The 61884-nt window shown below is 48.0% G+C and overlaps 4 protein-coding genes across 6 annotated transcripts; 3 read left to right on the top strand and 1 right to left on the bottom strand.

Moving 5' to 3' along the window:
* The first annotated feature begins 9215 nt into the window (after positions 1-9215).
* Positions 9216-17670, top strand: LOC102404346 (myeloid-associated differentiation marker). Its single transcript, XM_044932891.2, has 2 exons — positions 9216-9913; positions 15639-17670. The coding sequence occupies exon 2, from the start codon at positions 16039-16041 to the stop codon at positions 16720-16722; it is 684 nt and encodes a 227-aa protein (XP_044788826.1). The 5' UTR covers positions 9216-9913; positions 15639-16038; the 3' UTR covers positions 16723-17670.
* Positions 17671-27380: 9710 nt separating this feature from the next.
* Positions 27381-34095, bottom strand: LOC112580803 (myeloid-associated differentiation marker). Of its 3 annotated transcripts, XM_025271070.3 has the most exons (4): positions 33973-34021; positions 33547-33646; positions 30155-30880; positions 27381-28982 (listed from the first exon to the last, which is right to left on the bottom strand). In XM_025271070.3, the coding sequence occupies exon 4, from the start codon at positions 28832-28834 to the stop codon at positions 27947-27949; it is 888 nt and encodes a 295-aa protein (XP_025126855.2). In that variant the 5' UTR covers positions 28835-28982; positions 30155-30880; positions 33547-33646; positions 33973-34021; the 3' UTR covers positions 27381-27946. The 3 variants fall into 3 exon arrangements, with proteins under 3 accessions (XP_025126855.2, XP_025126854.2, XP_025126853.2); XM_025271069.3 differs by lacking the exon at positions 33547-33646 and having other exon boundaries at positions 33973-34095; XM_025271068.3 differs by lacking the exons at positions 30155-30880; positions 33547-33646 and having other exon boundaries at positions 33973-34077.
* A 3359-nt stretch (positions 34096-37454) lies between these two features.
* On the top strand, positions 37455-38433 carry LOC102409337 (myeloid-associated differentiation marker-like). The gene has a single exon (XM_025271464.3). The coding sequence runs from the start codon at positions 37455-37457 to the stop codon at positions 38346-38348; it is 894 nt and encodes a 297-aa protein (XP_025127249.2). The 3' UTR covers positions 38349-38433.
* An 8457-nt stretch (positions 38434-46890) lies between these two features.
* On the top strand, positions 46891-47793 carry LOC102397433 (myeloid-associated differentiation marker-like). The gene has a single exon (XM_006040857.4). It carries the CDS (start codon positions 46891-46893, stop codon positions 47791-47793), a length of 903 nt encoding a protein of 300 aa, XP_006040919.4.
* Positions 47794-61884: the final 14091 nt, after the last annotated feature.

Genomic DNA, 61884 nt, shown 5'->3' with positions numbered 1-61884 from the left:
TTGGTGAGGGGCAGTGATGTAGCCCTCCTGTCTCAGTGATGGAAACATCATGTCCTGCCTCTGCAGGGAGAAGAGCATGGCCACTGCAGCCTTAGAGGTGATGCTAGCCTGGAGTTTTTTTTCTTTTCTCCTGTTCAAGGGGTCAAAAATTGCTGGGTGACTGTTTTTAAAGGGGAAGTCTCTTTTCAAATTTTCCTGGGCAGGTGGTTTAGGGGGTGAAGTTTGCTGCTTCCGTTGTCATAGGAATCGCAGTGCCTGGCTGTGAGGCGACACTCGTGTGTTTCTGTGTGCCAGGTGCTTTCTGCTTCTGCTTCCTGTTTCTCTGAGCCTCAAGCGTAATACGATCTATATCAGTGTATATTATTTTTTAAAAATTTCTGAAGCTTCCGGTTCCCAACAGCCCCTTTAGTTAATCACAGAGAAGAACCTTGTCCCTTCTCCCATATTGATAATGTCCTTTGTAATCTCATTGTAATCTCAATAGAAAGATGGAAGGAAGAAAAGAACTCTGCAAGACAAATTCACATATACTAATGCCCCAAATTTGCTCACAGCAGAGACAGAGGTCAGAAGGGTCCTAGCCAATTTGCACCCTCACCCAAACCTAGGTTTCTGGGAAGCACTGCCACTGATTCCCCACCCACACCTGGACCACAGCCAGGGGTTGCGGCCCAGCCTGTGACTCAAGAGGTTGGATCCTACTGAGTGCCAATATCCTGTCCCCCTGATTCTTAAAGGGGCCATGGCAGCACCCGGATGCCTCTCTTTAAAGGTGTATGCCTGTGTGCACACTCAATGTGTGTGTCTGTGTGTGTTTGTATGTGTGTCAGAGTATATGTGCCCACTGTTCCCCTGCACTGAGATAGGCAGCCCTTTACAGTAACTGGTGGCTATGAAGGCCCCACAAGTCTCCCATGGACAGAGCAGTCTGGTGGGCTACAGTTCTTGTGGTTGCAAAGAGTTGGACGTGACTTAGTGACTAAACGACGGCAACAACTACGGATAGGTGAAAAAGCAACAGGAGGGAGCCATTTCCTCAGGACTTGGGCCCAGACCACCTCTTCTCTGGGAGCCCTTTCAGCCTCATAAACAGTCAGACGACTTTAAGACTCCACTTGGTCAACAAATACTACTGTGCACCGAGTGAGTGTGTGCCGGGTGCTGATCTAGGCACTGGACAGAGAGCAGAGAACAGAACCAAGAATTCCATCCTCATGGAGCTTGCACTCTAGTACAGGAGACGTGCACATCAATATATAATATCAAGTCAGTGAGTGGTAAATGCCACATAAAAGGAACACAGGTGAGAAGTTATTGGAGTGCCTATGCTGGGGGGTGGGGGGCAAGGCTGCTATTTTAGGTAGGTGGGCAGGGTAGATATTTAAGAAGATACTGAGTGAAACGAATAGGCTGTATAATGACAACTCCCCAATTCCTGCCTCCGGAGCTGATTTCTCTTGGGATCCACAGTCACAGCCAACCACCTCCTGATCTCTGCTTCTGGATGTCTCAGGACACGTCACACTCAACATGTCCAGTCCCATCTCTTCAATCCCCCGCCCCCAACACACGCTAATCCTTCCTCATCTTTCCCATCTCAGTCAATGGCACCACCTTTCCAGATGCTCTTCACAAAATACTTGTGAATCCACACACTCGTCTTCATCTCTAGAGCCACCTGAGGGGATCCATCCATCCCCTCACCTGCACTCCTGCCATAAGCTTCTAGTTGCTTTCTCTATTTCCATCCTTTCCCTCAAAGTCTGATTTGGAGTAAAGTCAAAGTAAGATACTTTGAAGGCTTCTGTTTGCTCCCTTAGGCTGGAACACAGATTCCAAAACATCACCTCCAAAGCCCTGCAAGTTCAGGCTCCTTTCTACCTCTCCAGCCTCCTCACCTCCCTCCCTCCAAACACTGACAGCTGCTTCCAATTCCTCTTTGTTATCTCAGGGCCTTTCACCTTACATGTCTACACACCACCCAAACCTGAACTGAGACGAGAATTCAGCCTGGCACACAGTGGTCAGTCCTGTGTCAGTCAATGCCACTCTAAGCCTCAGTTTGCTCATCCAGAAAATGGAGATAATAGCTTCTGCTTTTAGTCATAAAGGCTGTTAACTGCACCTTGAAGAAAACATCTGTGGCCACTTAAGCAGAGAATAACTGTACTAGAAGGATGCAGGATAGTTTGGAGAATCATTAGGGAGGGACCAGCCTGACTACAGGCTGAGACCAGGAAGGAGGGGTGCTGGGCAGCCAGGTCAGAGCCAAGGGCAGCGGGTCCAGGCACCGTGGTCATTGGAAGCACACACTGGACGCTGCTGCAGGCCCCGCAGAAGGAATTCTGGTTTGTCTTTGTCTCTGTGTATCACCTGTTCTTGTGTGTCCAGGCCCCACTTATGGGGCAAGTCAAATATTTATCTGGCCTTTTAAGATTCTTATTGAGGGTGAGGCCCAGTCTCTCGCCAGGACTCACACAATGAGTTTGTTCTCAAATATGGCAGGAAGTTCACATTCTCAGTGGTTCCCCTCCATGGCGACATCCATCACACAAGGCCAAGTGTTGTTAGGAATATTAAATGAGACAAAATATGACTCAGCGATTCTCAAAAATTTCCCCAAATGGCAGAAGGATAGAATGTCTCTTGGTCAGGAGGCTCATCCTGGAGCCTGAGCTGTAAGCTTACGTTATATTCATTTAACAAACACTTGCCATGTGCCAATGGGGTAGTTATGGACATAAAAGTTATAAGAGGTGTAGCACTCACTGCATATCAGGTACTGCTTTAAATTCATTTGTTCCTTCCAGCAGCCCATGAACTTTGTACTCACTGTCTCCATTTTCACAGGTACAAAGAGCTTAACTGGCCAAGATCATACACTGAGTAAGTGGCCAAGCTGGAATTTGAACCCAGGCACTTGAGTTCAGGATATTAATTTCTGATTGGCATTGACTTTGTACCTTATATCCAAGAAAGAGAGAGTAGTCAACATTTTCTCAGCAGCAACAGACTGACTAGGTGACTTACTACCTCCATATCATTTCATCATAAGGGATATTAATAGTATTATCCCCATTTAAAAGATGATGAAACCGAGGCTCAGACTGTATATTACATCATTTGCTCAAGGTCACAGAGCAACTCCCTGACAGTGTCAGGATTTGAATAAAAGTCTGTCTGCCTGCAAAGCTCAGCAGGTAATAGAACCTCAGGAAATGCTGAGTCACTTCCCTCTACTCTCCGGTCCAAGAGTCATGTCCTGGCTTCTGTCTGTCCTGCTCTGATCGCAGTGCCCCACTCAGAGGTCCTGCAGCCGCACTGCCATCTCAGCCAGACCAGTTCCTGTTGACTAGCCAGCCAGAACATGCCAGAGAGTGTGGAGACCTTATACAGGCATTAATTAGAGCCTCACTGCCTTCTCCTCAGCTCACATGACTCCCTACAGGCACCTTCAGACAGGAGCCAGCCTCACAGACAAGGGCCGCACGGATTGGTAGCCGGCACTGCCACCCCCAACCAGGGTGGACAGCCAGGTGCCTGAGGCCGCAGGAGAAAAGGGTCGCTCTTCTCTCCACTCAAAGCTGGACTGAGTCATCTTCATGATTTTCCACGAAAAGCCAGAGAATGGGAACAGCTGTGCCCCGGGCTGTGTTCTGGATGCAGCTCAGGACACAGTCTGGTGGGGCATCAGCTGGAGTTACTCTGTGCAGAGGAGGCTCTGGCCAGCTGAGGAGGGAGCCTCTGGCCGCTGCCCCAGGAGACAGGGAGCCCATACCAGGAAGGAAGCAAGGGAAGGGCCTGAGGCTTGGGCACCGGGCAAATGGGGGATGTTCTCCATCAACTGTTTGTGCTAAAGGGCTGGGGAGGCCCTGGTCATGCAGCAGGTGGGCTTGGGGGCCACAGCTCCCCCTCCCCAGATTCCTGGACCCAAGGCACCTCCCTTCCTTCTGCCTTTGGAGACAGGCCTGTGCGAGCATCTCTCAGCTCCCGCAGCCGGTCTGCTTTGGAGTCAGAACCACATGTGACTGTCGCCCGGCTATGGCCCCTGATCTACCTTGCTCTCCCTCTGGGCTTCCCTTTCTTCTTCCCCTGCTGAGATCAGCCCCTTTGTTCTCTCAGCAGAAAAGACTGTGTTTCCTAAAGGAAACAGGAGCTCCTCAAACAGGACGAGAGCATCCAGGCTGCTGAACTGGATTCTGAAGAAGAGAAAGTGAAGAATGTGCAGGAACAAGGGAGTCTGGGAGACCTCAGATGGTGGGAACACCTGGAAGCAGTTTATTTTTGAAAAAGCATCATTGGAGAGTTGGACCACTGGGAAGTGACTGAGAAAACTCATGTTGTGAGAGAGAAATATGTTCACTGCCAAGCAGAGGTCGTGGGGAAGGAGGGTCTGTGTAATCAGGAAGGATGTGACCAATAAATCAATAAACTGACCAATAAACCCAGCAGCCAAGAGGAAAGAAACAAGCAGAGAGGGTGGACCGAAGGGAGGGCTATACTAAAGAGAGGACCTTTAAATTTCCATTTGAGCTCCAAAGTGAAGAGACTGGACCTTGTCTTGGAATTGTGACAAATGAGCTTTAACTCCCCAGTGGGTGGGATGGAGCAACCACCCTCATGAACCATAGGCTTGGACAGTGAGTCTTTCTGGTGAGCTGGCCCTCGGCAATTCTTTTACTAAAGCATAGCCAGAGAAGGCAATGGCAACCCACTCCAGTACTCTTGCCTGGAAAATTCCATGGACGGAGGGGTCTGGTACGCTGCAGTCCATGGGGTCGCTAGGAGTCGGACACGAAGTCGGAGCGACTTCACTTTCACTTTTCACTTTCATGCGTTGGAGAAGGAAATGGCAACCCACTCCAGTATTCTTGCCTGGAGAATCCCAGGGACAGAGGAGCGTGGTGGGCTGCCATCTATGGGGTCACACAGAGTCGGACACAACTGAAGCGACTTAGCAGCAGCAGCAGCAGCAGCAGCAGCATCAGCGGCGGCATTTCCCTCCTCCTGGGAAGTGAGGTCCCTGGGCTGTGTGTGTGTATTCAATTTGGATCAGGGAAGTAGTAGAATATGAGATTCCTGCCACAGACTTGGGGAGATCAATGCATATTTATTTTTGTGGATGAAAAATTAGTCAATATTCAACCTAAGAAAGAAATGTAAATTTGATTCTGGTCAGCCTGAGGATTGTGACTAGGGAGACAGCCTCTCAGGGAGCTCTGAGGACTGTTCTGAGGAGATAAAGAGGGGAGGACAGTGTGTATGTGACTTGGGGGAAGGGGGACATGCAACCAGCACACAGCTCGGTACAGGTTACTGCTCTTCAGGAGGAGCAGATGTCTTGATTAGTGGTTTTAGTGCTTTTCTGAGTATGGGAGGATGCAAGAAACTTGGTCCATAAAAAAGTCTCCTGAAAATATCTACGTTTCTGAGGGCCAGTTCCCAGAGCACAAAGTACCTCATCCTGACCTTTTCCATGACTTCCTCTCAGGGCAGATTTTAGGTCAGTGAGCTGCAGTGGCTAGTGACTTGATTCTTGTAGAACCTGGTGGTGGGCAACATTCTTTATCACGCAATCTGCTCCGTTTCTGTCTTAATTTCAATCAAGATTTGGCAGAAATTTTGACCATTTTGTCCCAGGGTGCTGGAATGCTCACTCCCAGGCTGGGCAAGGATTTCACTGATAAACCAGTAAAAGGGCAATTACTCACCTAGTCCTGTTAATAGGAGCCTAATCATCCGGACCACCTGTCTTACTAGTCCCTCAGGCTCTGGGAAGTGGCTCCCTCTTGGTGCTTCTTCCCCAGCCTAGTCACACCATCACAATCATGGTTGTTATAGAACTGTATATGAGGTCAAGTGTTTCAGTTAACTGGTTATTATCATTTTTGTCAGAGGCTCAGGGACACATTTGTTAATGTAAGAAACGATGCTCTTGTAAAATGGGAGAATACAAGTAATATAGCTAACGACATTAATAAAGTCATAGGTAGGCAGTATCAAATAAAGATACAAGGCTGAAGTTAGAGGAATAAAAATTGATCTTTATGGTGGTTCAGGTATTTCTGCCTTTAGGAGGGCTGGTTAACACATACCACAGATGCACACTGAACCCTAGAGGGGAGGCGGGAGGTCAAAACAGGCAGAGAAAGCTTTTAAAATGTTTATTGTCTTGCCTGAAAATATTAATTTTGTTTCATTGCTTCTTAAGATTTATCTGCCATGGGGACTACCTCCTGGAGCCCTCCCCATCCATCCCACCTGCCCCTGGGTGAAGATCACACGCTTCATCCCAGTACAGGAGCAAGGGGCAGCAGTGGGGGGCCTTCCCCTCCCCTCCCCCACAGCTCTGCTTGCCTGGCCCCTCTGGCCCTGGTGGCACCCGGATGCTGGGCTCTGGGGCTTTGTGGCTGCGAACAGGCGAGAAACAACACCTTTAAATACAGTCATGTAGGGTGGGGCCCTTTAAGAGCTAAGGGGACAGAAAGTCTAGTGTTGGGGGCACAACAGTTAGTCATCTGGGGCTGGGCCATGCCCCCAGGTCCTGGGGAAAGGTGGGAGTGGAGACACATTGGGAAGGGCTCCCAAAGATGGGGGTTTGGGTGAGAATAAAAATCTGCTCAGTTTTTCTGAGTTCTAAGAAAATTTGGGGCAATTAGGCTATGGCTGGTTTGTATTTTTTTCTTTTATATTTGTATTGAGATTTTAAAAAGAACATTATAGATATGGGAGAAAGGACAGGCTTCTCTCTATGAACAGCAAGATTTGATGGTATCCAGAAATTCCAGAGAATTAAAAAATATATGTATATTTACATTTATTTAGACCAAAAGATGTGTGGGTCCCAGAGAAGCAGGAAGCAGCATCAGAAAACAACTGACACACAGAAACACACGTGTATGCAGTACACACTCAAGCAATGCAGTTTCCTCAGCTATGGCATCAGCAATACCCACCCACCCAACACCACCCCCCAGTAAAAATTTGAAAAGAAACTTTCCATATAAATATACAGTCACCCAGTAACTTTTGTGCTTGAGACAATAAAATAGAAAAGAAAAAAATCCCAGGGTCACATCAGCTTTAAGGCTGCAGTGGCCATGTTCTTCTCCCTGCAGAGGCAGGACCTGCTGTTTTGATCACTGAGGTGGGAGGGCCATGTCTCTGCCTCTCACCAACACTACAGACAGCTGTCTTCAAGACCCTGGGGTTCTTCACCAGCTCTTTATTTTTTTATTTCCCGGAAAGTAGTTGGGATGGAAAGATTTCGTCCCTGGATTCCTCTAAGAAGCCCTCTAGGTAGCAGATGTTTAGTGAGCCTGCAAAGATTCTGGAGCCAGTTTTAGGTGGAGCTGAGTACCAGGTGGGGTTTAGGGACCCAGGGTCTCTGCTTCAAGACTCCTGCTAGTGAAAATTATAGACCTCCATAGATTTTAAGTTAAAAGGCAAGTGCACTGAGCATTCCTCTCCCATGGGAGATGAGGGCCTGAATCTCTAGCTGCTGCTGCTGCTGAGTCACTTCAGTCATGTCTGACTCTGTGCAACCCCATAGACAGCAGCCCACCAGGCTCCCCTGTCCCTGGGATTCTCCAGGCAAGAACACTGGAGTGGGTTGCCATTTCCTTCTCCAATGTATGAAAGTGAAAAATGAAAGTGAAGTCGCTCAGTCGTGTCCGACCCTCAGCGACCCCATGGACTGCAGCCTTCCAAGCTCCTCCATCCATGGGATTTTCCAGGCAAGAGGACTGGAGTGGGGTGCCAGTGCCTTCTCCAGAATCTCTAGCTACCCACCCTCATCCCCAGCCCTTCCCCCCACATCTCCAAATAAGACACTGCCAGGGGGACAAACACACTTTGGCAATGAGGCCCCTCCGGAGGCCCAGGGTGTGAACAGCTGCACAGAGGGCTGTGTGCTGTGGAGTCAGCACCTTAGGAGGGGGGAGGGGGCGGTGGGCAGAGGAGGAAGGAGTCTCAGGTCCTGATGGATCAGAAGAAGGAAAATGGGGAGAGGTGGTCAGGACACAGGAGACGAGAAAACCAAGGATGACCAGAAAGGGGGCAAAAAGCAGAAAATGTAGAAAAGATGAGAGTGGAAAAAAAGAAAGAAGCAAAACAGGGCTTGGGCCAACAAAGAAAACAAAGACAGAGCAGGAGGGAAGGAAATGGAAAGGGAAGGAGATGAATGGGGAAGGATGTGAGAAGGGAGAGAAGGAACCAGGAAGAGAACATCCCGAGCTCAGTGAAGAAACTGCAGGTGAAAACAGAAATTGGGAGCCCCGGGGCCCGTCCTTAGTCCCTACAGAAGACTCCAAGACCAAGCACAGCAGGTCAGCCAAGTAAATCAGCAGGTTAGTAGATGTCAAGATGCCCACAGTCCAACCTTCATCCCAGATGCACAGAGCAGGTGAGTTTTTTAATCACAGCAGCTCACATGGCTGGACCTCAGGGGCTGCCTGCCCAACTTTTCTTCAAAGGTGTAGAATGGCCAGAGGACCAGAGAGCTGGTGTAGAGGAGGATGGAGAGTGCAGTTTCCGTCTATAGTAAAGGATGGTCCACAAATATGTGTGTTTCATTGTCATCCTTGAGAAACAGGGTGGACATGGTCCCCAGGGAGAAGCAGATGGAGCACAGGACCATTTGTCTTACCATGGCAGAAGTACACTGGAAACAGGTGTCACAGTTGACAAGGATGCTATAAGTGAGAGCAAGAATGACACAGACCAGGAAGATCAACAGGCTCCCAAGCACATCTGGACCAGCAGGCACCAAGCAGGATGTATCACAGTCAGGGCACAGGTCCAGGCCACTTTGGTGGCATAAAGCACAGAACTGATGAAGGAGAAGGCAGTGGCAGTGATGGCCTGGTTCCAGGTGGGACCCTGGAGCAAGAACTGAACATAGTTTATGGTGAAAATAACGAGGCAGCAAAGGGCAAAATAGAAGGCATAGTGGTAGAGAACGTCATAGCAGGACAAGGGGAAGTGGGATTGGAGCCCACACAAGTCCACTATGAAGACAGTGGAGGGTCCCACCGAAGCAGAAGCACCACAGGATCACAGACCAGTTAACTGTGCACTCACTCCAAGTGTCCATGCTGGCCACCAGCAAGGAGGGCACGCAGGCGGAGAGCAGCTGCCCCAGGTGGAGGAAGAAGCCCGCGGTCCTGGAGCCCAGGCCTGAGGAGGTTCTCGTGGTGACGGTGACGGTCAGGCAGGTCACCAGCACTGGAGGTGTAACCTTGCTTATTTTACAATAAAATCTTGAACTACACAGCTCTGGGTTTTGATGGACTGGTTCAGTTTCACTTTGCCTGTTTTGTTCTGTTTCGTTTTTGTTTTTCCAGGAATATATGGCCACTCACCCCTAGAGCAGATGTGCTGATTTGGACAATGTAATGACCACAAACTCAGGTTCTCAGTCCACCAAGGCGCCTTATGTTTAATGCAAAGTCTCCAAAACTAGAAGCACGACACACCCCCAGCACACATCCTGCAACCATTTCCTGTTTCTCTTGTGTAAATCCCAGCTGAACCTTGCAGTCTTGGGCGTCGGTTACCACCTTCTCCCCTAGTTGCCGGCTTCCTTAAGATAAAGTAACTTTTCTTTCATCCAACACTTACCTCTCTGTATTGGCTTTTCAGCAAACGAATCAGAGCCTGGTGACAGTCAGAGCCTTTGTGCAACCAGGCAGGAGTCAGGTCCCCTAGCCTCTGCCCCTCTAGCTACACTTGAGTTGATGAGCGGGCTGCTGCTGGGAAGGTGGAGAGGATCTACAGATAAGTTTTACAGCTGCTAAACTCATTAGTTTCTGGAATTTTCCTATCCCTCCCCACTCATTGTGGACAGCCTGTTTTCAGTTTCTGTTGAGAGAAGGAAACTGGCTTCTGAAGGAGCAGCTGAGCTCTTGACTGAGTGAGTAGAGGGTCGTACACCCCGGAAGCCTCCATTCCCACCCATTTGGACATAATCTTTGCCCTTTAGAACTCAGACATAAAGAATCTGCCAGCAATGCAGGAAATGAGAGTTTGATCCCTGGATTGGGAAGATCCCCTGGAGAAAGGAATGGCAACCCACTCCAGTATTCTTACTGGAGAATCCCATGAACAGGGAAGCCTGGCAGGCTACAGACCATGGCGTCACAAAAGAGTCGGACATGACTAAACAACTAACACCTTCACTTTGGACACCGCAGGAGTGGGAAATGATTCACTTGCCACTCTGTACTAGTCTCTCCCAGAGAATTAGTTTGTTTGTTTGTAATCTGCTCTAGAGGACCAAGTGATGTGAAGTGCAATGGGGGGCGGGGGAGGGGTGTCTTTATCCATCCCTCCTAGAAGTTCACTGGGATGCATCTTGACAGATTGGCGAAACCAGAGCTATAACCCTATAACCAAGAAAAAAGAGGTTTTTAAATTATAATACAGCCTGGCTCACATATGTTTCTGATTCTGAAAAGCAGTAGTCCCAGGTGGGTCTCTAAATTACTCCCCTATTTTGCAGTTAGAACTGATTTGTCAGAGATCTGGTTAAGTGGGAGGATATTCCATATTGAGCCTTTCATAATAAGGATTTTTCCAACAAGGGCACTAAATTAATTGTACAAAAGGGAAAGTAAAGTGTGAAAAACCCGCACTCTTTACAGAGGAGTCTTTGCAGGCAAAGGAGGGAGAAGAGGGGCCAGCTTCTTAGGGAACTGACTCCACCCCGACCTCTGGGGTTCCTATCCCGATGGCCCAGGTAGAGGTTGCCCCGAGGTCTGTGCCCAGCTCCCCGAGTCTCTGGAAGAAGGAGGGGTCCTAGTGTGGGTGCGGGGCACAGCCTTAGCGTCACCACAGCATGAGGAAGAAAGGGGGTCTGAAGTAGTCTCCCCCTTTAAGACCGTCAGGTCACTCAGCTTGGCGTCAGTGTGTCCTTGAGGGTGGGTAGGGTTGGATTTCCACTAAGACAGTTCTCTGCAGGAGGACAGCCCGGTGGCTATTATTGGACTCACACTGTTTTCAACCTCAGACCTACTAAACTGGACAATTGCCAATCCTCTTTACAGAAATTATCCACAAAAAATGGTGGAAACGTTTATTATATTTTTCTACCCACTGCCCAGCATGGGCTGATGCACAGATGTGGGTGATGACTGTGTTCACAGCAGAGGTGCAGCACTTTGTCCCAGGCAAAGCCCAACATTCATCTCTGTGTTTGGCCTCTTGAGGAATGAGCAAACAAGCCTGAGTTGGATAACACGGCTAAGGGGTCTCCAGAAGCTAAAAGAGACAAAGAGGGACCTCCCCTGGGGCATGAGAGACCACAGTCCTGCTGACACCTTGTTTCAAAGCGCTGACCTCTGGAACTGTGAGAGAACACATCTCTGTTGTTTTAAGCCACCAGGCTTGTGATAATTCACTGCAGTAACCCTAGGAAATCAAGATGAATTTCCAAAAATAAAAAGTATATTCTTTGTCATATTTTTTTTTAAAGTTTTCAGAAAAGCTTGCTGACCTCCTGCCCTAGAGCATGGTGGTCACATGGATCCCAGGACCTCTTGTTATCTCCTGTGTCCCCCAGTGTCTGAGACTCACGGGGAAGGGTCCACTGATCTAAAGAAAGGTGGTCAGTCCAAACACCCCCAGGAACGAGGAGGGAAGGAAATAAGTAAAGGGGATGGAGAGGACCAGCTGCACCTGTCGGGTGTGGTGGAAAAGCAAGATGCTGTGTGCATGATATTGTCTCATGTCTATAAAATGGAAAAAAAGATATAGATACTGCCTAAAACCATATTTGCGTGTATGTACACGTGTTTCTACATATGATTTCAGAGCCCGTGAAATGTACTGAAGGCTGTACATGAGGTTGAGGACATGGATGGAAGGGTGGATGCTCGTGTGAGCAGGAGGAAGACTGGCCATGCCTAAGAGGGGAAACCAGGACATGGGAGATGATCATACTCCTACTTTATATCAATTATACATGAGAAGGGACTTCCCAGGTGGTACTAGTGATAAAGAACCCATCTGCCAATGCAGGAAACGTAAGACATGGGTTCAATCCTTGGTCAGGAAGATCCCCTGGAGAGGGCAACACACTCCAGTATTATTATTATTTTTAATTTATTTATTACCCCAGTATTCTTGCCTAGAGAATCCCATGGACAGAGGATCCTGGTGGGCTACAGTCCATAGGGTTGTGAATACTCAGACACAGCTGAAGCAACTTAGCATGCATGCATACATGAGAAGAAGTAAACCACACAAAAATATGAATGGAAAACAATATAGAAGCCATCCACAGTACAATCCACAATCCCTTTTTTCAAACCCTTTTTTTCTAAGGGTCTGAAAGCACCTTATAAACAAACATATTACTATTTTTGCACTGAACCTTTGAATATTCACACTAAGTGAAATAAATAAAGACTCTAAATTTTCTCCTACCATCTTTTTGGGGCTTCTCCTTTGCCCTTGGATGTGGGGTATCTTTTTTGGTTGGATCCAACATTCTCCTGTCGATGGTTGTTCAGCAATGAGTTGCCAATTCTGGAGTTCTCAAGGGAGAAAATGAGTGCACAACCTTCGACTCCACCATCTTGTTATCGACTCCTGGAATGGGCAAATTTAATTCAGATTACCATTATACTTACTACTGTGGGCAAGAATCCCTTAGAAGAAATGAAGTAGCCATCATAGTCCACAAAAGAGTCCAAAATGCCATACTTGGGTGCAATCTCAAAAATGACAGAGTGATCTCTGTTCGTTTACAAGGCAAACCATTCAATATCACTGGGATCCAAGTCTATGCCCCAACCACTAATGCCAAAGAAGCTGAAGTTGAACGGTTCTATGATGACCTACAAGACCTTCTAGAGCTAACACCAAAAAAAAGATGTCATTTTCATCATAGGGGACTGGAATACAAAAGTAAGAAGTCAAGAGATACCTGGAGTAACAGGCAAGTTTGGCCTTGGAGTATAAAATAAAGCAGGGCAAAGGCTAACAGACTTTTGCCAAGAGAACATACTGGTCATAGCAAACACTCTACTCTTCCAACAACACAAGAGATGATTCTACACATAGACAACACCAGGTGGTCAATACAGAAATCAAATGGATTATATTCTTTGCAGCCAAAGATGGAGAAGGCCTATACACAGTCAGCAAAAATAAGACTGGGAGCTAATTGTGGTTCAGATTATGAATTTCCTTATTGCCAAATTCAGACTTAAATTGAAGAAAGTAGGGAAAACCACTAGACCATTCAGGTATGACCTAAATCAAATCCTTTACGATGATACAGTGGAAGTGACAAATAGATTCAAGGGGTCGGGTCTGATAGAGTGCCTGATGAACTATGGACGGAAGTTCATGACATTGTACAGGAGGTAGTGATCAAGACCATCCCCAAGAAAAAGAAATGCAAAAAGACAAAATGATTGTCTGAAGAGGCCTTACAAATAGCTGAGAAAAGAAGAGAAGCTAAAGGCAAAGGAGAAAATGAAAGCTATACCCATCTGAATGCAGAATTCCAAAGAATAGCAAGGAGAGATAAGAAAGCCTTCCTCAGTGATCAGTGCAGAAATAGAGGAAAACAATAGAATGGGAAAGACTAGAGATCTCTTCAAGAATATTAGAGATACCAAGGGAACTTTTCATGCAAAGATGGGCACAATAAGACAGAAACGGTATGGACCTAACAAAAACAAGGTATTAAGAAGAGGTGGCAAGAATACACAGAACTATACAATAAAAGAACTTAATGACCCAGATAACCATGATGGTGTGATCACTCACCTAGAGCCAGACATCCTGGAGTCCATAGTCAAGTGGGCCTTAGGAAGCATCACTACAAACAAAGCAAGTGGAGGTGATAGAATTCCAACTGAGCTATTTCAAGTCCTAAAAGGTGATGCTGTTAAAGTACTGCACTCAATATGCCAGCAAATTTGAAAAACTGTGGCCACAGGACTGGAAAAGGTCAGTTTTCATTCCAATCCCAAAGAAAGGGAATGCCGAAGGATGTTTAAACTACCATACAATTGCACACATCTCACACGCTAGCAAAGTAATGCTCAAAATTCTCCAAGCCAGGCTTCAATAGTATGTAAACTGAGAACTTCCAGATGTTCAAGCTAGATTTAGAACAGGCAGAGTAACCACTCTGGTGGTTTCAAATTGCCGACATCCGTTGGATCATCAAAAAAGCAATAGAGTTCCAGAAAAACATCAGCTTTATTGACAATGCCAAAGCCTTTGACTGTGTGGATCACAAAAAACTGGAAAATTCTGAAAGAGATGGGACTGCCAGACCACCTGACCTGCCTCCTGAGAAATCTGTATGCAGGTCAAGAAGGAACAGTTAGAACCGGACATGGAACAATGAACTGGTTCCAAATTGAGAAAGGAGTACATCAGGGCTGTATATTATTTAACTTATATGCTGAGCACATCATGTGAAATGCTGGGCTGGATGAAGCACAAGCTGGAATCAAGATTGCCAGGAGAAATATCAATAAACTCAGATATGCAGATGACACCATCCTCATGGCAGAAAGTGAAGAGGAACTGAAGTGCCTCTTGATGAATGTAAAAGAGGAGTGAAAAAATTGGCTTAAAACTCAACATTCAGAAAACTATGATCATGGTATCTGGTCTCCTCACTTCATGGAAAATAGATGGGGAAACAAAGGCAACAGTGACAGACTTTATTTTCTTGGGCTCCAAAATCACTGCAGATGTTGACTGCACCCATGAAATTAAAAGCCGCTTGCTCCTTGGAAGAAAAGCTATGACAAACCTAGACAGAGCATTAAAAAGCAGAGTCATTACTTTGCTGACAAAGGTCCATATGGTCAAAGCTATGGTTTTTCCAATAGTCATGTACGGATGTTAGAGTTGGACTATAAACAAAGCTGAGCACCAAAGAATTGATGCTTTTCAACTGTGGTGTTGGAGAAGACTCTTGAGAGTCCTTTGGACTGCAAGGAGATCAAACCAGTCAGTCTTAAAGGAAGTCAGTCCTGAATATTCATTGGAAGGACTGATGTTGAAGCTGAAACTCCAGTACTTTGGCCACCTGATGAGAAGTGACTCATTTGAAAAGACCCTGATGCTGGGAAGGATTGAAGGTGGGAGGAGAAGGGGATGATAGAGGATGAGATGGTTGGATGGCATCACAGACTTGATGGCCATAAGTTTAAGCAAGCTCCAGGAGTTGGTGATGGACAGGGAGGCCTGGCTTGCTGCAGTCCATGGGGTCGCAAAGAGTCAGACACAACTGAGCGACTGAATTGAACTGAACTGATAAATTTTCTCATGTCTGTTCAAGTAGATTCTGTAGCCAAAGGAATTTATAAAAGTTCTTCTTTTCTTTTTGGAGTCTTAAAAGGTTGGGATTACGGATAAGGGCCACATTCCACTGTATCTCCGAAAATAATGGCACACAGCCAAAGAGAAAAGAAGTCTTTATCGCTTGAGGCAAAACCAACTGGGCTGTGAGGTTTGGAATGGGATAGTCTTGACAGAGTCAGACACGACTGAAGCAACTTAGCAGCAGCAGCAGCAGTCTTGTTACAAGGTCAAGGGTGATGGGTGGGGAATATAATTCTGGAGCTGTTGCCCAAGTGATTGAATTATTGGTTCTAACTCCACAGATCCTGAGCCTCAGCAGTCACAGGCCCCCGAGACTTTTCCAGGCATCTGATTTAATCCGCCTCCAGAGTGTACGTTGGCTGCTGGGTCCTCAGTGAAGACCACTGCCATATTGGCAATAGGACTTGCCTGACCATCACAATATCATGTCCACCGGTAGGACATCCCCAGAAAAGTGTGGCTTGTACATTGTGTTCAGCTGCCTCCGCATGCCACAGCTGGTCTGCATCATCTCGGCCTTCTTCCTAGCGCTTGACATGGGGATTCGGTGGGGGGACATAAGTAACCGGATCATGTTCAGCTGGTGCTTCTGAATCATTGGTACGCTCACCATCGTCATACTGGAATTATATAGGTTTCCGACCAACTTTCCTTTCTGCTGGTACAACTTCTCCATCACCTATGCCTGCTACGCTGCCCTCATCTGCCTCTCGGCCTCCATCTTCTACCCCATCACTTACATCAAGTTCTTGCCTTAGGATGCCAGCCAAAACCGGGCCATCGCTGCCACTGTGTTCTCCTGGCATCGCATGTGTGGTTTATGTCATGGACGTGGTCTGCGTATGGGAATGCTGCAAGCTCAAGGAGATCCCCTGCTACGTGCACACCAGGCCAGGCCTGCTGAAGGTGCTGGAGACCTTTGTGGCCTGTGTTATCTTTGTCTTCATCAGCAACACCTCCCTGTACATAGACCAGCCAGCCCTGGAGTGGTGCATGGCCGTGTATTCCATCTGCTTCATCCTGGCAGTTGTGGCCATGCTGATGGACCGGGAAGAATGGGAGAACAGGCTGCCCATCTCCTTCCCCGTTTTTCATCTGGGACTGAACTTGCTGTCTATCCTCCTCCACTTCACTGCTCTGGTCCTCTGGCCGCTCTACCAGTTTGATGAGAAGTATGGCGGGCAGCCCCAGCAGTCCAGCGATGTGAACTGCATTGATAGAACTACCAACGGCATGTGCGCCTGGGAGCAGCGCCTGGCTGTGGCCGTCCTGACAGCCGCCAACCTGCTGACGTACATGGCCGACCTGGGGTACTGGGCCCACCAGGTTTCTGTAGGGACTGGGGGTCATCCCACAGACTCCTGATCCTCTCTGCTCACAGGAGATCTCTACTGAGCTCTGACATCCTCTGATGCCCTCTTCCTGGCTCTCTCTCCCTTCTCACATCCTTCCCCATTCATCTCACTCTCTTTTCTGTTTCCTTCCCTCCTTCTGCTCTGTCTCCTTCCTGTCTTATGTGATAGCCCCCATTCTCTTTTGCCTCTTTCTCTTGCTTTGCTCATCTTTTCTACATTTTCTGCCTTTACCCCCATTCTGACTCTCTTTGTTTTCTCACCTTCTGTGTCCTGACCACCTCTTCCCATCTTCCTTCTTCTGATCCATCAGGACCTGAGACTCCTTCCTCCTCTGCCCACCGCCCCTCCCACCTCCTGAGGTGCTGACTCCACAGCACACAGCCCTCTGTGCAGCGGTCACACCCTGGGCCTCCAGAGGGGCCTCATTGCCAAAGGATGTCTGTCCACCTGGGGGTGCCTTAGTTGGTAATTGTCTGTGTGTTTTTTTGGAGAGTGAAGGCAGGTGGTAAGTCACTGGACACTCTCTCCCAGTGGAGCGTTGGAGGCTGGTGTGCAATGTGCCTTCCCTTTAAATTAAAAAAAAAAAAAAAAAAAAAAAGTCTCTGGAGATCAGTAATTCCCAGATGGCAGACTTAAAGCACAGACCCTGGGCCCCTGGGCCCCTCCTGGTGCTCAGCCCCACCTGAGAGTGGCTCCAGAATTTTTGCAGGCTCACTAAACACCCACTCCCTAGAGGGCATCTTAGAGGAAGCCAGGGGTCAATACCTTCCATCCCAGCTATGCTCTGGGGAATCACAAAAGGAGCTGGTGAAGAACCCTAGGGTTGTGTTGGTGAGGGGCAGCGATGTGGCCCTCCTGCCTCAGTGATCAAAACTGCAGTCCTGCCTCTGCAGGGAGAAGAGCATGGGCCCACCAGCCTTAAAGTGATGTTAGCCTGCTTTTTTTTTTTTTCTGTTCTCGTCTTTTTTCTGATTGGGAGGGCAAAAATTACTGGGTGACTCTGTTCTTAAAGGGGAAGCTTCTTTTCAAATTTTCTTGGGCAGGTTGTTTGGAGAGGGGAGGGAGTTGCTGTTCCCATCGTCAAAAGAACTGCATTGCTTGAGTGTGCAGTGACACACAGTTCTTTTTTTTTCATAAAGAATTTTTTAAAAAATTATTGATTGATTGAGTTTTCGCTGTGCTGAGACTTCGCTGTTGTGAGTGGGCTCTCTCTAGTTGCGGAGCACTGACTCTAGGGCACACAGGTTTCAGTAGTTGTGGCCCATGGGTTTAGTCACTCTGCTGCATGTGGGATATTCCCAGACCAGGGATGTGCCCTGCGTGGCAGGTGTACTCTATCCACTGTGCCACCAGGGAAGTCCACATGTGTGTTTCTGTGTGCTGGTTGCTTTCTGCTGCTGCTTCCTGATTCTCTGGGACTCCAGCATAATGTGATCTATAAAATGCATACAATTTTTTTTTATTCCCAGAGCTTTTGGTTCCCATCAGCCTCTGCTGTCAGTCATTGAGAATAGCATTGTCCCTTCTTCCACATTCATAATGTAGCTTTTCAACCTCATAAAAGTGAAAGAAAAAGACAAAGACAAAAACTCCAGAACCAAATCCACATAGTCTAATTGCGCCCGATTTGTCTAGAGCTCCGAAGGTCCTAGCCAATTCCCACCCTCACCAAAGCTAGGTCTCTGGGAGCCCCTCCCACTGACTCCCATCCACAACTGGACCAGAGCCTGGGGGTGTGGCCCAGCCTGTGACACAAGAGCTTGGGCTCCACCCCAGTGCCAGCATCTTTTCCTCTAACTCTTAAAGGGGCCATGACAGCACTTGGATGCCTCTCCAGAAAGGTGTGTGCCTGTGTGTATGCTCAGTGCAGGTATGTGTGTATACATGTGTGTGTGACCATGTGCTTCCCTGCATTGAGACCACAGCCCTTTACAGTAACTGGTGGCTGTGAAGGCCCCTCAATCTCCTGTCCTCAACCACAAAGCCTCCTAGAGTCACCAGGGCCAGAGGAGCCAGGCAAGCAGAGCTGTTGGGGAGGGGAGGGGAAAGACCCCCTCTGCTGCCCCTCACTCCTGTACTGGGATGAAGCGTGTGATCTTCACCCAGAGGCAGGTGGGGTGGAGGGGGAGGGCTCCCAGGAGGCCGTCCACATCATGGCGAAATCCTAAGAAGGACTGAAATAAAAAGTGTATTTTAAAGCAAGATAAGAAAAATTTAAAAATAAAAATTTTCTCTGTCTTTTTCGGCCTCTTCCCTCCATTCTAGTATGCTTTGTGCATCTGTATTATGTGTTAACCAGCCCTTATCAAGGGCAGAAATACCTACTCAAACATAAAGTTGAGTTTCTCTGGTGCATGCATGTAACTCCTTAGAAGGTACTACTACTTACTTTTTTAGGAGCTTATTAATGTCACTAGCTGTGTTACTTATTCTGCCTGTTTTACAAGACTCTTGTTTCTTGCATTAACAAATGAGTGATTGAGCCTATAATAAACAATCATGATGACCAGGTGACTTGAAACGACTGATCTGATGTAAAGTTCTATAAGATCCATGATTGTAATAGTGTGACTCTGGATACAGAAAGGAAAGAGGCAACAAGAGGAAGCCCTTTCCTGGAGCTGACAGACTAGTAAGGCAGGTGGTCCAGAGGATTTGGCTACTGTTACCAGGAGTGGGTGAGTAACAGCGCGTTCAGTGGCCTAATAACAAAATCCTGGATTGATTTTGGAATGAGCATTCTTAGAACCCTGGGACAAATTGGCCAAAAAAGCCTCCCAAACCTTGTTTGAAATTAAGATCAAAAGGAAAGGAATTGTGCAGTAAAGAATGTTGCCCATCACCCAGCTGTACAAGAATCAAGTCATTAGCCACTGTGGTTACTGACCTATAGTTGATCCTGGAAGGAATTCAGGGGGGAAACTCAGGATGAGGCATTTTGTGCTCTGGGAAAACCGGGAGAACCTGCCCTCAGATAGTGATAGATTTTTAGGATAAATTTTTATGAACTCTGTTCTTGCATCTTCTCATACTTAGAAAAGCATGAAAGCCTTTAGCTAAAGTAGTTTTCCTTGGGAAGAGCAGTAAGCCTCTTCCAAGCCATGTGCTTGTTTGCATGTTCCCCTTCCCCCAAATCAAATACTTACTAATCTACTGCCTTATGTCTTCAGAATAGTTCTCATAGTTTCCTGAAAAACTTGGACCTGGGTTATAGTTGTCAGGTTGGCTTGAATAAAGTTTTTGGTTTCCTTCTTAGATTGACTAGTGATTAATTTTTTTTTCATTGAGAAAAGCAAGTGAGCATTTACCCCTGTAAGTCTAGGTACAGGATTTTCACATTCTTCTATTTTCCTAAATCAAATTGAAAACAACCCTAGGACCTCACTTCCCAGGAAGATGAAGATGCCTCTCTGCTTTAGTAAAAGAACTGCCCAGGGTGGGCCCACCTGAGGGGCTCACTGTCCAAGCCTCATGGTTCATGAGGGCGGCTGCTCCATCCCTCCTGCTGGGGGGTTAAGTGTCATTTGTCACAGCTCCAAGGCTGGTCCAGTCCCCTCACTGTGGAGCTCAAAAGAGAGTGTAAAGGTCCTCTGCTTAGTCCAACCCTCTTGTCATAGAGGAGGAGCAGCTGGACCCCAGGGAGGGCAGCACTTGTCCAGAGTCACCCTGTGTGTGGCAGAGTCAGAGTCAGGACCAGGTGTCCTGTCCCCAGGCCGGGTGTCCGTTCACGGCCCCACGCTGCTTGTGACAAGTGCGGCCGCAGCATCCTCCAGGCTGGGATTCTGCCCCGTCCACCCTCGTCCTGCACAAACCTGCCCCATCCCCCTGAGGAGGGCACTCACTGCTGCTGAGTCAGTTTCCTCATCTGCTAGATGGGGGAGGGATGCCAGAGACCCCTGGTCCCTCCCAGCCCCCCTCTTCCCGGGGCCCCTGGACTTGCCAGTCTTGGAGACTCAGACGTGGAGATGGAAGCCCCCGTGCCTCCCCCATGACCATGCTTCCTCCACTGAGAGCTGGCTGTGCAGGAGGAGTAGAGCTCGAGATGGGGCTGGTGCCACGGCACATGCTACCCTCTGGGTCCTGACGCTCGCTCACCTCAGCACCTACCTGGGAGGTAAGGAGGCTTCCCTAGCTTTTCCCTCCCCTGGGGACATCCAAACCCCAGAGCCAAAGCCGGAGGTTGAGTTAGAGATTTCCTTCGGGAAAAGTTTTCCTTTGTGAATCCTGGTTCCTGTCCTTTTGAGGAAGCCTGAAGCCCTGGAAGGAACTAGGGGCTAGGAGTCAGGGAGCCTAGGGTCACCCTCCAGGCCAGGCCGCAGCAAATACATCCCCAAATACATCTTATGGATGAGGGGCCTGGTGCCGTTCTCTGAGTTTTAAGACATTCCATTCTTTCATTAACAGACTGCTAGTGACTATATAACATCCAGCTAAAAATTAGCAGGGGGGTACTCTTTCTGCCCGCTTCTGTTATGTATGTCAGAAGCTTTCTCTATCTCTTTTATACTTTAATAAAACTTTATTACACAAAAGCTCTGAGCGACTGAGCCTCATCTCTGGCCCCAGATTGAATTCTTCTCTGGAGGCCAAGAATCCCAGCGTCTTTTCGTGGTTCAGCAGCAACCTATCACCAAGGGCTCTCCCTTGGTGGCCACTCATAGCCAGATGGGCAGCCCCACCCAACCCAACAGCTTCCAAAGTTCATTAAAATAATAATAATAACAACAACAGAGGTCATGACCCTAAACCCTAGAGCCAGAGCAGGAGAGAACCCTGAGAGGTCAGGCTACACATCCCCACTCTCCCAGACCTGGTTCCCAGGTGGTACCACCTACATCACCTGGTTCAGTGGTACAAATAGCAGGCATTGCTGTTGTAAAGCAGCGCCTCCCTCCCCCGACCCCCGCAACCCCCCCGAGTGAAAAGCACAGTAGTTTGGTGTCATGAAAGTGAAAATGAAACTGTTAGTCGCTCGGTCGTGTCTGACTCATTGCAACCCCATAGACTGTAGTCTGCCAGGCTCCCGTGTCCATGGAATTCTCCAGGCAAGAATACTGAAGTGAGTTCTCAATTCCTCCTCCAAAGTTTGAACTTGGATTTCAATCCCTTGGGTTCTTAACCTCACCTGGAGCCCCTCATCCCTTCAGTGGGCTATTTAGGACATGTCCTGCAGGGCTGTGTCCTCTCTCTGCATGAACAGGCAGCCCAGGGAGATGGTAAGGATGAGACTGGACCAGTGGCAGGAGTCCCCTTGGAGGTGCTCAGCCCTTAGGCCAGTGGCTCATCCGTGGCTGCACAGCACAGTAGCCTGATGTAGGCAGCACTTCTCAAACACGAAGTCTGTGCCTCCTGCACCCAGCTCTCAGTGGGGGAGGCGCTGACACGTGGGAAGCACAGGCTGATGCTCTAGAGAGACCCCAGTCAGCCCGCCTGACTCCGTGTCTACCTCTGTGAGCTCAGGGTCCTGTCCATCAAAGGGCTGAGGAGGAGGCTGAGGTCCCCCATAGGCAGGGAGCCCAGCACCAGGCTGGGGGTGGTGGGGACCCATAAACAGCACCATCACCCCGATCCTAATAAAGGCAGAGCCACCCCTGCTGCCCCTCTGGACCCCTGACCTAGCTGGGCCCCCCTACACCTGGGGTCGATGCTGCAAATGCTGGGTTTTCTCACTGAAGTTGTGATAGAAGGAGGCATGGGAGGTGATGTTTGTTGAGGCGCTGCTTTGTGACTGGTTCTGGGCTCCGTGCTTCACACATGTCATCTTTCACAGGCCTCCAGTGACCCCAGCCTGGCTCCTGAGCCCCTGCTCTGTCCTCCCCAGCAGACCCCTGGGAGCAACTCCTCAGAGAGCAGACCTGGGACAACCCAGGAGCCCTGCTGTCACCTATGGCTCTACTCATATCTGGGCAACTCCTGCCTCAGTCGTCTCCTCTGTGAAATGGGGACAATAGTCCCGACTCCGTAGCCACCATGGAAACAACTGGGCTCATGCTGATCTCTGCTCTAGCCTGTTCAGGCATCCGCATGGAAGTCACTGCCTCCTGCTCTTCTGCCCTCAGTTCTGAAAAGAGTAGGTCAGGGTCCACTCCAGGCAACAGGGAGAAGGGAGAGCTGTGCTTCTCAACACCCTTCGCCTTTCAGTCTCTTCTTTCCAAGCCCTTTAGCTGCCCCACTCTGCTTCTCCAGGTTAGTTCCCCAGCCCCTCTTCTCACCATCCACCCCCCACCTTCTCTCTGCTCCGTTGCTTCTGCCATCCTGTCCTGGGCCAGGGGGAGGGTGCATGTCCCCACATTGTCCTTCATCTCTGTTCACAGAACACATGCTCTTGTGCCCTTCTCAAGCCCTTGACATCCTGGGGACAGTCTGCTGCAGGGCAGGAGGCTCCACGAGTGACTCCGTCGTCCTGGGTGGTAGGAACCAGTCCCTGGAGACCAGGATAGACCCAGCAGGATGGCAGCGGGAGGAGAGGAAGGAGGAACAGCTTGTGGGGAGTCTCCAGTGTGTGTGTGGGGTGGGAGGGGAGTGCATCTGGCATGGCAGTCCTGGCTGGGATGTGCTCTCACCTGAGCCTGTGGGAAGACATTTGTGCGTCCCCTCCTGCCCCAAGGGGGCTGCGTGTGAACCTAGAAATGGGGAGGATGATGAGTGTGGTCAGGACCTCTGCTCCAAGGCTCACCACCCCCAATGCCTAAGCGGTTGACCCAGGAACAAGTGAGTGACCCCAGACTGATGCTTGTCAGGACTGAGAATGCAGGCTGCACTGGGCAGGTGGCTCTCAGCCCAGCTGATGGTGTCTGTGAAGAAACACTGGCCTGTGGGAACATGTTTGGGGCTGTGTCTGGACCACAGGACACCAGGTTGAGCCCTGAACCCTAGCCCACCTCCCACCTGCCACCTGACTCCTTTCACCTGGGCCACGGACCCCGTCCTAGATGTGCCCAAGGACAGAGGAGTCATAGTCTGGAAAGCACTGCTCGGAGAGTTGAGTCCCTGGTTTATACACACAAGGCTTTCCCCCTGAAGTTTCCAGCCAGGATAAATCCAGTGTCACTTCCACATGGTGACCTGTCACCCATCTTCACCTCATCCTCATGTCTCCATCTCAACCCTGAGTTCTTCACTGTCCAGGTTACAAGGCCCCAGTTTCTTCAATACTTTCCCCTTATGTAGAACCTGACCCCATTTCCTTCTGCCCCACCACCCACCCCAATATTGGCCTCCTCCTCCCTTCTCTGCTCACTTTAATTTAGTCACATCTGCAAAGATCTTTTTCTTTTTTTTTTTTTTTTCAAATAAATAACATTCACAGGATATGGGAGTTGACAAGGTTATCTCTCCAAGAAATATTTTCCCAGCCTACCAGAGGGACTGATTGTTTTTAAGGAAATAGGTATTTTTAGACTATTTCCCAAGGGGAAATTCAATAAGAAATTAACAAGAGCAGAAAAGAAATTGCTAGATAAAAATGAAATTGACCTGAATCAACCTGTATGAATTTTTAGTGGACTGTTTCAGGAAAGTCAGTAGGCCAATTTTGTGTCAAAACCTTATTTTCTGTTATTCCCTTATCACCTCGATTAGCAAAAACACTGAAATATCCATGTAGATTGTGTAAAGTTCAAGTGTGGCAAGGAAACAATGTGGAAAAAGATATTTTAGGTAAATGTAAATTCATTAACTAAAGCCCAGATTGCAAATTTAAATTCTGAGAAACAGAATTTGGGGTAATAAACATCACAAGGGACAAGGAGATAGTTTTTGTATTGAGAAAGTGAACAAGAAGACATAACAAGCCCAAACATATATGCACCTAACTATATGGCCTTGGAATATATGAAGCAGGGCAGTCAGCAGAACTTTATAAAATATTTATTCATTTATTTGGCCTCATCAGGTCTTCGTTGCATCACGTGGGATCTTTGGCTGTGGTGCATGGAGTCTCTAGCTGATGCACATGGGCTTGCTAGTTATGGCATGCAGGCTTAGTTGCTTTGAGACATGTGGAATCTTACTTCCCCAACCAGGGATTGAACCCACATTCTCTGAATTGCAAGGTAGATCCTTAACCACAACCACCAGGGAAGTCCCCAGTAGAACTTTCTGCAATGATAGAAATATTCTATACCTGTCTTGTTCAATACAGTAGCCTCTAACAACATGTAGGTATATGGTGCTTGAAATGTGGCTGGTAGGACTGAGGACTTGCATGTTTCAATCTATTTAATTTTATTTAGTTAAAAATTAGGGGACTTCCTTGGTGGTTAAGACTCTGCACTTCCACTGCAGGGGGCACAGGTTCAGTTCCCGTTTGGGGAACTAAGATCCCACATGCTGCATGGCTTGGTTAAAATAAATAAATAAATAAAACAAAAGGATATGATTAAAAAAAATTAAATAGCCGCATGCATCTACTGTCCAATATACTGCACAGAAGAATTGAGTTCATGAAGTAAGTAACTCTGAAGTGATAATCACAAGTTTCTTCACATTAATAACCTTTACCCTCTTTCTCTTTATTTCCTGTTCTGACTCCAAAACAGTTGGACCATTCGGACTGTTTGATAACAAGTTAACGTATCTCCTATTTACCTAAATGATTTCATACACTGTCACCGTGATTCACATTTTATCATGCTCTGGGCATTAAAAAGTATTTTCCCCTTTGGACCTTGTGTCAGTATTTGGATGTTCCTTTGGGTTGAAGTCAAGCAATAGTAAATGACCTTTTGCAAACTTATCATCTAGGTTCCCTTGACCCTTGGCTCCTCTCCAACTGTGACCCTCTCTTTCCCCTTACAGACACTAGCTGCCCCAGGAGAAACCTATATTTATCGTCTTTCCTTCTCTTTCTCTGTCTCCAATGCACTGGCTTCTGTCCTGAGAACTTCATAAAAAAGCTCTAAGCAAGGCTGTCAATGACTTTCAAATGGTCACATCCAGTGGACACTTTTCAGTGCTTATTTCATGTGATCTCTGCAGTATTTAACCAAAAGTTTATGTTTAAATTTCTCTTGTCTTGCCTTAAAATGTTAATTTTATTTCAGTGCTTCTTAAGATTTGCCTGCCATGGAGACTACCTCCTGGGAATGCCCCCTGCTCCACCCCACCTGCCCCTGGGTGAAGATCACATGCTTCATCCCAGTCCAGGAGAGAGTGGCAGCAGTGGGGGGCCTTACCCTGCGTCTCCCTCACAACTCCACTTTCCTGGCACCTCTGGCCCTGGTGACACTAGGGTGCTGGGTCTGAGGCTTTGTGGTTGAGGACAGGAGACTTGTGGGGTCTTCGCAGCCACCAGTTACTGCAAAGGGCTGCTGGTCTCAACACAGGGGAGCACATGGGCCCACACCATGCACACACATGTGCACTGAGTATACACACAAGGACACACCTTTCTGGAGAGGCCCCTTTAAGAGTTAGGGGGCCAGGATGTTGGCATTGAGGTGGGACCCCCCCCATCTTGTGTCACAGTCTGGGCCACACCCCAAGGCTTTGATCCAGGTGTGGATGGGGAGTCAGTGGGAGGGGCTTCCAGAAACAAATTTGGGTGAGGGTGGAAATTGGCTGGACTCTTCAGTAGTCTAGACAAATTGGAGCAATTAGAATATGTGAATGTCTTTCTCACATTTTTTTATTTTGCTTCTCTCATCGTTACATTGGGATTTAAAAGGGACATTGTGGATATAGGCAAGGGGACAAGCCTTTTCTCTATGACTGACATCAGGAACTGATGGGAACCAGGAGCTCCAGGGAATTTTTAAAAATTATATGCACTGATCTAGATCATATTATGCCTGAGTCTCATAGAACCAAGAAACAGCATCAGAAAGCAATTGGCACACAGAAACACACAAGTGTGTGTCCCCTTACACTCAAGCACTGCGGTTGCTTTGACAATGGAAGCAGCAAGCCCCACCCCCACAAACCATCTGCCCAAGAAAATTTGAAAAGAAACTTCCCCCTTTAAGTACAGGGTTACCCAGTAATTTTTGCCCTCCTAATCAGAAGATAGGAAAAAAAAAAAAAATCTCAGGCTAACATCGCCTTTAAGGCTGCAGTGGCCATGCTCTTCTCCCTGAAGAGGCAGGACAAGCTGTTTTGAACACTGGGGCAGGAGGGTCACATGGCTGCCCCTCACCAATGCTGCAAACAGGTGTCTTCAAGATCCCGGGGTTCTTCACCAGCTCCTTTTTTTGATTCCCTATAGAGTAGTTGGGATGGAAGGCATTCACCCCTGGCTTCCTCTAAGATACCCTCTAGGCAGCAGGTGTTTAGTGAGCCTGCAAAAATTCTGGAGCCAATCTCAAAGGGGCTGAACACCAGGTGGGGACCTGGAATCCAGGGTCTCTGTTTTAAGACTTCTGACCGCTGGAAATAATTGACCTCTTGAGATTTTTTTTTTAATTGAAGGGAGGGCACACTGTACACCCGCCTTCCACTCAGATAATTGAGGCCTAATGCCTAGTTACCCCGGAGAAGGCAATGGCACCCTACTCCGGTACTCTTGATTGGAAAATCCCATGGACAGAGGAGCCTGGTAGGCTGCAGTCCATGGGGTCGCAAAGAGTCGTACACGACTGCGAGACTTCACTTCCACTTTTCACTTTCATGCATTGGAGAAGGAAATGGCAACCCATTCCAATGTTCTTGCCTGGAGAATCCCAGGGACAGGGGAGCCTGGTGGGCTGCCGTCTATGGGGTCGCACAGAGTCAGACACGACTGAAGCGACTTAGCAGCAGCAGCAGCAGCCTAGTTACCCATGCCACCCCCAAACTCACACACACACACCAACTAAGGCACTGCCAGGGGTACAGACTTGCTTTGGTAACGAGGCCCCTCCGGATGTCCAGGGTGTGAACAGCCACACAGAGAGGTGTGTGCTGTGAAGTCCTCACCTTAGGAGGTGGGAGGGGGTGGTGGGCAGAGAAGGAAGAAATCTGATCTTGATTGATCAGCAGGAAAATGGGGAGAGGAGGTCAGGACATAGGAGACCAAGGATGATCAGAAAAGGGACAAAAGCAGAAAATGTAGAAAAGATGAGAGAAGCAAGAGAAAGACAAAACAGGGTGTGAGCAAACACATAAAACAGGACAAAGAGCATATGGAGAGAAGGAAACAGAAAAGAGAGAGAGATGAACGGGGAAGGATGTGAGAAGGGGAGCCAGGAAGACGACATCAGAGCTCAGTATAGAAACCTCTATTGACAAGAGGGCTGATCCTCAGTCCTTGACAAAACCTAGTGGGCTGAGATCACCAGGTCGGCCACGTAAATCAGCAGGTTGATGGCTGTCAGGATGGCCACAGCCTGTCGATGGTCCCTGCGGCTCCAGCGGCTCCAGCGGTCGGTGAGCCTCAACATGTACAAGACCCAGAATCCCTTGGGCTTGCCCTCAATCTCCTCATCTACTGGGTAGAGCCACCAGAGAACCAAAGCAGTGGAGTAGAGGAGGACGGAGAGCAGGGTCAGCTGGACGGGCAGTCTGTACTCCCAGTTGCCCAGGTTCAACAGCGTGGCCACAATTGCCTGGATAAAGCAGATCCAATAGATGGCCAGACACCACTCGTGAGCTGGCTCCTTCAGGTGCCGGGAGGTGTTGCTGATGAAGGTGAAGATGACACAGGCCACAAACATCTCCAGCACCTTCAGCACGCCCTGCATGGTGTACACAGCGCAGGTGAGGTCTTTGAGCTTGTAGCAGTTCCACGTGCAAGACAGTTCTACACCATAAAGGAAACACGTAATGTAGGTGAATGATAGGGCAGCGTTGACCCTGTCTATGAAAGGGTCATAAGGCAAAAACTGGTGTCTCTGGATAGACTGGACGACGAACAGTGAGAGACAGACGTGGGCGGCGAAGCAGGCATCTGTGAGGGGCATGTGGTACGAGAAATGAAAGTGGGACTGGATATAACATAATTCAACTATGACTACGATGAGGCTTATGGGCAAAGAGAGGAACCAGATGAGCATGGCCCAGATATTTACGTCCCCGTAGCCCCTCTTCCGAAAGCCAGAAGTCACCAGCCAGAAGGCCATGCAGCTGGAGAACAACTGCAGCAGGCGGAAGCAGAACCACACCAAGGCCAAGTAGTCCTGGTCTGTGGATGTGGACCTGGTGGCCATGGTGCTGTGATGGTCAGGCAGGTCACGGTCACTGGTTGTGGCAGTGGTCCTCACTGAAGATCCACCAGAGAAAGATCCAGATCTGGAGACGGATTGAGTCAGATGCCTGAAAACGACCCAGGGCCCTGTGAAGGCTGAGGCTCAGGACCTGTAGAATTAGAGTCAATGATTCAAGACACTTGGGTAACAGCATAGCCACTCCAGAATGATTCTCCCCACACATCACTGGTGGCTTTTTCAGGAGACTTGTTTTATCCTAAACTCACAGCTAGACTGAGGGTGGCATCAAAACTGTGTATATATTTTTATCTCTTTGTGCTGCTCCTGCTGCTGCTGCTTCTAAGTCGCTTCAGTCGTGTCCGACTCTGTGCGACCCCATAGACGACAGCCCACCAGGCTCCCCTGTCCCTGGGATTCTCCAGGCAAGAATACTGGAGTGGGTTGCCATTTCCTTCTCCAATGCATGAAAGTGAAAAGTGAAAGTGAAGTCGCTCAGTTGTGTCTGACTCTTAGCAACCCCATGGACTGCAGCCTAACAGGCTCCTCCATCCATGGGATTTTCCAGGCAAGAATACAGGAGTGGGGTGCCATCGCCTTCTTTGTGTTAGGTGCCATTATTTAAAGGAATATAGAGTATGCTGCTTCTTTTCTACAATCACAAACCTTCATGATTCTCAAAATTGAAAAAGAATTAAAAAAAAAAAGTTTGGTAGCAAATTTTGACCTGAACAGACCTGAGACAATTAACAATTTTTGTTTATTTCAATGAAAGTGAATGTTCAAAAGTACAGTTGCCAAAATGAATCTGTTTGATCACAAATTGTTTTTAGACACCAGTGGGGTGTGATGTCACATAGAGTAGATGTACCGTGTTAGTAGTCGGAAGCAGAAAGTTTCTGAATTCAGAAACATATCTGTCCCAAAGGGACTTCAGAAAAAAGATTATGGATTGTAGTCTTTTGGAGGACGTGTCCCAGCCTGTCCCCCCTGCAGCATCACTAGAAGGAGCTGATATCTGAGGGGACACAGCCCCAACCAGAGGAGGGCAGTTTCAGGGGTGAACAGGGAGGAGCCATGAGGTGAGAGCAAGGCCGTGGGAACAGAATGACATGGGAAGTAGGGACTGTTGTGAATCCCCTCCACCCATTTTTGTCTCAACTTGTGACTCTTCCCCACTGGGGAGGGGAGATCTCAACCCAGCGTGACTCCAAGGACGAGTGTCTTGGAGAAATCACAGAACAAATTAACATAATGTTTGGCTCATAAGCTCCAAAGCAGCCATCCATGTGCCAATCTGGAAAGATCTAGGAGCAGTCCTACCTGTGTGGGTTTTCCTGGCCTGGGAGACGGGTTAGCAGCTTCCAAGCTGGGAAGAAGGGATTGGAAATGAACAAGGATGCTGTGTCTGATGCTGATGGGGAGTCTTCCAGGGCATCTCAGGGAGGGGGTGAGGATGGATGGATGATTACCCCCTTTTAAGGGCAGGAGCTGAAAGAGGAGGCCCCTGCAGGACCCCTGGGAGGGGCCAGCCCTGAGGATGCACCCAGGACTTGACGGGGCGGGGGCGAGGGGCAGAGTGGAGATGACTGGGGGGACCCCAGGGTCCCAGTGGCCCTGAGGCAGCCCAGTAGGGGTCTTCAGACCCAGAAGAGATGCAGGCATGGAGCCAACCTTCCCATGGAGGAGGGGACTGGACTGGAACTGAGACAGAACAGGGGCCTGAAGGGGTTTCAGGCTGTGACAGGGACACGTGGCCAGAATGGCAGGGACTCTGGAGACCACAGAATTGCCAAGGTCACCTGCCCAAGACAGTCCCACAAGCCAGGGCTGCAGTCCTGCTCACACAGGGGCTCCTCCAGGGTCCAGTGTTGGGGGAGTGTGCCTCTCCCCGCCTGCCCCCTCCTCAGGGACAGCTGCCCTGTTTCCAAGGGACTATTTGCTGAGAGGTCCGCAGGGCGGAAGGGCCAGCATCCTGAGCCCCAGCCAGCTTCCTGCCATCAGGGGCCTTGTCATCTTGCTGATAATAAACCCTGGGACAAGCTGAGGCTGGAAAGAGAAACACAAAGCAAAGCCTGAGAACCTTCCTGGACTCACAAAGCTCCTTGAGCCCCAATCGCCAGTGGAGCCCTGGAGCCTGCTAGCCTCCCAGTGGGCACTGCCAAGGGTGGGGAGGGGCACTGGCGTGAGGAAGGCTGGGGGTGTCATGCTCTCTGTACCCCAGTTTGATCCCGGCTTAATTACCTGAACTCACCCTGAGATTCCACCTAAGACTAAAAGACAACTTTGGGTCCTTCTCATGTCACAGAGGGAGGGCTTGGGGAAGGAGAGGATGAGGTTCTTGCTGTGTGACCCTGGGTCAGGCCTGTGCCCTCTCTGGGCCTCAGTTCCCCCACCTGGAAATCAGCAGCTTTGCCTGAGTCTCCCCAGCAGCCCCTCCTCCACTCTAATCTGTGATCCTGGACATGGTGTCCCCTGTCCGAGTACAGCCTGGATGTGGCTGAGCCCTGCCTGCCCAGCAGCCAGACGTGTGGACTGGAAGACAGGGAACCAGGAAGGTCATGGTCAGGACAGAGGAAGGAGGAGGAGGTGCCAGAAGGGCAAAGAAGGTAGAGGGGAGAGATCGTGGGAGATCCCTCAGAGCTGGATGAACCTGGGCAAGTTACTCACCAGAGCCTTACTTTCGCCATCTGTGCAGGGGGCTTTAGTATCTACTTTACATTAATTAAATGTATGGAAGCATGTGAAGGGCTTATCAGAGCCCTGGTGCATGGCACACTCAACCCATGCCATTTACCTGTCCCCCTCCGCCTCACAAAGGACCCAGAAGGCCCTGGCCCCACTCTGGACATCAGCATATGCAGCTTGATTTGCTGCAGATCAGGGGCTGCAAACCAGCTTGGACTGGAGGTGGTCCAGGGGTGTGTTTGGTTTCCCTTCAGAAAGCGATGGTAGAGAATCAACATTATTTTTTTCCTCAAGTGTTTGGTAGCTGCACAGTGCTCCAATTTCACATGAAAATCCAGATTTCCAGCTCCTTTGCAAGCCTCAGGAGATCCGGTTTCACTGGGCTGCATTCCCTAAAAAGGGGGTCACTGGAGCTCAGCAGCTGCTGTCTCCTTTATAGTTTTCATTCTCCGTTTAATTTTCTATATTTTCTTTTTCTCATGTATAACTGAACTGACAAAAATTAGGACTATGATCATCTCCCATGTGCCTGTTTTCCCCTCTTGGGTGTGGCCAGGCTTCGAGCCTGCTCACAGAAGCATCTACCCCTCCATTCAGGATGCATCCATGTCCTCAACCTCATGTACAGCCTTCAGCGCATTTCACATGCTCTGACATCACATTTGGACATGTGTGTACATATATGCACACAAGTTTATAAGGCATATCTGTATATCTTTTCCAGTTTTATACACATGAGACCATGTCATGCACACGGCATCTTGTTTTTCACCACCCTTTTGAGGTGCAGCTGGTCCTTTCCAGGGGCCCTAGTCCTCTCCATCCCCTTTACTTATTTCCTTCCCTCCTGGCTCCTGCGGGTGTTTGGACTAACCTGCCTTCTCTAGATCAGTTGACCCTCCCCTGTGAGTCTCAGACACTGGGGGACACAGGATATAACCAGGGGTCCTGGGATCCACATGACCACCATGCTCTAGAGTAGGAGGTCAGCAAGCTTTTCTGAAAACTTAAAAAAAAAATATGACAAAGAATTTATTTTTCATTTCTGGAAATTCATCTTGAATTTCTAGGGCTACTGCAGCAAATCATCACAAGCCTGATGGCTTAAAACAGCAGTGTATTCTCTCACAGTTCTGGAGGTCACAGTTTTGAAACAAGGTGTCAGCAGGGCTGCCCTGTCTCTGATGCCCAGGGAAGGGTCCCTCTTCACCTCTTAGCTTCTGGAAGCCCCTTAGCCATGTTACCCAACTCGGGCTTGTCTGTTTATCCCTCAGGAAGTCAAACATTGAGAGACCAGTGTCGGGAACAAGGTGCTCCACCTCCACTGTGAACACAATCATCACCCATGTCTGTGCATCAGCCTACAATGGGGGAGCGGGGGTCAGAAAAAAATACTAATGAACGTTTCTACCATTTTTTCTGGATCACCTGTGTACGGAGGACTGGTGTTTTTATGATTTAGTAGGTTTGAGGTGGAAAACAAAGTCCAATGATGGCCAACTGGCTGTCCTCTGGCACTCAGACCTCCTGCAGAGAACCATCTTGTTGGAAATCTACCCTCTCCCTCCCCCTCCCCCTGTAGTGGACACACCCTGACCAAACTGAGTGTCCTGTCAGGTCTTAAAGGAAGAAACTATTTCAGATCCTCTTTATCTCATGCTGGGCAGGGGGTGGGGGGGAGGGTACCCTGGGTTAGAACTCCCCTGGTGTTAGAACATTAGAACTCTTCTTCGGTCCAGAGACTGGGGGAAGGGGTTGCAGACCTAGGCAGCCCCTGCCTGGGGCATTAGGATAGGACCCACAGAGGTGGGGGAAATTCAAATCCATAAGAAGCTGATCCCCTCTTCTCCCTCCCTCGCCTGCAAACTGCAAAGACTCGTCTGTAAAGGGGGCAGGCTTTTCACAGTTTAGTTTCCATTTTGCCTTTAATTTAGTGCCCTTGTTGGAAGAATTTTGCCTTTCAGTGCCCTGTTACTGTTACTATGGAGTAACAGGAAGGCCTGCACATGGAATTCCCTCCCACTTACCAGATCTTTGACAAATTAGTTCTAAGTCCAAATAGTGGAGGAATTTAGAGACCCATTCAGGGGCCACCATTCTTCAGAATCGAAAGCAAACTGGGCCAGTCTGTATTGCAATTTAAAAAAAGACTTTTTTAAAACAAGGTCATAGCTCTAGTTTTGCCAACCTGCCAGGAAGTATCCAGTGGACTTCTACAAAGTCTAGAAGTCCACTGGATGGATGTAGGCCCCTGCACTTCACTTCACCCACTCCCCTGGAACAGATTACAAACAAACATGCAAATTCCCCCTTGGGTAGAGACTGGTACAGAGTCACAGAAAAGCCAGGTCCCACTTCTGTTCTGTCCAAATTGACCCCAAAGTTCCAAAGGGCAAAGAATATTCCCAAACAGGTGGGAAGGGGGCTTCCAAGGTACACACCCCTCTACTCACTCAGTCAACAGCTCCGCAGCTCCTTCAGAGGCCGGTTTCCTTCTCTCAACAGAAAGTGAAAGCAGGCTGTGAGGAAGTGTTAGGGGAAGCATGCTGATTGAAACCGCCCACCCTGGCCAGGCACCATAGTAACCGTTTGCTTGAGTTGTTTTAGGACAGGAGGTCCTGGTAAGGAACAGGGAACTAATAAGCCTCCACCAACCAGAAGAGTTTGGGAAAGGTCAAAAGGAGACACCACCTGTCCGACCACCTCCCAGAATCCTTCTCTCTGGCATCCATCTTGCCTGAACAAGGCACCACCAGGAAGGACTCTGAGTCAGAATGATTGGCTAAAGACCACCCAGAAACTAATCCCATCACCATAAAACCCGAGACTGCGAGCCATGTGACAGAGCAGTTCTGGGTTCCCTTACCCTCCTGCTCTCTGCCCGCGTGCCCTTTCCCAATAAAATCTCTTGCTTTGTCAGCACATGTATCTCCTCAGACAATTCATTTCCAAGTGTTAGACAAGAGCGCAGTTTCGGGCCCTGGAAGGGGTCCCCCTTCCTGCAACAGAAGGACTCGGGAGGGACGGGGCAAGTTTGGAAACTAACACATTTGGCAGCTACTGGCACAGCCCTGTAGATCCTCACCGGGAGCAACTGGCACCTCGACCTTCTCAGACGCACCGCCCTTGTCGCCCCGGAGGAGGGGGCGGGGCCGGAGCCCCAGGGACATGACTGCTGCCTGGATGGCCAACATTGTCACCCAGCTCAGAATAAGAACTCAGTATTGAGAAACAAGTGTTGAGTAAAAGAAAAGTAGCTTTATTTTAAGGAAGATGCAGCCGGGGGAGTAGGCAGACCACTGTGCAAAAGAACCAGCTCGCAGCACTCCAAGGTTGAGCCGGGATTTATACAAGGAGGGAAACAGGAAAAGGGATGCAGGCTGTAGGCTGCATTGCTGGAGGTGCTCTGTGCTTCTGTTTTTAGAGACTTTACATTAAGCACGAGACACCTTTCTGGCTTTTAAACTTGAGTGTGGCCCTTACATTGTCCAGATCAGTGGGTCATTATTCTACAGGTCACTGGTCATATATTTCTAGAGAAAGAAGAGCTAAGATAGAAACAGACAAAAACAGGCAGATCAACACAGTCCATTTTTTGGACTGATCAAACAGATAAAAACAATCCATCAAACTCTGGAGCTGTGTTTAACTATTCATAAGACTTTGGCTGTAAAACAAGCAAGGTTTTAACTCTGTTGATAGTGTCTGACCATCACCATCACTATGGCAGGAAGCTGGCTGGGGCTCAGGGTGCTGGCCCTTCAGCCCTGGGGGCCTCTCAGCAAATAGTCCCTTGGAAACAGAGCAGCTGTCCCTGAGGAGGGGGTGGGCTGGGAGGGGCCCCACTCCCCCGACACACTGGATCCTAGAGGAGCCCCCGTGTGAGGCAGGACTGCAGCCCTGTCTTGGGCAGGTGACCTGGGCAATTCCATGGTCTCCAGGGTCCCTGCCACTCTGGCCACATGTCCCTGTCACAGCCCTGAAACCCCTTCAGGCCCCTGTTCTCCTCTCTCAGTTCCAGTCCCGGTCCCTCCTCCATGGGGAATGTTGGCTCCATGCCTGCATCCCTTCTGGGTCAGAAGACACCTACTGGGCTGCCTCAGGGCCACTGGGACCCTGGGATCCCCCCAGTCATCTCCACTCTGCCCCCACACCCCCACCCCAGTCCCGGGTGCAACCTCAAGGCTGTCACCCCTTAGGGGTCCTGCAGGGGCCTCCTCTTTCAGCTCCTGCCCTTAAAAGGGGGCTGATCATCTGTCAATCCCCACCCAGTCCCTGAGATGCCCTGAAAGGCCCCCCATCAGAATCAGACACAGAATCCTTGTTCATTTCTAATCCCTTCTTCCCAGCTTGGAAGCTGCTAAGCAGTCTCCCAGGCCAGGAGAATCCTCATTCAGGTAGGACTACTTCTAGATCTTTCCAGACTGCCATCTGGATGGATGGATGTTTTGCAGCTTAAGAGTCAGACATTATGTTAGTTTATTCTGTGGTTCTTCAAAGACGTTCCGCTTTGGAGTCATGCTGGGTTGGGGGGTTCCCCTCCCCAATGGGGAAGAGTCACATGTGAAGGCAAAATTGAGGGAGGGGATTCACAGCAGTCCCTACTTCCCACGTCATCCTGTCCCCACGGCCTTGCTCTCACCCCAGGGCTCCTCCCTGTTCACCCCTGAGCCTGCCCTCCTCTGGGTGGGGCTGCGTCCCCTCAGACGGCAGCTCCTTCTAGTGATGCTGCAGGGAGGACAGGCCGGGACACTGTGTCTTAGTTTGCTGTGGAAGGAGGCCGTGGCCCTGAAGGCATGTCCTGGGTCCCAGAGCCCTGAGGCTTGGTCCTGGGCTCCCACCCACGGGCCTTGCTGACATGTGGGCTGTAGAGTGAAGTGCTCAAACCACAGCTTTGGCATTGCTATCTGGGTTCCCACTCCTCAGCTTTTAACCTCAGGGAAGTCACTTGAGTCCTCCAGCCTTAGTTTTCTCGTTTGTAAAATGGGGTTAGCAGTATAATCTACAGTCTCTTTTCTACAGTCTCAATTCTGGAGTCAGAATTGGGATATGCTCCAGAATTCAGAAATTTTTAGCACTAGACAGATAACCTGGTGCATCCACTGTATATGACATAACACTGAAAGCTCTTTGCAATTAAACACATTAGTATTTGTGCAACTGCCTAAATTGAACTTTCACACTAAGTGAAATAAATGCATGCATGCTTGCTAAGTTGCTTCAGTCGTGTCCGCTTCTTTGTGATGCTATGGACTGTAGCCGCCCAGGCTCCTCTCTCCAAAGGATTCTCCAGGCAAGAATACTGGAGTGGGTTGCCATGCTCTCCTCCAGGGGATCTTCCCAACCCCGGAATCGAATCTGCATCTCCTGAGGCTCCTGCATTGCAGGCAGATTCTTTACCCTTGAGCTACAGGGGAAACCCCAAGTGAAATAAATAAAGATCATTAATTATCTCGTATATGTTTAGGTCAAATTCTTTTACCAAATGAATTATTTAATACTTTAATTTTCAGAGCCTGAAAGGCTTGGGATGTCAGATAAAGCCCATCCTACTCTGTGTTCCTGTAGATAATGACACAGTTTAAAGGGCAAAAATATGTTCATGGTTTTAAGCCAGACCCAACCCAGCTGGGAGTTTTGGGATAAGACAAGTCTCCTGACAAGGCCAAGGCTGATGGGTGGGGAGAACCCTTCTGGAGCGGCTGTGCTGTTACTCGAGTGTCTGAGCCATTGGTTCCAACTCCACAGATCCCGAGCCTCAGCCGTCACAGGGCCCTGAGCCTTTCCCTGACAACTGACTTAATCCGCCCCCGAAGCTGGATCTTTCTCCAGTGGGTCCTCAGCCACAACCACTCTCATACTGAAGGTGAAGGTGACCTGCATGACCATCGTGACCTCCACGTAATCGTCCTGAGGCCTGGACTTCTGGGCCATCATGGACTACTTCCTCCGAACACTGCAGCTGCTCTCCACCTGCGTGGCCATCTCACTAGTGGGCAGCCTGGACAGCTGGACGGTGCCCACAAGTACCTGGTCCTTTGTTATCTTGTGCTTCTGCTTCGTGGTGACCTTCATCATTCTCATAATTGAATCACTGGCGCTTCATTACTGCTTCCCCTTCTCCTGGGGGGACTTTCTCCTCTGCCATGCCTGCTACCTCGCCCTCTTCTGCCTCTTGGTCTCCATCATTTACCCCACCACCTATGTCCAGTTTTTGTTTTACACCCCCTCCTGGGACCACGCCATCGCTGCTACTGCGTTCTGCTTCATTTCTACTGTGGCTTATGCCACCGAAGCAATCTGGATCTTGGGCTGGCCCCAGACAGGTGATTTCACTGGCTATACAGGCAGCTTGCCATTCCTCCTCAAGATGCTAGAGACACTGGTGGCCTGTGTCATCTTACCCTTCATCAGCAATCCCTACCTGTACATGGACCATCCGTTGCTGGTGTCTTGCGTGGCCGTGTACTCCATCTGCTTCATCCTGGGGATCGTGACCATCCTGTTGAACCTGGCTGACTATGAGAACCGGCTGCCCATCTCCTCCTCCATGTTCCATCTGGTGCTGAGCCTGCTGTCTGTCCTTCTCTACATTGGTGCTCTGGTCCTCTGGCCACTCTACCAATTTGATGAAAAGTTTGGTGGGCAGCCCGAGAGGTCCAGGGATGTGAGCTGTCAACACAGACTTACCAACTATCTTTGCGTCTGGGACCAGCGACTGGCCGTGGCCATCCTGACAGCCATCAACCTGCTGATTTACATGGCCGACCTGGTGTACTGGGCTCGCCAGGTTTCTGTAGGGACTGAGGACCAGCCCGGGGACTCCTGATCACCTCTGCTCACAGGAGGTATCTTTACCAAGCTCTGACATCCTCTTCCTGGCTCCCTCTCTCTCTCCTTACATCCTTCCCCATTTATCTCACTCTCCTTTCTGTTCCCTTCTCCTCTTCTGCTCTGTCTCCCTCCTGTTTTCTTTGGTTTTCCACATTCTGTTTTGCCTCTTTCTCTTGCTTCTCTCATCTTTTCTACATTTTTTACTTTTTGTCCCTTTTCTGGTCATCCTTGGTTTTCTCATCTCCTGTGTCCTGACCACCTCTCCCCATCTTCCTTCTTCTGATCCATCAGGACCTGAGACTCCTTCCTTCTCTGCCGACCGCCCCCTCCTGCCTCCTGAGGTGCTGACTCCACGGCACACAGCCCTCTGTGCAGCTGTTCACACCCTGGGCCTCGGAGGGGCCTCATTGCCAAAGTGTGTCTGTCCCCCTGGGGGTGCCTTAGTTAGCGTGTGGGGTGGATTTGGGGTGTGATTGGTAGCTAAGGATCAGGCCTCACTTCGTCCTCATGGAGGGGGTGGTACACTGCACCTTTCCTTTAAGTTAAAAAAATAAAGCTCTGGAGATCAATAATTTCCCTTAGGCAGGAGTGCTAATGCAGAGACTTGGATCCCTAGGCTCCCCTTGGGGCTCCGTCCCACCTGAGATTGGCTCTGGAGTTTTTACTGACTTACTGAAACCCACTGTCTATAGGCCTGTGGACAAAAAAATATTGTGAATCATTTCTGTAAACCATGACCGCTGCTGGCCATCCAGCCTTCAGCCACTGCAGTAGCCCCCAGTGGGGCAGCCCGAGGGGAATTCACGATGGAGAAAGACAGGGCACTGGCTGTAGATCATTACGATGCATAAGAAAGGAATGATGCACGATACTGGATGCTTGGGGCTGGTGAACTGGGAGGACCCAGAGGGATGGTATGGGGAGGGAGGAGGGAGGAGGGTTCCTGATGGGGAACACATGTATACCTGTGGCGGATTCATTTTGATATTTGGCAAAACTAACACAATTATGTAAAGTTTAAAAATAAAATAAAAACCTAAAAAAAAAAAGACAGGAATGATTCTAATGCGCTCAGACTCCTGCACCTTCTGGTCCTGAGAAAAACACTAAACCTTGAGATGTCTGTTTCTGTGGTTAGGGATAATCCTTTGATGTTTGACCACATGTTTCCTTTTTTTTTTTTTTTTCAGCAAAAACTCCCATGTATCCTGGCCCCCTCTCACCTCTTTGGAACAGTTCTGCAGCGTGATCTGTGAGGTGTCTCCCAAGCTATAGTCGCCAGTGAGGTCTCCAAATAGAACATAACTCACAACTTAGATTGTGAGGTTTCTTGTTTTTTCATTTCCCTTCAGTCAGCAGTTTTGGTGACTGATGAAGGAGGAACCCAGAGCAGACTTCTAACTCTACAAGGCACTGGAGGTTGGGTACCTTTTGTGCCCATCTGCCTCCTCAGAGAGTCCAGATGAATATGGGGGAGGTTATTGGATCTCCTGTTATTGGGTGATTATGCAAAGTTTGATTTGGCGCTATTAAACTCTTCCCTGGAGGGGTAGGTTTTCCTCGGCACTTAGTTCAAGAAGCAGTACCTGGGCTATTCTCAGGAGAAAGACACTAGGAAGATTTTGCTTGGTGGAAACACACTGAGTGATATGAAATGAAATCCATATTTGAATGGCAAGAGGAGAAAAGATTAAATATAAAATTTTCCTTTCCCTGTTTGGGCCTCCTCCTTCCCCTTATTGGGTATTATGCATCGGCATTAACCACGCCTCCTAAGTAGATAACATTCCTTCTTTATCATATCAAGGATCACAGCTTCTTAGGAGATAACCTTTCTTCTCCTAAGGGGCCACAATGACCACCGCACACTTTGTTGAGCTGATCTGGATCATGTTAAGTGTCAGTAACACCTCGCTTGATGGATAACCGTTTGTCTCAAAAGTATAACTGTGCTTTGACCTCCTGGGTAGAACATTCGCAGAGTGTTCTGAAAGACGGTCTCCTAGGTTATAATTCCCAGACTGGCCCAAATAAAAGTTTCCACTTGTTTCTTTTTTTTTTTTTTTTTTGACACAAGAACAGTTTTATTGAAATCACTGAACACTTGTGCAGTACTCAATATCAGGATTTTGAGACGTTTTAGACAAAAATCTGTTTCCCTTTAAACGGATGAAGAAACCGGATCCTAGTTGGTGGAAGTTAATGCTTGTATCACACAGCTAATGGGAGGTAGAATTCTAAAATTTGCTTCCAACTTCCACCCGTACCTGACCATGCCAGCTAGAGCGTCTATTTTTGTGTTGCCTAAGTTTAAGGACCATATAATCTGGATTAACTTTACAACAATAATTTAAAAGATAGAGAAGGATCCCATATTACAGAAAATTTTAAATCGACTATTTTACCATTTATACAATGAAGAAAACTGACAATGGGACAGGCCAGTGGTCAGCCAACACGCAACACAATGTGTTAACAAACAGCCAAAAGACTGATGGGCATCACTTATTTCCTTCCATGTTACATCTTGCCTTTTTTGGAGGGAGGAAGGAATAAAAAGGCAGATTGATTCAAACCTATTAAATATACCAATTAAGTTTATACTTTCTTTTCTGAAATTAATATTTGAGTGGAACATGTATTAATTATTCACATAACACTAGCTTTCTACTGCAGTTTAAGAATCCAGCAGATGATGCTAAGGTTTAAGCAAATCCTAGAAGTCATTGTACTGAATGGTTAACTACTCAATTATGAACTGGAAAATAATACTGGGTAATTATTTCAAAGTACAAACTACAGATATAATATTAAAAAAACATAGATAGTAGAAAACTTCTCTAACTTGTTTCTTAGACTGTCAATTAATTTTTTTCATCACAATGGGTTATTTTCAGATGAAAGACACAGAGAAGCACCTACAGAATTATATCTACAAGGTCTTGCTTAATTGGAAATTAAAGGAAATATCACCCCAAAATGGCCAAATTGGTGTTCACTGGACTTTGCAAAATTAATTAGTTTTGCATGTGCAGCTAGAAGAACCAGCTTGATAAAATATCTTTTTAGAATTCTGACCTTAAAGGATCAAAAGCCCTTTAGAGGGATCTTGCATTTCTCTTCCTGCATCTTTGATATGTAAACATAATTGATCTTCTGAGGCTTTTTTCCCCTGTATTTTAAGAGTTTCCTATATTTTAAGAGTCTCTACCATCCAGAAGGAGCACATGGCAGCCAGTCAAATAGATTAGAATTTTAAGGAGATTTTTTGGTCTGGCTGTGTCAACACTCGTAGCCCATGAGTGCGCTTTGTCACCTTCACCTGTGAGGTATAGCTATCTGCCTATACAGTGAAAGCCCTTTACTTTTTCAGACCACTTTTGAAAGAAAGCTTTCTAGGTCTTGTGAAGGCTATATCCTCTTCTGGGGGCACCTCTTGTATCTTCTTGGTTTGAGTCACTATTAAAATTACTACTCATCAATGGCCAAACGACAACAGATTTTATTTTCTTGGGCTCCAAAATCCCTGCAGATGGTGACTGCAGCCATGAAATTAAAAGCCGCTTACTCCTTGGAAGGAAAGCTATGACAAACTTAAGCAGCATGTTAAAAAGCAGAGACATCATTTTGCTGACAAAAGTCCATATGGTCAAAGCTCTGGTTTTTCCAGTGGTCATGTATGGGTGTGAGAGTTGGACTATAAAGAAAGCTGAGTGCTGAAGAATTGATGCTTTTGAACTGTGGTGTTGGAGAAGACTCTTGATAGTTCCTTGGGTGGCAAGGAGATCCAACCAGTCCATCCTAAAGGAAATCAGTCCTGAATATTCATTGGAAGGACTGATGCTGAAGCTGAAACTCCAATACTTTAGCCACCTGATGAGAAGAAGTGACTTATTTGAAAAGACCCTGATGCTGGGAAAGATTGAAGGTGGGAGGATAAGACAAGGGGGACAACAGAGGATGAGATGGTTGGATGGCGTCACCAACTCAATGGACATGAGTTTGAGTAAACTCTGGGAGTTGGTGAGGGACAGAAAAGCTTGGTGTGCTGCAGCCCATGAGTCATAAAGAGTCGGACACGACTGAGTGACTGAACTGAACTGAACTGAACTGATGTACCATGAGTTGGAGCTGAGACACTTCCCTAAAGCCAGGGCCACGTAGCCTACAGGGTCGGAGTAAGGGTAGACAAGGGAAACCACGGCCTTCAGCTAGAGGAAAGGATAAGGCTGACATCCACCTTCACAGGAGTTGGGATTGTTTTTTTTTTTAAAGTCACTACAGGAGAAATAGAAATCTCAAGTCTTCTCTTCTTGTGGGTTTGGGCCAAAATATTCTTGATCCCTGAGCTCTAAAAACTCCAACCTGGGAAATTAACTCAATTTGTACCCAACAGGTGATTGGCCAGGAGGATTCTGAGCAAGTGCAGTTCTTCTGGGTGAAGCTCCCAACCCAGGTGGCAGGATCCTCCCAGGTAAAGGGGGGTCCTGTAAAAGGGGGCTCACAGTTTAATGACAAAGTACATGAGGGCTCAACCCACTGTGAGTCCCAGAACTTCAGTGAATAGACACCAATCTGAAAGAGACAGCAAATAAATACAGGTGATACAATTAATCACATTAGAAAAAGTCACCATGAATAAAGGACAGGAAGATGGGAGCGAGGAGCATATGAATTGAAGAGTGTCCTCCAAAAAAGTCATGTCTACTCAGAACCTCAGAATGTGGCCTTATTTGGAAGTAGGGTCTCTGCTGACATATTTAGTTAAGGATTCCAGTGTGGAAATTGTCCTGGACAGAGGGTGGGACCACAGTCCAGTAATTAGTGTCTACAAGAGAAAGGACAGAGAGATTCACATACATGTAGTTGAGAGAAGATGAGCATATGAAGGTGGAGACAGAGAGGGAGTTAAGTAGCCACAAGCTAAGGGGTCTCCAGAAGCTAGAGGGGGAAAGGACAGACCGTCCCCTGGGGCATCAGAGACAGCACAGCTTTGCTGACCCCTTGCTTCACACTTCTGACCTCTAGAACTGTGAGAGAACAAGTTACTGTTGTTTTAAGGTACCAAGCTTACAGTAATCTGTTGTACTACTAATTTGTTACAAAATCAAGATTAATTTCCAGAAAATTTTCCAGAAATGCTTGCCTACCTCCTGCCCTAGAGCATGGTGGCCACATGAATCCCAGGACCCCTGGTCATATCCTGTGTCCCCCAGTGTCTGAGACTCACAGGGGAGGGTCCACTGATCTAGAGAAGGGTGCAAATGTCCACAGGAGCCAGGAGGGAAGGAAATAAGTAAAGGGGATGGAGAGGACTAGGGCTGCTGGAGAGGACAGAGGCAGCTGCCTCTGTCAAGGGTGGTGGAAAAGCAAGATGCCATGTGCATGATAAGGTCTTGTGTTTATAAAACAGGAAGAAAGGTTACAGATATGTCCTGCAAACATGTGTGCATGTCTGTGCACACGTGTCTACATATGATTTCAGAGCATTTGAAATGTGTTGAAGGCTGTACACAAGGTTGAGGACATGGATGCTCCCTGGATGGAGGAGGAGTGGATGCTCCTGTGAGCAGGCAGGAAGGCCTGCCATGCCCAAGAGGGTAAACCAGGACATGGGAGGTGATCATAGTCCTGCTTTATATCAATCAGACATGAGAATGAGAAAAATACAGAAAATACTAAGCAAAGATGAGCATGAGGAACAATATAAAGGGCTGAGTAAGTGCTCAGCTCCAGGCACACCCCCACTGCTTCCTAAGGGCACACAGCCCAGTGACACCAGATCTCCTGAGGAGTCAAAGAAAGCTGGAAATGCAGATTTTCACTGAAATTAAAATACTGAGTAGATAACAAACACTTAAGAAAAAAATAACACTAATTCTATATGATCTCTTCTATAAAACACTGTATAGGGAAACCAAACACACCTCTGGGCCACCTCCAGTACAAGCTGGTTTGCAGCCCCTGATCTGGAACAAATCAAGCTTGCATATGCTGATGTCCAGAGTGGGGCCAGGGCCTTCTGGGTCCTCTGTGAGGGGCAGGGGGACAGGTAGCTGTCATGGATTGAGTGTGCTTATGTTCCAGGCCCTCTGATGAGTCCTTCACATGCTTTCATACATTTAATTCATATGAAGTCAATATTAAGACCATTGCCCAGATGGGGAAACTGAGGCTCTGATAAATAAGCTTGCCCAAGGTCATCCATCTATGAAGCATCCCCTCCAGGCCCCACAGCCTCCTTGTCACTCTGAGTGTTCATCTCCCCTCCACCTTCTCTGCCCTTCTGACACCTCCTCCTCCTTCCTCTGTCCTGGTCTTGACCTTCCCAGCTCACTGTCTTCCAGTCCGCATGCCTGGCTGCTGGGCAGGCAGGGTTCAGCCACATCCAGATGGTGCTCTGACGGGGGGCACCATGTCCAGGCTCACAGATTAGAGTGGAGGAGGGGCTACCGGGAGACTCAGAAAAACCTGCTGCTTTCCAGGTGGGGGAACAGAGGCCCAGAGAGGGCACAGGCCTTACCCAGGGTCACACAGCAGGAACCCCCATGCCTCTCCTTCCCCTTCCAGTTCTCCCTCTGTGTCATTAAATGAATGCAAAGTTGTCATTTAGTCTTAGCTGAAATTGAAGGATGAGTTCCTGGAGGTTAGTGAGAAAAAAAATGGGGTACAGAAAACATAACCTCCCCAGCCTCCCTCACCCCAGTGCCCCTTCCCCACCCCGGCAGTGCCCACTGGGAGGCCAGCAGGCTCCAGGACTCCACTGGCAATTGGGGCTGAAGGAGCTTTGTGAGTCCAGGGAGGTTCTCTGGGTTTGCTCTGTGTTTCTCTTTCCAACCTCAGCTTGTCCCATGGTTTATTATCAGCAAAGGTGATATAATAATCCCCTGATGGCAGGAAGCTGGCTGGGGCTCAGGGTGTTGGCCCTTCAGCCCTGGGGGCCTCTCAGCAAATAGTCCCTTGGAAACAGGGCAGCTGTCCCTGAGGAGGGGGTGGGCTGGGAGGGGCCTCACTCCCCCTGCACTGGACCCTGGAGGAGCCCCTGTGTGAGCAGAACTGCAGCCCTGACTGGTGGGACTGTCTTGGGCAGGTGACCTGGGCAATTCCATGGTCTCCATGGTCCCTGCCACTCGGGCCACGTGTCCCTGTCACAGCCCTGAAACCCCTTAGGCCCCTGTTCTCCTGTCTCAGTTCCAGTCCAGGCCCCTCCTCCATGGGGAATGAACAGCATCCTTGTTCATTTCCAATCCCTTCTTCCCAGCTTGGAAGCTGCTAACCAGTCTCCCAGGCCAGGAAAATCCTCACTCAGGTAAGACTACTCCTAGATCATTCCTGACCCACACCTAGATGGCAGTTTTGGAGCTTAAGAGCCAAACATTATGCTAATTATTCTGAGGTTCCCCCGTGACGTCCCATATTGAGTCATGTTGGGTTCTGGTCTCCCTTCCACAATGGAGAAGAGTCATATGCTAAGGAAAAGTTGGGAAAAGGATTCAAAGCAGTCCCTACTTCCCATGTCATCTTGTCCCCACGGCCTTGCTCTTACCCCATGGCTCCTCCCTGTTCACCCCTGGAGCTGCCCTCCTCCAGGTGGGGCTGTGTCCCCTAAGATGGCAGCTCTTTCTAGTGATGCTGCAGGGAGGAGAGGCCGGGACACGTGTGTCTTCAGTTTGCTGTGGAAGGAGGCCGTGGCCTGAAGGCAGGTCCTGGATCCCAGAACTCCCACCCACGGGGCCCCTGCTGACATGTGGGCTGTAGAGCAAACTGCTCAAACCCACAGTTGATACTTTTATCTGGGATTCCCAGTTCCTAGCCATGCCACCTTAAGGAAGGCACCAAATTCCCCAAGAGTCAATCTTCTCATACAGACAATGGAGTGAGCAGTACTATCCATAATCCCTTTTCTGAAATCCCCAGGTCAGATCTACTCCGGGACTCAATATTTTTTAGCTTTAATCACATAACCTGGTGCATCTCCGTACATGCCATAATACCCAATGGGGCCTGGAAGCACCTTTTAATCAAACATCTTAGTATTTCTACAATTGAACTCTTGAACATTTACACTAAGTGAAATAAATATAGACCACAAATGGTCTCATGTCTGTTCAGATCAAATTTCTTATGAAACAAGTTTTTTTTTTTTTTTTTTTTCTTTTCCAGTTTCAGAGACTTAAAGGTTTGGGGGTGTAGATAGAGACCACACTATCCTGTGTCTCTGTAGATAACGGCACATAGGAAGATCCAAAATGTTCATCATTTGAGGCCAGACCCAACTCAGCCGGGGGCCTCCGGATAAGACAAGTCCGACAAGGCCAAGGGTGATGGGTGGGGGGAAAAACTGTAGAGCAGCTGTGCTGTTACCAGGGGTCTGAGTCACTGGTTCAAACTCCACATACCCTGAGCCTCAGTCATCACAGGCCCCCTGAGCCTTTTCCAGGCGTCTGACTTGATCCGCCTCCAGAGCTGGACCTTTCTCCCTCAGTGGAGACCACAGCCGTATCGGTGATGCAGACGCACACCACCGCCACAGCACCATGAGCTCGTTCTCAGGCCTGGACTCTGTGACCATCGTGGGCTATTTCCTCCGCCTGGGGCAGCTGCTCTCCACCTGCGTGCCCTTCTCGCTGGTGGCCGTCGAGGACACTCTGCGGGCGGGCATAGGTAACTGGTGCTTCTTCGTCTGGTGCTTCTGCTTCTCTGCATCCCTCCTCATCCTCCTCACTGAGTTATGTATATTCCGGTCCCGCTTCCCCCACTACTGGGATGGTTTTCTCCACGCCTACGCCTATTACTTTACCTTCATCTGCCTCTCAGCCTCCATCATCTTCGGCATCACCTACATCCAGTACTTGCCTCAGGGTCCTGCCCAAAATCACGCCATCACCGCCACTGCCTTCTCAGCTGTGGCTTCTGTGCTTTATGCCGTGGAAGTGGCCTGGGTGTGTGCCCGGCCCGGCAATATATACTGCTTTGTGCCCACCACTCAAGGCATGATCAGAAGGCTGGAGAACGCCATGGCCTGTGTCATCTTTGGCTTCATCACTAACATTGACTTGTACCAGCACCAGCCGGCCCTGATTTGGTGTGTGGTCGTGTACTCGATCTGTTTCATCCTGGGGGCCGTGAACTTGTTTATCAACGGGTGTGACTGGGACAACGACAGAAGGCTGTCCATTCCCTACCCTGGTTTCCTGGTGGGGCAGACAGTGCTCTCCATCCTCCTCTACACCACCGCTGTGGTCCTCTGGCCGCTCTACCAGTTTGACAAGAATTTTGGGGGCCAGCCTCTAAGGTCCAACGATATGACTTGCAGCGGTGACCTTCCCACCACACTGTGTGTCTGGGACCAACGATTGGCTGTGGCCATCCTGACAGCCATGAATTTGCTAGCTTATGTGGCTGACAGCGCATACATGGCCTTGGTTTTTGTAGGGTAACATTCTGCCCACAAGTCTCGATTCCTCTTCTTAACAGAAATTTCATTACTGAGCTCTGTCCTCTCTGATGTCATCTTCCTGGCTCCCTCTCTCCCTTCTCACATCCATCCCCATTCAGCTCACTCTCTTTTCTGTTTCCTTTCCTCCTTCTTCTCTGACTCCTTCCTGTCTTGTGTGGTTTCCCACATTCTCTTCTGCCTCTTTCTCTTGAAATTAAAAGATGCTTACTCCTTGGAAGGAAAGTCATAACCAACCTAGACAGCATATTAAAAAGCAGAGACATTACCTTGCCAACAAAGGTCCATCAAGGCAAGGCTATGGTTTTTCCAGTAGTCATGTATGGATGTGAGAGTTGGACTATAAAGATAGCTGAGTGCCAAAGAATTGGTGCTTTTGAACTGTGGTGTTGGAGAAGACTCTTGAGAGTCCCTTGGACAGCAAGGAGATCCAACCAGTCCATCCTAAAGGAGATCAGTCCTGGGTGTTCATTGGAAGGACTGATGTTGAAGCTGAAACTCCAATACTTTGGCCACCTGATGCGAAGAGCTGACTCATTTGAAAAGATCCTGATGCTGGGAAAGATTGAAGGCAGGAGGAGAAGGGGACGACAGAGGATGAGATAGTTGGATGGCATCACCGATTCAATGGACATGAGTTTGGGTAAACTCTGAGAGTTGATGATGGACAGGGAAGCCTGGAGTGCTGCAGTTCATGGGGTCACAAAGAGTTGAACATGACTGAGCAACTGAACTGAACTGAACTTGCTGTTCCATCTTTCCTACATTTTCTACTCTTTGTCCCTTTTCTGATCTTTCTTAGTTTTCTTATCTCTTGTGTCCTGACCACCTCTCCCCATTTTCCTTCTTCTGATCCATCAGGACCTGAGACTCCTTCCTTCTCTGCCCACCGCCCCCTCCCAACTCCTGAGCTGCTGACTCCACAGCACACAGCCTCTGTGCAGCGGTCACACCCTGGGCCTCCGGAGGGGCCTCATTGCAAAGCATGTCTGTCCCGTGGCAATGCCTTAGTTGATGTGGGTGAGTATGGGGCAGTGAGGTTGGGGGGCAGGCTGGATAGGGATTGGACCCTCTTTCTCCCAGTGGAGGGAGGTATCCACTTCACTTTTCCTTTAAGTTAAAAAATAAATCTCTGGAGGTCCATAATTTCCAGCGCAAGAGGATTAAAGCAGAGACCCTGGGTCCCTGGGCCCCACTTGGTGCTCTAGGTGCCCCACCTGAGATTGGCTCCAGAATTTTTGCAGGCTCACTGAACACCCGCTGCTCAAGGGGATCTTAGAGGAAGCCAGAAGTAGATACCCTTCCATCGCAACTACTCTCTGAGGAATCAAAGTAGGAGCTGGCAGAGAAACCCAGGGTCTTGAAGACACCTGTCTGCAGTGTTTGTGAGGGGAAGCGATGTGGCCCTCCTACCTCAGTGATCAAAACAGCAGGTCTTGCCTCTGCCGGGAGAAGAGCATGGCCACTGCAGCCTTAAAGCTGATGTTAGCTGGATTTCTTTTCTGATTAGAAGAGCACAAGTTACTGGGTGGCCCTATTCTTAAGGGAGAAGGTTCTTTTCATTTTACTTTTTCTGGCATGGTTTGAACAGGATGGGGATTGCTGCTGCCAGTCAAGGAAACTGCATTTGTTGAATGTGTGCAGCACACACATGTGTTTCTGTGTGCCAGCTGCTTTCTGATGCTGCGTCCTGTTTCTTTGTGACTCAAGAATAATGAGATCCATGTAAATGTGCATCATTTTTAAAAAATTCTTGGAGCTCCTGGTACCCATCAGCCCCTGCAGTCAATCACTGAGAGAAGCGTTGTCCAGAGGTGGTGTCCCTTGTACCACGTCTATAATGTTGGCTTTTAAACCTTTAGCTCAGAGAGTAAAGAATCTGCCTCCATTGCAGGAGCCCTGGGTTTGATCCCTGGGTCAGGCAGATCCTTTGGAGAAGGGAACAGCACCCCTCTCCAGTATTCTTGCCTGGAGAATTTCATGGACAGAGGGGCGTGGTGGGCTACAGTCCCTGGGGTCGCAAAGAGTCGGACACAACCAGCACATACAAGATAAAAGAAAACATATGAAATCCACAGATCCTAATCACCCCAAATTTGCCTGGAGCTCAAAGCTGCCAAGCAGACTTCCTCCTCACGCAAGCAAACCACCCTCTCAAGGAAACCCTCCCTGAGTCTCTATTCCCCTGTCTCTACCCCTCCAGCCCACCATTTACCACCCCAGCCAAATCCTAGAGAATGGCCCAGTGTTAGGAAAGAAGAGGTGGGCCCCACAGTAATGCCCAGCATCTGGTCCCCTAGCTCTTAAAGGGGCCCTGCCAGCTCCCGGGTGCCTTCTTTTAAAGGTGTGTGTGTGTGTGTCTTTGTACATGCTGAGTGTGTGTGTGTGTGTGTATGTGTGTCTGTACTCTCAGCCACAGAGCCCCAGAGCCCAGCATCCTGGCATAACCAGGGCCAGAGGGGCCTGGCAAGCAGAGCTGTGGGGGAGGGGAGGGGAAGCCCCCCCCTCCTCCCCGCTGCCCCTCACTCCTGTTCTGGGATGAAGCGTGTGATCCTCAGCCAGAGGCGGGTTGCATAGGTGGGGAGGGCTCCCAGGAGGCGGTTCCCATGGCAGAACAGTATTAAGAAGTAATGTAGTAATTGCCATATTTTTAGGAAGACAAGAAAAAGATAAATGTATTCTTTGCCTGTTTGGCCTCCTCCCTCACCTCTAGTGTGATTGTGCATCCACATTATGTGTTAACTAATCTTCCCTAAGGGCAGAAATACCATAAAGATGAATTTTTCTTCTTCTGATGCAGCAATGTATCTCCTTAGGAGATAACAATGCTTACTTATGACTTTATTAATACCACAAGTTCTATTGCTTGTATTCTGCCTATTTTACTTTTATATGACTTTCTCTTGTATTACCAAATGTTTAACAGAGCCTATGATAAAAATAATTATGACCAAGTGACTTGAAACAATTGCCCTGATGGATAGTAGGTAAGACCCATGATTGTAGCAGTGTGACTCTAGGCATGGGAAGAAGCAACAGGAGGGAACCATTTCCTGGAGGCTGAGGGACTCGTAAGGCAAGTGGCTCAGAGGCGCTTGCTACTGTTTCTAGGACTGGGTGAGTAACAGCATTTGAGTGGTCTATCAGTGAAATTCTTAACTCTTGAGACAAATTGGTCAAAGATGCCTCCCAAATTTTATTGAAAATAAAACTAAAATGGACAGGATTATGTAATAAAGAATGTTGCCCACCACCCAGGTTGACAAGAATCAAGTCATTAGCCATGGTTGTTGCTGACCTAGTATCCATCCTGGAGGGAAATCAGAGTGAAGATCAGGATGAGGTGCTTTGCTGTCTGGGAGACCTGGCAGAACCAGCCCTCAATTAAATATCACAGGAGAAATATTTATGAACTCAGGGACTTGCATCTTCCCATACTTAGAAAAGCACTAATCCCATTAACTAAGGTATCTGTTCCTCTCAAATAGCAGTCACCTAAAAAGACCTGGTTGCACGGACCCTCTCACCAAAATCACATACATATTTGTGTATGTATGTGGCATGTTTAAAAAGTAGAGACATCGCTTTGCTGACAAAGGTCCATCTCGTCGAGCTATGGTTTTCCCACTAGTCGTGTACACATATGACAGTTGAACCATAAAGAAGGCTGAGTGCCAAAGATGCTTTCGAATTGTGGTGTTGGAGACGACTCGAGGGTGTCCCTTGGACAATAAGGAGATCAAACCAGTCCATCCTAAAGGAAATCAGTCCTGCATATTCATTGGAGGGACTGATACTGAAGTACTAAAGGACTGAAGCTCCAATACTTCTGCCACGGGATGCGAAGAGTTGACTCATTGGAAAAAACCCTGATGCTGGGAAGATTGAGGGCAGGAGGAGAAAGGGGAGACAGAGGATGAGATGGTTGGATGGCATCATCAACTCAGTGGACAAGTCTGAGCAAACTTGAGGAGACAGTGAAGGACAGGGAAGCCTGGTGTGCTGCAGTCCATGGAATTGCCAAGAGTTGGACACGCTTGAGCAACTGAACAACAATGACAAATGGTTTTACAAAATAATGGCTATATTTCCCCTCAGCTGTTTACTAGATCCTTGTAGCTTATTTATTCTACACATAGTGGTTTGTATCTCTCAATCCTCTGTTTTACCCCTCCCTCCTCTCTCTCCCCACTGGTGATCATTAGATCTCTGTATCTGTGAATCTGTTTCTGTTTCACAGATAAGTTCATTTATGTCATATTTTGGATTCCACATACAAGTGATATCATACGGTACTTGTCTTTGCTTTCTGACTTTCTTCATTTAGTATGAGAATCTATAGGTTCATGTTGCTGAAAATGGCATTATTTTAATATTTTATTTCACATATGGAAATAGGGGGCAGATTTGCGTCTATGAAATATGGAATATTATATATTTCACATATGGAAATAAGGGGGAAGATTTCCTTCTGTGAAATATGGAATTTTCTATATTTCCTGTATGAAAATATGGTGGCATATTTCATATGGGAAAATAGAATTTTCCATATTTCACTTGTGAAAATATAGGGGCATATTGCCATATATGAAAATAGAATTTCTTATATTTCCTGTATGAATATAATGGGGCATATTGCCATTTATGAAAATAGAATTTCCTATATTTCATGTATAAACATATGGGGGCATATTTCATATATATAAATAAAATGTCCCATATCTCATGTATGAAAATACATAAAATTTCCTATATTTCATATATGAGAATAAAATACAGGTGTATAGTTCATATATGAAAATAGAATTTTCTATGGTTCGTATATGAGCGTATGAGCAGTTCTAAAGCTTCTGATTTAGTAAATCAGTCCAGGAACCACAGTAAAAATCATTGTGCCTTTTGAGTAATGCTTTTAAAGACTTGAGATAATTGTTCTAACTCAAGTACACTGTCTTACATCTCAATATATACATACAAAAGTCTCAATTTGAAATAGTAAGATTTCTAAGTGACTTCTATTTTAGAGAATTGTGAAATGAAATAAAAATGTAGGCATCAAAAATAGTGCTAAAGTGTTTTATCAGAGAACACTGACAAAAGCAACTCAACTTAAAAAATATATATATTTATCCTGTAATTAGATTTATTGGCTTGACTAATTAGTTCTTCAGGAAGCAAAAATTAAAAGAGTAAATCTACTTCATGTGATTTTTAAAAATCTCATCAAAGTTAGTTTCTTGATAGCATCTTTTATTTTTAAAAATTTCCCCTTTTTATTTTGCTAATTTTTTTCTGTTGATTATTTTTTGTATTTATAGCTAGCCTTCAACTATTTTTTAAATGAAGTACAGTTAATTTACAGTACTATATTTGTTTTCAGTGTACAGAATGTTCATTCAATGTTTTTACTGACTATACTCGATTTAAAGGTATTACAAAATAATGCCTATATTTCCCTCTGCTGTCTGCTGTGTGCTTGTAACTTATTTATTTTATATTCAGTGGTTTGTGTCTCCTAACCCCCTACCCCTGTATTGGCCCTCCCACCTCCCTCTCCCCACTGGTAACCATTAGTTCTCTGTATCTGTGAGTCTGTTTCACAGATAATTTTTTTTGTGTCATATTTCAGGTTCCACATATACGTTTTCTCACATGGTATTTGTATTTCTGACTTACTTCGCCTTCCATGATAATCTCAAGGTTCATGTTGCTGAAAATGGCATTATTTTAATCTTTTATTTTGTATATGAAAATATGAATGGATATTCCATACATGAAAATAGAACTTTCTATATTTCATTTATGGAAATATGGGTGCATATTTCCATATATGAAAATAGAATTTTCTAGATTTCCTGTAAGAAAGTATGGGTGCATATTTCCATATGTAAAACTTGATTTTTTATATTTCCTATTTGAAAATAAAATTTCTTATATTTTCTATATGAAAATATGGATGTATATATCTATATATGAAAATCTAATTTTCTGTATTTCCTGTCTGAAAATATGGGTGCAGATCCTAGGGTTAGCTCTCTAGATAATTTTTTTTTCTGGCATTTGGAGACAGTCACTGAGGGTGTTGCCATTGTCCTTTCCCAAGACAGAGGAGGGGCATTCCCTCCCTTCCAGGTGCTATCTTGCATTTATTGTTTGTAGATTTTTGATGGTGGCCCTTCTGACTGGTGGGGATTGAGTCCTTATTGTCATTTTTGATTGTCATTCCTGAGGTAATTACAGATGCTGACGGTAGAAATGGTGGAGATTTGGTGTTTGGGGTTTTCCCCCCTTCAAATCGTGGGAGGAAAATTTACCTGTGGCAAGTGGCTTCTAGAAAGTTGGTTGTGTTTGGAATTTATTTCGGCAGTACTTGCCCCAGGACATTTCTTGAGGATAGCTGTCATGATCAGCCCGCCAGGCTTTCTGAATTGGAGGTGCCAGCGATGGCACCCCACTCCAGTGCTCTTGCCTGGACAATCCCATGGACGGAGGAGCCTGGTGGGCTGCAGTCCATGGGGTCGCGAAGAGTCGGACACGACTGAGCGACTTCACTTTCACTTTTCACTTGCATGCACTGGAGAAGGAAATGGCAACCCACTCCCGTGTTCTTGCCTGGAGAATCCCAGGGACGGGGGAGCCTGGTGGGCTGCCGTCTCTGGGGTCGCACAGAGTCGGACACGACTGAGGTGACTTAGCAGCAGCAGCGGCAGTGAGCACCGGCGGTCGAGTTGAAGTTACAGGAAATGTCCACAAGGGGGCAGCCGTTTCTCACGCCCGCCCCTGGACCCTCCAGTAAGGAGAGCCTAGAGAAAGTTGGCTTCCTGGGATGTGAATTGGTGTGGACTGTGCCTGACCAAACACTTAAGGGCTGGTGGCTCAGTACTTGTCCCCACTAAAGCTTCACAACCCTCCGTTCCACTGTCCCATGCGGGGCCACAGCGTCCTGCTGAGGGTGCTGAGGTGCCAGGAGGCCGCACTCTCAGGAAGGAGGCTTGAGTTGGGAACCTCAGCACCAGGAGACGTGGTGGCTAGGTGTCTATTGCCCCCAAGGTCCTCCAGCCCTTGGTCCCACTTGAGACTCTGGTCCCAGCCAGAACACAGCAGACAATAGGTCTTTAAAAAGGGTTAACCGAAGGGCACCGTGCCAGGCTGGGTGGACCCCACCCCAGTCCAGCAGTGGGACCGAAGGCTGCTCAGCCTCCAGGGATGGGATAGCATCCCACGTCAGGGAGGCTGGAGATAAAAGAGTAAGCACCGCTCTTCTTTCCTTTTCTTCAACATCTTGCCGATGCTACCTTGCAGTATAGTTGGTTTGCTGCCAGGGTACAGCCACCTGGTTCAGGCAGGACGTATCCATGGAGTGTATTTGTCCTTTTTCAGATTCTTTTGCCATAGAGTTTATTGCAGAAGGTTGAGCAAGGTGCTGAGCGTCAGGTCTTTGGGGATTATCTATCTCACATGCAATTTTCTCTGTATATGAGGAAGGAAGGAAGGAAGGAAGGAGATAATCCTTGTGGAGTGTCTCTTAGAGACACATATTTCTGGGTATAGGTCAGAAATAGAGATTTCTGTGTGTATGCGAAAGGAAGGAAGCTGATAATCCCTGTGGATTACTGATTACAGATACAGATTTGTGCCTGTGTTAGTCAGACAACAATAAGGAGAGAAGTTTCAACCTTCAACCAGCACTGGTGGGAATGGTGAAATGGTGCTTCCATTTTGGAAAACAGTCTGGCAGTTCCTCAAAATATCAAACTTGGAGTCACCACATGACCCAGCAATTCCACTCTTGCGGATAAACCCAAACACTTGTGCACACATGTTCACAGCAGCCCAGTTTCCAACAGCCAAAAGGGGAAACCACCCAAATGACCATCAATAAGCAATCAAACAGATACACATAGTGGGGTCCATCCACACAGTGGAGTATGACTCAGCCATGAAAAGGAGCAAAGCTCTGACACAGGCTACAGTGTGGATGGACCTTGAACACACCATACTCAGTGAGAGAACCAGACACAGGAGGACACACAGCACGTGATTCCATTTATAGGAAATGTCCCAAACAGGTACATCCACAAAGAATGAAAGTGGGTTTGTGGTGGCTAGGGGATAGGGGAGGGGAGTGGGTGGATGGATGGATGATGGATGGATGGATGGATGTGAAAGGTTGTTGCTGAACCATGAAAGACACCGGGATTCTTGGCCTCTGGAGGAGAAGAATTCAATCTGAGGCCAGAGACGAGGCTTGATCGCTCAGAGCTTCATTGTAATTAAGTTTCATTAAAGCATAAAAGGGATAGAGAAAGCTTCTGACCTAGACATCAGAAGGCTGCAGAAAGAGTGCCCCCTTGCTAGTCTTTAGCTGGATGTTATATAGCTACTAGCAGTCTGCTAATTAAAGAAAGGAGTTATCTCAAAACTCAGAGAATGGCACCAGGCCCCTCACCCACAACATGCATTTTGAGATAACACTGGCACCAGGCGAGTCATCCCAGGCCATGAAACGATTGACATAAACCTTGAAGAAAGGCAGATTTCCACACAAATATATGGTTTCATTAACACAGATTAGGAGAACAATGTATGAGTATAACATACTGGTTTATCAAGTAGGTTCTGAGCCTTTAGGCGAACCCGACTTGAAGACAGAGTCTGGGGTAAATGCATAGTACATGAACATAGCTTAAGACAAGCATTTCCATAAGAAAAATGCATTGGTTAGCTCAAGGTTTGAGAAAAGTTAAGTTTAGGTAGAACCAGGTGTCATTAAGGCAACACAAAATTTTAAGAGAAACCTCTTTTTATATTTGTGTAGAGAAGGGGGAAAAATATAACACTAGTTTGTTTCCTCCTGGCGCATGAGAGAGAGAAAAATGTCTGACACCTGCAGCCTATTTCCTCCATTGGAGACCCCTGGCCTTCCTGCCTGTTACCTTCTCATTCCCCGCTTTTCTTCTAGGAGAATTGTGTTGCCTAGGGAAAGGGGCTTCGTTCTCGTTCCATAACTGCTTCCGAGCTGCTAAGGGGCGTTGTCCCTAAATCGGTGAGGCATCATATTCTCCTAACCCTCATACTGAGGGTCTCTGATCCAGGGGCCCCAGGCAGTAGACGGAGGAAGCTGAGGCAATTGCAGGAGTTTGAGCAACCATTTGTAACTTAAAAGCCTTCATGCAAATAGAAACGAATCCAGCTACACAGTTACAGATGCAGGGAGAAAACAGCAAAAACAGAACAATCAGAATTATTGTAATTAAGATAGTTTTCCACGATGGGGAACTAGTTAATGTCCAAAGTGAGGCAGTTGAGTCTTCAGGAGTATCCATAGCCTGAATCATCTTGTTCATGTGTTTAGTAAAATGAGTAACATTCGTGCTCATGTCAGGTATATATGTACAGCACCGGGTATGAATAATGGCACAAGTTCCTCCTTGTGCAGCTGGCAGAATATCTAAGGCCAATCTGTTTTGTAAAACCACCTTTCTAATTTGTATTTGTTCAGCATTAAGAGCTGAAATAGCTTTTTGAGAATCTTGCAATACTTGTTGAGTAAAATTAGTCAAAGCATCCACTCGTAGCATAACATCTGTAGTTCCCAGAGAGGGAACAAACACTGCAGCCAAATAATTACACCAGTGAAACACAGACCTTGCCCACCGAGTTTTAAGGTGCAGTAAATTAGCAGGCTTTTCTGGAAGCTCTGAAAATATGAAGCCATGGGTAAAAGCTAGACCCAGGGTGCATCTCACTAACCAGCCAGGGGGAAGCCATGCCCATAGGTAAGAGCCACATATCCAATAAGTCCTGTTTGGAGCAAGCCAGCGTGACTGAGATATCCAGTCCCAATCAATGCTTGGCCAGGCAAAGGGAGGACCTGAACTGGGGTTGGAAAACACGAGAATTATTCCATTACACATTTCCTGAGGCAAAAATCCCAATTGTTTCCAATCATTATAATTAAGTTGTTGGACCTTTAGTATAGGCTTAATTCTCTCAGGGCCTATGGTCCTAGTCCCTTCTGATATGATTAGGCCCAGATATCTAACAGATTGTTGACAAAGCTGAGCCTTTTCCCTTCATGCCTTGTAACCGCAGCCTGCCGGAGAGTTTAAGAAATCTTCTGAGGCTTGTGAACGAGCTTCCTCTCTCAGCACAGAGCAGAATATCATCTACATATTGGAGTACCACTGCTTCGTAGCTTTTCAAGTTTTGTAGATCTCGTGACAAACTTTGCCCAAATAGGTGAGGGCTGTCACGAAATCCCTGGGGCAAAAATGTTCAGGTTAACTGAAAAGCGGGCTGCATAAGGTCTTCAAAGGCAAATGGAAATTGACTTTCCTCCGCCAAAGGCACTGAATGGAAAACAGCTTTTAAATCAATTACTGAGAAATATTTGGCTGGTTCGGGAATTTCAGACAATAGAGTATAAGGATTAGGCACCACGGGGTGTAAAGGAACTACAGTCTCATTTATTATTCATAAATCTTGAACTAGTCTCCATTTACTATTTGATTTCTTTAGACCCAAAATAGGAGTGTTGCATGGACTGTTACAGGAATTAATAGCCCCTGCTCCTTTAAATTCTCAGTGATAGGTTTTAACCCTTGCTTAACCCTTCCCCAGTTTTCAGTAGGTACTGCTTCTTATATGGAAATAAGTGTGGGTCTTCTTTAAGCTCTGGGGATCAAATCTATCCCAGTTTTTCAGGATACACGTCAAAGGAGTGAGGCTGAAATTGTTAGTTCCCATCTGTAAGAGAGAGAAAAAAAGCATTGGAGACCCCTGGCCTTCCTGCCTGTTACCCTCTAAGATGGATGGGTGGATTTGTTGCAGGAAGGGGGACCCCTTCCAGGGCCCGAAACTGGGCTCTTGTCTAACACTCAGAAATGCATTGTCTGAGAAGACACATGTGCTGACAAAGCAAGAGACTTTATTGGGAAAGGGCACCCGGGTGGAGAGCAGTAGGGTAAGGGAACCCAGGAGAATTGCTCTGCCACGTGGCTTGTAGTCTCGGGTTTTATGTTGATGGGATTAGTTTCTGGGTGGTCTTTGGTCATTCTAATTCAGGGTCTTTCCTGGTGGCGCACGCATCGCTCAGCCAAGATGCTTGCTAGCGAGAGGGATTCTGGGAAGTGGACGGACACGCAGTGTCTCCTTTGGACCTTTCCTGAACTCTTCTGGTTGGTGGTGGCTTATTAGTTCCGTGTTCATTATCAGGATCTCCTGTTAGAAAACAACTCATGCAAATGGTTACTATGGTGCCCGGCCAGGGTGGGTGGTTTCAATGTGTGCTTCCCCTAACAGACTGATCTGTGGGTGGATGGGTAGGTGGATGGATGAATGGATGACGGATGGATGAGGGGTGGATGGGTGGGTGGGTGGAAGAAGGGGTAAACAGAATGTGGTCCATTCACACAGTGGAATATGACTCAGCCATGAAAAGGAGTGAAGCTCTGACACCGGCTACAATGGGGATGATCCTGAACACACAATTCTCAGCGAGAGAAGCAGACATAGAAGGACGTACTGTCTTAGTCTGCCTGGGCTGCCATAGCAAAATAGAAGGCTGGGGGCTTCAGCAACAGGAATGCATTTCCTACAGTTCTGGAGCCCAGACGTCTGAGATCAGGGCGTCAGGATGGTCAGGTTCTGGTGAAGCTCTGTTCTTGGTGGGGGCAGGGGTCTTCACTGCGTCCTCCCATGGAGGAAGGGCTGAGGGGGCTCCTTCGGGGTCTGTTTCTTAAGAGCATTAATCCCATTCACGGGGTTTCCACTCTCACGACCTCATCACCTCCTCAAGGCTCCCCTCCTCATACCATCCCCTTGGGGGTTAGGTTTCAACATGTGCATTTTGAGGGGGACACCAACATACAGCCCAGAATACTCACAAACTACATGATTGCATTTATAATAAACATCCCGAACAGGCAAATCCAGAGACAGGGAGTGGGTGAGTGGGGCCTGGCGCTGGGGGAGGGGAAGGGCAGTGGGAGGACCTGAATAAACCCTGCACCTTAGGATGTTCAGGAATAGCCAGTTCTGACTCCATGTTGGAACTGTGTCTTTGACTTGCTCTCTGTTACTTTTGTTACTATAATCACACATAGCAGCCTGCCCCAGAGAATCCTGCCCCTCTGCCCGACTGTTAAGGCGCCTTTGTTCAGAACCCTGTCCACCTGTGGATGGCAGGAAGGAAGAGATGAACACATCCCCTGCCTGAGGCTTGCCGTTCTCCAAGATATTTGCAAGATTTAAGGCCTTTTTAGTTTGTTTCCTCACATCTTCCTTCTCTAATTCATAAAAGAACCTGGCATCCAGAACCCAACAAAAGGGTTATTTGGAGACATTAATCAGCCATAATTTTGGTCAGCCGGCAGTTGGGATACAGTCGTGTTCCTTGCTTCAACATCCGTGTCATGTGGTGAGCATAGCAAGCTTGGACCCCTGACATCTGTCCTCAGCTGATGTTAATCTGCATCCTAAGCAGCTCTGTGCCAGCTGCAGAGAGGGAGCCTGTTCACAGGGCCCTCCCAGGGTACGAGGCTCACATGGACAGACCCCTCCCAGGGCAGGGGGCCCATCTGGGCAGGGCTCAGCACACAGGTACCCTGCATGGAACCCTCAATGCAGAGCACCCCCAGCTCTCTTCCTGGTCACCTCAGAGCAGGACCTGGACTAACCAACAGCCGCTCCTGGGCAGGTCAGTGACCCTGGGCTTCACTCTCTGTGGCCTCCTTCCGGCAGGTCTTCCAGAGGTTCCACTGCACCCGGGGCCCTGGGCTCCTGTCTCCACCCACCACCCCTCCTCTCCCTGACTCCTGGGTTCCTCTCTTTAGGAGAAGATCTTCTTGAAATTATCTCCCACTCGTGGGCCAGATGAAATGATTAGAAATCAAACCAGAGCCGCAGCCCCATGTCCATCTTGACCCTCAGGCCCACACCTGTTCCTTGCACCTGGCAGGCACAACAAGACCCATTTTCTGTAACTGTGAGCCCCTGGTGGGTGAGGATTGGCTGACTGGATGAGTTGGCCAGCCCTTCCCAGCTATGCCTGGGTTGAGGTCTTTATAAACAACCCCCTTAGGCAGTGGGGCTTCTCTGGTGGCTCGGTTGGTAAATGAAATAACCTGCAATGCACGAGATGCGAGTTGGATCCCTGGGTCAGGAAGATCCCCTGGGGAACGGAATGGCAACCCAGTCCAGTGTTCCTGCCTGAGAAATCCCATGGACAGAGGAGCCTGGCAGGCTACAGTCCATCGGGTTGCAAGAATTTGACATGACTTAGCGACTAAAGCACCACCGCTTCCCTAGTGGCTCAGCTGGTAAAGAATCCGCCTGCAAGACAGGGGATCTGGGTTCAGTCCTGGGCTTGGGAAGATCCCCTGTAGAAGGGAACCGCTACCCACTCCAGTATTCTGGCCTGGAGAATTCCATGGACTGTATAGTCCCTGGGGTTGCAAAGAGTCAGACAGGACTGAGCAACTTTCACTTGGAAAAAACCACCCCCTCCAGGCAGCAAGAATGCCTGCAGCGGCACCTAACACCATCTTCTCTGCCCCTCAGGAGCACAGCTGGTCTGGTGAGAAGGATGAGGGGCCACACAGCGTGGGCTGATTTCTTATTTTGGGTTTCTTTTTCATTGTTCTAAGAAGTGGGTCCCAAAAGAACTTGCTATGATGAATGACAAAGCTTTTACCGCCTATATTTTCCTCAAGAATTTCATAGTATCTGACCTTACAATTAGATCTTTATCTTGAAAATCCGTTGCTAACTTGTGTCCAACTCTTTTGTAATCTCCTGAACTATAACCTGTCAGGTTCCTCTGTCCGTGGGATTTCTCAGGCAAGACTACTGGAGTGGGTTGCCGTTCTCTTCTCCAGGGAATCTTCCTGACCCAGGGATCCAAACCCGAGTTTGTTGCATTGACAGGCGAGCTCTTTACTCCTGAGCCATAATAAGGTGGGATCTTTATCTTTGTTGGTCAGTCACTCAGTCGTGTCTGACTCTTTGTGACCCCATGGACCATAGCACGCCAGGCTTCCCTGTCCATCACCATCCCCCGGAGTTTTCTCAA

Source organism: Bubalus bubalis, chromosome 20 (assembly GCF_019923935.1).
Source record: "Bubalus bubalis isolate 160015118507 breed Murrah chromosome 20, NDDB_SH_1, whole genome shotgun sequence".
Lineage (NCBI taxonomy): Eukaryota > Metazoa > Chordata > Mammalia > Artiodactyla > Bovidae > Bubalus > Bubalus bubalis.
Note: the sequence above shows the minus strand (reverse complement) of the source record. Positions and strands in the feature narration are given on the sequence as shown.

Excerpts from the sequence above, each read along its gene's own strand:
- LOC102404346 (XM_044932891.2), top strand. The coding sequence starts at position 16,039 with ATGCCTGCTACGCTGCCCTCATCTGCCTCTCGGCCTCCATCTTCTACC.
- LOC112580803 (XM_025271069.3), bottom strand. The coding sequence starts at position 28,834 with ATGGCCACCAGGTCCACATCCACAGACCAGGACTACTTGGCCTTGGTG.
- LOC102409337 (XM_025271464.3), top strand. The coding sequence starts at position 37,455 with ATGGACTACTTCCTCCGAACACTGCAGCTGCTCTCCACCTGCGTGGCC.
- LOC102397433 (XM_006040857.4), top strand. The coding sequence starts at position 46,891 with ATGAGCTCGTTCTCAGGCCTGGACTCTGTGACCATCGTGGGCTATTTC.